Genomic DNA, 72089 nt, shown 5'->3' with positions numbered 1-72089 from the left:
CCTCCTGATTTGGAAGCAAGGATGCGTATGAAGGCGTATAGAAGAGAAGCACTCGCTCAAAGGCGGCTTGCTGAGCAAGAGGAGGATGTTGAGGTCGACTTTTCCAAGCTGCTGCAAAAGGGGGCACCAAGGACTATGCAAGGTATTATCAGGGAAGTGATGACCGTGGGCTTTTTTGTGACATTGCCCAAGGGCAAGAAGGAAGGTTTCCTCCCAGGGACAGACCTAGGCATTACGGGTGGTGCTGCTTATCTATCTAGAGTCTGGAAGGAAGGACAAGAGATAACTGTTCGAATCATACCTAAGAACGATGGGGCGGCTCGTGAGTTACTCACTGTATTACCAGACAAAGATGAGGCACCAGATGGAACAAGATTGCCCCCTTCACCCGGTGGCACTAATGTGAAGAATTGAGAGAGAAGTGGTTGGGATCAGTATCAAGGAGGCTTATATTGGTACGGTACCATTTGATCTTGTTTGTCATGAACTTTGAGGGAGACGAAGCTAATAATCGTTTGTCCTTGTGTGTGTTAGACCTTGTATGCAAGCGTTTGACTTCACTAGCGAAAGTAAGTGTGTGTGTGTGTGTGAGAGAGAGAGAGAGAGAGAGAGAGAGAGAGAGAGAGAGAGAGAGAGAGTGAGCAAGCAAATTAGTAAACCTAGTTGTGAATGGAATCTCTTTGGTACATTAATGTCTTTTGTAATTAAGTCAAATCAAATTAGTTTCTTCTCTGGCTAACCACTACTTTTGTAACCAATTTATGCCACATGTTTTTAATCAATTGGCTATTTGTGATGAAAATTCTGGTCTTTGAGAATTTTGCTTGTAAGTGATTTCACGATTAAGTTGAGTAATAATAAACTAGTTGTAGCTTGGGATTCACTGTCTAATAATAAATTCAGCCAAAGTAGCTCGTTCTGATTTAAATCGATTAAATGCAACATCTAAAAAGGTGAACGATCATTAGACCTGTCCGAAAGAAATGAGTGATGAACGATCATTATGCCTGTCCTAAGAAATGAGTAATGGAATAAATGTTGGGTGTAAAGGAGAGAAAATGAAGGCTGCATGATCGTAGGCTTGTAATTTTACAACTTGAGATCGTCTTGAAAGATGGACTGATCAGAGCGCACAGCTGTGAAAAAAGAAATGACTGAATTGGACTTTTCCATTCAGCTCAAGTATTGTAGGGTTCAGCCCTCTGGAATGCTAGATTGTAGCCATTGCGGGGCTACAAGTAGGTAGGTATATTGCATGGTGTGATGTAGGACACTTCCAAGTTCCTTCTTGGTAGCTATTGTGGGGCTATAAGTAGGTAGGTACATTTCATGGTGTGATGTAGCACACTTCCAAGTTTCTTATTGCTACTGGCATTCTCAACTTCAAATGTCAAAATCGTACATAATAGAGTCTTCATCTTGAATCAATCTGATTACATTTGAAATTTTATCATACTAATCAGGTGAGGAGCAAAATGGAGGGGGAGGGGGGGACAGCTACAATGGAATGTAGCTTTGGCTATGGTGATAAATCTTCATCTCAATTAGCCTTCCGGTTGTCTCCCTCCACTCTGTCTGCCCGACCCCCTACCCTTCTCCCTTTGCTCTCTCTCCCTCCCTCTCTTCTTTCCACTCGTGCTCTTTCTCTCCGTGCTCTTTCTCTCTCTCCCTCCCTCTCTTTATAGTTGCTATGGGACCCTTTGGAATGTTTGCAAGTCTCCAGAAATTTTGTACGAAATTGACTCTCATTGTATCGAATATGAGGTTGAGTGTTGTACGAGCCCTTGCATTGTTCATTGCTTAGAAGTTGATCCTTGGCATGAGAATTGGGCTTGACACCCCCCTTCCCCTTGTTCGCCTTGAATCTGCAATAATTGATCTTTTAGCCTTCAAGCCTAATTGTCGCTTCCCTCGATCAGTTTGAATGTGTGATTCACTCTCGCGTCCTTCAATTTTTGGGCCTTCTTCAAAGTTGTGTCTCTAGATGTACCAGTGCTTTCTCTAAACTGCTATATGTTGGATTTGCAAGAGGTGCTAGTGTTCATCCGCTCTGAGTATCCTTGTGGGGTGTCTTGGATGTTGCTAGCCAGAAAAATGGTATGCAGTTTGAGATTGGAGCGGACGATCCTTTCCGTCCACTCTTCGTTCAAACAGAGTAACCCATGCGCAACATCTAGTACTATTTAGAATCGAGCGTTCCAAGCCTACATGCTCCTGAAAGGTGTATGACATGTTAATTTATGTTTTGATTATCGTAGAGCTTGTGTAAGCGGATGTTTGGCTAAATATGTCGGTTTTGGTAATCTGAAGGCATCGTCAAGGTTGGTGAGTATGCCCTAGATCATCGTCAAGGTTGGTGAGTATGCCCTAGATCTTGTTTTTTTGTAGCATAACCGGAGAAGCACTCTCTACTTGCGCCACCTGACGATAGCCAGGATTTGAAGTGGTTGAGCATGGCGGTTTAGAAGCTCGAAGCCAAAGCCTGATACTTGTGTGAAGCAGAACACATCCAGCTTGTCTTTTCTGCAAAAAGTAAGCTGCAATAATTCGACAAGATATGTCTACAGACTTTGTTGGCGAGATGTTCATGTTCACACACATGATTATATGGGTATATATACTCCGAACTTTCTATCCACATGCCAACTCTTTATCCACATCAATGTTTTTACATTTGTTGGAGACTTGTCTTACGATCATTTGACACGGCTTGTCATCTACACCAATATCATGTGGATTGCAAGCAATTGATATGGGTAGTTATCTACAAGCACACCTAAGACCAAGTTCTTTTACATTCTAATTTGTTGTCATTCATAGAAATGAAGCGAACATTTATTGAAAAGTGAGTGTGCTTCTCATAATAGTATCCGAAATAAGAAAAGGTGACTATACACTAGTGTTCCATTATAGCCATTCATCGATACATATTTAGAAGAGTGGCAAAAGATGCTCTCCAAATTTATAACCAAAATGAATACTTCTCAAGTTCCACCCTCGAATATCAACTCATCATTCACTTTCGCAATGTCATAGTTGCCTCCTTGGATTTAGCTTGCTATCAAGATTGAAATTTCCTATATAAATCGATTTGTTTTGCCATTTCAATCCAAGACACTTCCAAGTTATTACTTTGCTATCAAAATTGAAAATTCTTTGCTATTAAAACCGGTTTGTTTTGCTACTCAATCCACCATAAATGTAGCATCTTCCCAATTCCATTCATTCGTCATCACATTTTTATCATTTTTTGTTTGGAGAGAAGATGAACAAGAGGTATAGTGTTTCTTTAATTGGCATAGCATGCGTAATGTACAAATAAAGAAAACATTGACGACCCTGTCATGGATGTGCCTACAGATACAAAGTATGGGTAAGGAATTGTTGGGAGTTGTCTCCTCAAATTCACTTTGTAGTCGGAGTTTTATTTGGTATGACCTATAGCAAGTAGGAGACTAGGGGCGTGCACGATTGGGTGAGTTATGTCTGTGATTGCATGGAGTGGATAGGGTCTTTTAGGAGTGATCTTAAATTGCTTATCTCCGACTGTAGAGAGAAGGTAGAGATACGCCAAATAGGTTCTTGGCACTTTTCTGCTTGTAATCAATGAGCAAAGGAGATTGCTTGCATATTCGATCTTGTTAGAAAATGAGCTATGCAGCTAGCCAACAAAAATACAATGGCACATGCTCATATTTAGGAGCTTGTGACCAACGCTATTAAAATAGACCTCACCACTCTATCAAAGTACAACCCACATGGTATAGCGACACACTCCCAAGGGAGTCATTCTCATTGCATATGGGGACCTACACTTAATCACATCCCCCCCTCATTTTGAGTCAAACTTTTTGCATCTACTTAAATTGGGTTTTAAGATTTATTACCACTTGAATGCAGCTTTGCACGTTTTATGAAGGGGTTTCTAGTAATGCATCCCTTGAGATAAAAGATGGAGAGGTTGATAAGGAGTATTGTTAACCCTATGGCAAGGGCCATAAGCATAGTCTAGAGCAATGAAGATGAGATCCTTGTGTGTGTGGGAGTAGTGGTAAAGTTCCACTCACGATATCTTGAACTTGAAAGATGATGTGACTAATAAGGATTGGGATAGCCAAAATCAAGATTTGATCATACTCAAGATCTAGAAAGAGAGAGCATCCCAAGAGGTCCCTTACAAAAGAGGTCCCACCCTTGAGGTTTCATACAAAAAGTATAGAGACTTCTACCCAAGAGGTCTCCTACAAAAGGGGTTCGACCCTCGAGGTTACCTAACAAAAGTGTAGAGACCCTTATCCAAGAGGTCTCTCGCAAAAGAGCTCCCATCGAGAAGTCCCCTACAAATTGTGTAGAGACCCCAAAAGGTCCCTACAAATTACGTAGCGATCGACACGTATAAATCTCTCCCAATGGAAAGGAGCTCCCACTCTTTGGGGCTCAGTATTCAGTTCACTTTTGTGTTCATGTGCTTGATCTCCTAGCATCCATGCTTCCTTATGCTATCGCATTTTAGCATGCTCTTACCCTTGCACTCCCTCTTCCACCACCCCCTTCTCCTTCTCCTCCTCTCTCCTCCCTTCGTCCTTCTCCTACTCTACTCTCATTCCCTCCTGCTCCTTCTTTTTCCTCCTCCTTCCTCAATCTTGTTGCTTCTTTTTCATGTAAGAGCACCATAGAACTGCTTTCCACGCTTTAGACTACACCTCTCAACGCAATATGACCTGAGGACCTATGCTACATTTGTAAACACCTATGCTACTTTTGAGTAATGACATGTCTGTAGATGACCGCACAACACCCTTAAAACCTAGAAATGAGAGAAATGGTGACAAGTATAATATATTTTTTGGGCAAAAAAATTATTTGTATTATATATTGATCAAAAGATCTACAATCATAGCCAAGTGTATAGCCTTAATAATAACAGTATGACTTTTTCGGAGCCTAACAACAAAGTAGGCAGCAAAAAGTGAAGACTTCATTCCAAATCTGACTCATATTTGTAGTAGATGCTTCCTTTGAATTTATATTCTTCATTAAGCGATTTGAGATGTTTCTACTCATGATCACGTATCTCTGAGAAGAACAGGTCAAGGTCGTCATGAATCTGGGAGGACTGCTACCTAGTCAGCAAAAAGATGATCTACATTAGTAACATTCTGGTTGAATTGAAAATAATTTTTGGAAAATAAACCACAAGGGCGTGTGCTTGAACAAGTGCCCAGTGAGAGTGTTTAACTTTTGCCACATCTCCAAAAAATATGGCTTTCCAATTCACTAACTCTCCTAGATGCATCTAAACAATCTCTTCTGGTGGCAGATGGACACGACACGAAGAGATGGAAGACATCTTCTTGACTCCAAGGACAACGCCTACATTTACCATCCCCTTCTTCAATCCTCAACCCACTCAAATTGGTCCACACCGCTTTAAGCAAGATAAGCCAGAGTAAAGTAGACATCTTCGGATAGATGATAGATTTTATCCAAGTGTAAAAAATCCTCCTCTTCCAGCATTGAGAGGAGTTAGAGGTGTTCCATCTAGCATTTAGGATCGGAATCATGTCCCCTATGTCCTCAAAAGGTGTGGGCAAAGAAATATACTATAATGAGAATCTTTGTGAAAGGTCCAAATGAGTCCTAATTATCCCAATATAAAATTACAAAAAAATAAAGTTCAGTATAAGTGTTGAAATGTTTGTTGAATTCATACCAATGCTTTTTCTCAAGGATTTTTTGTGCTTATTTTGTTGTGACATTTTTAATGCTCATACTAATGGTAATACTAATTGGAAGCTTTTCTTCCAAAAACAAATTTAGTACTAAAGTGTCATAATTTAAGTCACAATAAGCCCCTTTGACTTGCAGTGAGTCTCACTAGGTAGGAGTTATAATTGAGTAGGTTTGTCAACCCTAATTAATCTTGAGTTTCCTCCACTTGAAATTGCAGTAGTAATTAATATTGAGATCTATTTTTAGGGATTATAATTCATACGAATAGGCAATATACTCTATGAACAAGATCTAGACATGTTTGTAAAATCATGTTCTAGAGAGAAAATTAAGTGAATGACACTCACTATGGGTCAATGGAAAAATAATGAAAACTCTTTAACCAAGACTTCACCATTTCATGTTTTGTCTGAGGGAGAGACCATTTTACATCAAGACCTTGGATTCAAACTCTAAGTGTATTGAATCTAGAGAGATAAATACTAGTTCTAGTGAGAGAGTAAAGCAAAAGTTTTAGGCAGTACTAGCTCCTTTTGACATCAAATGAACTCCCAAATTGAGTTCTACTTGTTTCAATATAATGTAGAAAAGACAAAATTCAATTGGTAGCCCATCTTCCCTTAGGGCTTTTCCATTTGCCATTTGATCCACTGCTCCCTTCAGCTCTTCTAGTGTCGATTCTTTGTCTAGATAGTGGGCATCAAATATTGCTACCATTTTCTTTCTAGCCCTACAACAAAGTTCTATGTTCCTCACTTTTTTTGTTGTGATCACTTTTGGTTCCCCTCGGAGACTTTGAAGTGGGAGACGACAATTTTTAGGATTTCTCCTGCATCCACTATAGCTTGTTCACCTTGTACAATGCAATCCAGTGTTTCCTGAGCATATTTTTTCCTAAGAATTTGGAACATGCCCTCATTTGTTTTATCTCCCTTGCCAGCTCACCACTCCCTTGTATAGAATTTTCCCTACGATGCTTCTATAGTAGCTTTGACACAAAGCATTTCTTTGCACTGCTTTAGCCCTTTTTGTCCACCCTCTCCCTCTAAGAGTCTGACACGGTCTTCTAGATCCTGTATCCTCTTAGTTCTAGTTTGGTTCACTCTCTTTTTAATAGCTCGAAGGAAGATCTTAGTCCTTTCCATAGCTTTGATCCAGTTATCCATAGTGCTCGTCGTCGTTCGCTAAGCATTTGAAAGCATTATGCCAAATGCCAATTACTTTTTCTAGACATAAGGAAGCTGGAAGAAGAAAGGGTTGGCTTTGAGTCAAGATTTGGTTCTTTCTCCTTCTAGACAAATCAAAATCAGCTTGTGGTTGAGGAAGGGAAGAGAAGATAGTGAGTTGCTCTTGTAAACTAAAGCTTCATCTAAAATCAATCTTGAGATGTACGCTCTATCTATTCTGGCTTTCTTGTTGTGACAAGGTCTTATTTGGTTGTCAGTCCAGGTGAAGGAAGTGCCTTCTGAAGTGTCTAGTAGCTTAGTGAATTCTTTAAGGGCATTTAAGGAGGCTAGCTCTGTGCCTCCGATGACATTCCCAAGACCTTGCCACCTATCTCTCTTGGATTCCACCATGTTAAAATCTCCCATAAGGATTAGATTTGTCTGCAAAAGATTATTGTCCCACAACAACGTTCTATCACTAGCTGAGTTGGGAGCATAAAATGAGAAAAATTGACAGGATAAATTGCCATGATAAAATTCAATTCTAATTCCATTGGACCCAAAAAGTAGGTTGGATTCTACCTATGAATTAAGTGGACTGCAACCCCCAAAAGCGATGCTTTCTCTGCCTTCCTCATAGGTAGACAAGAGCCATTTGGAGTCAGAGGAAAGGTTGAGAGCATATGCCTTGGTGCCATATAGGCCCAAGTGGTCATAACGAGAGAGAGAGAGAGAGAGAGAGAGAGAGAGAGAGAGAGAGAGAGAGAGAGAGAGAGAGAGAGAGAGAGAGAGAGAGAGAGAGAGAGAGAGAGTGGTACAAGGAATATGGTTGGCCCTCCCTTCAAAAGGTGACATGTATAAAAAGCCAAATGGTTGACTTTGGTCTTCATTGTGTAGTTGCAACAATTGGAATACCAGCTTTCATCCTCTGAACTCTTGTTCATGAGTACTTGCTTTCTTTCTTGGTGCGTTGCCCTATGATTTCCACTCATTCCCTTACAATTCCCCCTCTCTCCCACCCCCTCTCCTCTCATCCCTTTCCCTCTCCCTCTCCCTCCCTCTTCCTCTCATGGCAACACTTGTACACATTCCGGTAGGCACTTGTGTGACACAAGTGTAGGCTTTTGCATCTCAAGGCTCCCACAAGGAGTACCTCGGGAGTAGAGGCTCGATGGCATCCTTCCAAGACCCCCATGAAACCTGTGTTATCGCCAGAGTACACATCATTGGTTTCGCTATCAAGGAGACAGAGGTATGCTCTTGTGATGCATTTGCTTCCTTTCATAAACCACCCATTGCACAATGCTTTAGGCTTTGTTTGTGGAGATTAGGAATGAGTTTGGACTGGAAAAGTGTGAGTGTAGAGTAGAGAAAGCTTGCCTTTTCATTTCTATGCATGAAGCCATTTTTGTGCATTGGAGCTGGTGTTTTATCATTTATTAATGTTTGTTTATACAAGAAGGTAGCTAGTGTGATTGCTAAGGTTGTCGTATTGTCAAATTCAACTCAAAACACTTGAGTTGAGCCAAATTGTGAAGTGGTCTTGGGTATGTGATAGTTCAACTTGTGAAAATCACTTACTTGAGTAGAATAAGTTATTGTTTTTTGGTGTTTTTTTGTTTGCTATAGATAGTTTACCTAGTTTGTGACACCCCCATGCACACAAACCTAGAACAGAACTTGAAAATCCACCAAGAATCATCAAAGAAAAGTCGACAATGCCATGTGTTCCTAGAGAATTCCTAACTCGGTGCCATAGGTGTAAGAAAATAATACAACGTCTATGCTCAACAGATAACAGGATCTCGTATACAAGAGAGAAAACAAGATAGTATGGAGAATCAAAAATTTGATTACTATAGAACTGATACAATAGATGGCACTGCCTCCCAACCATGTGCTCCTGTGAAAGAAGCTTCGATGGCATGCTGGAAACAGTAGAAGACGGAGGCTGGATGCTAAGGAATCAGGGTTGCTATAGCCAGTGTGATGAAATGGGCTTTACGAGCTTGCTCTTATATAGCCACCAGTCATAGTCGATTAGGCTCAATTGGGTGACCGACTGGTTCGCCCAAAACGGCGATCGACTCGGGGTCGAAAATAGGCCATCGACCATACGATAGAACCGGTGCGCAAAATAGAGCAACTAACCTGTGGTTGTCGTTCGGACCAGAGCCATCCGAGATCATCTGAGGGTCCAAACGGGCCCCGCAACCCGAGAGTGGGTTGTCTCGAGAAATGCTCTGTCTACCCTCAGTGCGGTCAGTCAAGGGATGCCTTCCTGTATTTGCATGTAGCCTAGTTGGTAGTGTGCCAACTCTATCTGAAGCCGTCCAGCCATCAGGCCACACATGGCCCCATCTGGTGTCCAAACCAGGACCTACCGGATAACCGAGCTACTCAAATGCCTTCTCCTCATATGGGGGGCTTACAAGTAGAGTTAGCTAGTTCTCGCGTAGTTACACGAGAGTGGAGCATTGATATCTAACACCCCCCCTCAGTGTCCACCCGCAAGTGAACTTACTTTTTCGGCCCAATGCCAAGTCGATGAAGATGCCTCTCCAGCAAGTCTCTTCCAAGAGCCTTCGTGAAGATGTCCGCAGCATTCTCTATAGTCGGACAGTACACCAAGTCAACCTCTCCATCCATGATGAGCTCGTGTACAAAGTGATATTGAATCTCAATGTGTTTTGTGGGAGTGTGGAACACCATGTTCTTTGCAATCGCCATGCAACTCTGATTGTCACATGATAACTGCGTAGGCTTGTTCTGCGCACTGCACCCATGTCCCCTAAAATCCTCCTCAACCACACTGTCTCGCGAGAAGCAAAGCATGCAGATTTGTACTCGGCCTTGATAGAAGAAAGAGCAACTGTGGGTTGCTTCTTGTTGACCCATGACACAACTCTAGATCCAAGTGAGAAACAGTACCCTGTCATTGATCTCTTCCTGTCCACATCTCCTGCCCAATCCGAGTCACAGAATCTAGTCAAGATGTTGCCCTTGGTATAGGTGATGCCATAATCAAGTGTGCCTTTGATGTATTTCAGCACCCGCATCCCTGCCCTCCAATGGTTCTCCCGGGGCTTATTGGAAAACCTGCTTAGTACACCAGTTGCAAAACTGATGTCCGACCATGTGTTGCATAGGTAAATCAAGCTGCCCACAAGCCTTCTGTACTTCGCTTCGTCCACCAATGGTGATGAATCCTTGTTTGAGAGCTTCGCGTCAACCTCCATAGGGGTACCAACTGTCTTGCACTCATCCATGCCAAATGCCTTCAGTATCTCTCCAGCATACTTCAGCTGTGAAATGAAGATCTGTTTCAGCTCCTGCCAAACTTCAATCCACAAACAGAAATGCACCAGTCCGAAGTCTGTCATTTCAAACTCTCTTCCTAGCAAATGCTTCGTCTGCGAGATCTTCTCTTCATGGTTCCCTGTTATGACAAGGTCGTCCACATAAAGGACCATGATCATACACCCGCCTCCTTCTCTGAAGATATACAAATTTGCATCAGATGGGCTCCTCCTAAACCCGTTTTGTAGAAAGTAGGTATCAATTTGCTAATACCATGCTCGTGGTGCCTGTTTCAGCCCGTAAAGTGCCTTCTTCAGTTTGCAGACTTTACCTTCTGAACTGGGGATCTCAAAACCTGGTGGTTGTTCCATGTATACCTCCTCCTTGAGATCTCCATTTAGAAAGGCGGATTTCACATCCAGCTGAAACACGGGCCAACTTCCCTGGGCAGTTAAAGCCAAAACACTGCGAATTGTGGTTAGTTGAGCTATGGGAGCAAAAGTATCTTGATAATCAAAACCATGTACTTGTGCAAATCCTTTTGCCACGAGCCGAGCCTTGTACTTATCCAACATGCCGTCGGACTTGTACTTGGTCTTCTACACCCACTTGGTTCCGATTACCTTGCATTTTGGTGATCGATCCACAAGGTCCCAAGTGTTGTTCTTCATTATGGAGCCATACTCTGACTGCATAGCCTCCATGCACCTATCATCGCCTTGTGCCTCTTCAAGACACTTGGGTTCATCAGCACGGATCACTTTTGTCATCAAAGCATAGTTGACCAAGTATTCTTGCGCCCTTCTTTGCTCCTCTAATCTCTTGGACCCTGGTGGTGTTCGGATGGTTTGTCCTCAATGGCTGGAGCTTCTCTACCGTCCAAAAGCTGCTTTACCCACTTTGGGAATGGCCGTTGCCGTTGTGGTTCTGTAGGCTCTTCTTCATCTTCTTTGTCTTGAATCCTCCTAAGCACCGTTGGGGGAGTTTGGTCTGCTGTTGGTGGCGGTACTAGATGGATATCCTGGTCCTGGTTGTCTGGGAAGGAAGCATCCTCCTCCAATTGATGCGGCTATTCTGAGAAGACCACATCGCGACTTACAATTACCTTCTTGGTAACAGGGTTATAGAGACGGTAACCCTTCGCCTCTTCACTGTAGCCCAAGAAAATACACTTTTGGCTCTTTAGTTCCCATTTGGTCCTGGTAGCATCAGGGACGCACAAAACAATCACATCCAAAAACTCTGAAATGTGCAGCTGAAGGTTTCTTACCAGAAAAGGCTTGCAGTGGAGTCATCCCGTTCACAGCCTTCGTGTAGCTACGATTCAGAATGTAAACTGCAATGTTACATGCTTCAGCCCAGAAAGTCTTTGGCAAATCTTTCCCTTTCATTGTACTCCGGCCCATTTTGCAGATGACGCATATCTTGCGTTCTGCTACTCCATTTTGCTGTGATGTATGTGGCGGGGGTTTTTGCCTCTTGATTCCGTGACTTTTGCAGTAACTTTCGAATTCAGTTGATGTGAACTCTCCACCTCTGTCTGATCTCAACTTCTTCACCTTCCTCCCCATTTCTTTCTCGACCATTGCATGCCATTCCTTGAACCTACTAAAAGCCTCATCTTTAGTCTTCAAGAAGTATATCCATATCCTTCTACTGTAGTCATCGATCAGTGTCATGAAGTAGTAGGAACCACCCAAAGCTTCCGTCTCCATCTTTTCGCAGAGGTCCGTGTGAACGAGCTCTAGAGGAGCCTTTGCCCTACTGGCCTCTTTAGGAAAGGGTTGCCGATGCTGCTTGCCCATCATGCAAGCTTCACATACATCAGGCATCTCCTTCAAAGAACTAAGGTTTAGATGACCAAACCTCTCATGCCACAGCTTAGTGTTCTTCACATCCACTCGAGCACTGAAAGCTGAGAGTTCGTAAATGTTGTTGCACCGTGTACCTTTACCAACGACCTTCCCTTGAAGATCCAAAATCCGTGCACCATTCTTATCGAATTGAACTTTGAGGTCCCGATCCGTGATCGCGGAAATGGACAACAAGTTCCTCTCGATATCTGGAACATAAAGAACATCGGACAACTATTTTACAACTCCATTTGACTTGAGAGCAATCGTACCTTTTCCTTTTGCTAGACATTTTGCATCATTGCCGACTGCTACCAGGATGTCATTCCCTACCGGTTGTAGAGAGGTATACCAATCCTTCCGACTGGTCATGTGGCGCGATGCGCCATTGTCAATGATCCATGGTTCATCCGCAGGTACATGAACTGCCTCCGTGCAAATCTCCTCAATTGCGATGAATAGCTCTATTGGTATAGCTTGCACGCTATTGCTGGACTCTTTCTTTACTCCGTTCTTCTCATCTGCAATCTTCTTTCGGCACTCATTCTGCTTGTGCCCTACCTTGTTGCAATAGAAGCACTTGATCTTCTTCTTTCTCTTTTTATCATCAGAAGAAGATGGGTTACTAGAGTCCTTAGCCTTACCTTTCTTTGATCCGGTCCAGAAAGTCGAATCTTCTCCAGTCCTCGTCTTTTGACACATCTCCTCCTCCAAAAGCATCGCACTGAAATCCTCAAAGTTGAGGGGCGGATTTCTATTCTGCGTATTCAGCACCGTAACAAGACCATCATACTTTGGTGGGAGAATCCATATGCACCTTCATGCTAGATTCTCACTGGTGATGGTGATGCCAATCGCAGTCATCTGATCGCGCAGATTCTTCACCCTGGTGATGAACTTCTTTGCCGCTTCAGACTCAGATAACTTCTCGTTCGCGAGTTGAGTCTCCAAATTTTGAATCCGCGTCTGATTCGTGGTCTCGTACTGATTTTTCAAGACTGTCCATGCCTCCTCCGCTGTGGTGACATGTTGAATTAATGCCATGACGGAATCACTAACACTGCAGACAATAGAACACAGCACATTTGCATTTCTTCTTGTCCACATGAGAATCTCATCCACAGTTGGTACTATCTGTTGTCCTGCATTGGTTGGATCCCCGATCTTGTAACTGGCCTCACGTCCACCCCAGTAGCAGTGTCCGAAAGCTCGTATGTGCTTAGGATGGTCTTTATCTTGAACTTCTAGAGTGGATAGTTAGAGCCGTCCAACTTTCCACTTTCGCCGAACGGTGGGATTCACAGTCTTGTGGGTTGGGCCATCTCTCACAATCTGCTCGCAAACAGAAACACACTACCAAATCTTCTTGCTAGAGTCCAAGCTCTGATACCATGTAAGAAAATAATATGTCTGTGCTCAACAGATAACAGGATCTCGTACGCAAGAGAGAAAACAAGATAGTATGGAGAATAAAAAATTTGATTACTGTAGAACTGATACAATAGATGGCGCTGCCTCCCAACCATGCGCTCCTGTGAAAGAAGCTTCGATGGTGTGCTGGAAACAGTAGAAGACGGAGGCTGGATGCTAAGGAATCAGGGTTGTTGTAGCCAGTGATGAAATGGGCTTCACGGGCTTGCTCTTATGTAGCCACCAGTCGGTTAGGCTCAATTGGGTGACCGATCCAGTCCACCCAAAACGGTCGACTGGGGGTCGGTCCCGAAATAGGCCACCGACCATACGATAGAACCAGTGCACAAAACAGAGCAACTTACCTACGGTTTCCATTCGGCCCAAAGCCATCCGGGATCATCTGAGGCTCCAAACAGGCCCCGCAACCCGAGAGTGGGCTGCCCGGGAAATGCTCCATCTACCCTCAGTATGGTCAGTCAAGGGATGCCTTCCCGCACTTGCATGTAGCCTAGTTGGTAGTGTGCCAACTCTATCTGAAGCTGTCTAGCCATCAGGCCACACATGGCCCCCATCTGGTGTCCAAACCAAGACCTACCGGATAATCGAGCTACTCAAATGCCTTCTCCTCATATGGGGGGCTTACAAGTAGAGTTAGCTGGTTCCGGTGTAGTTACATGAGAGTGGAGCATTGATATCTAACAATAGGCCAGCTATCCCGCTGGTCGGTGCCATAGCCCTCTATCCTGTTGACTTACACATGTCAGTAACCTAACCAGATACCTTAATTAAATTTTTTAAAGGGATTGGTTAGATGGTTATCCTGCCAATATGACAAGTCTTGACCCTGTGCCATAAGGGTAAACCACCAACCAAAAGGCATAACCAGGTAACCCTGCCTTCTTGGTAACCCTCCAAGGTAAACTATCCTGCCGACTATCAACCCACCGCCCCATGCCATCTGTTTATCCCACCACCTTATACTATACCACCGTCTGGTGCTTTAAAGCTATCCTACCGACTTGGCAGCATCCCACTTCAGCCCATCCCACTGACACATGTCATTTACTATCCATCCCACCGCTGATGCCATAAGGTTAACCCTCCGACTCGGTGGCATAGGGCTAACCCTCCGACCAGAGGGATAACTCTTGGATCAAATTTCCTGACAGAAAATAGAACTGGAAGTGAGGCAGGGTGTGACTAAGTAGAGACCACATACATGCACTTGAGGTGGGGCAGAATCTTATCCAGAGAACCTGAGCCTAAGGACATCATTTTAAACTACACGTCCCCACCTTCCACCCCAATTTTGGTTTAGCTCCACTAGGGAATTAAATTACTAGCTCTCATTCAGTATTAGGGCCTTGACATAGTGATCCCTCTAGTTTTGAGACAAGACCGAGAGTTTGAACGAGGGAATGCAAGAACCAACTAGCTCAAGAGCCTCCAAATCTACCTACACAAGCATAGCTCTACCTCACTCTCATGCTTTTTCCATATTCTATCGATTAAGGGGAACTATATCCAACATGTTTGGATGATTAGGATGAGCGGATTCAGCAAAAATGGAAAACGCTTTCGCTAGTATGCCCACGGAAAGAGAAGGCCAATGACAACCAGTCCTTGCACCTCCGACATGGGCTAAGGCAATTTTTGTGGACGTAGGACCCATGGTCTTCACTGGGCACCCTAAGCCAGAGTGCATGGAAGACGAGGACGCGTGGATGAGGGACTTTTCTAGAAAAAACTTTGGGCTTGGGAACTCATGGGACTTCTAAGAGGGACCGCCTTATGGGCCCCCAACCTTCCAAGTGCCCCCATCATTTTCTACTAGGCCATGAGCCACGAGCTATGTATCTTTTTAGGTGCCACCCTATAGACCAATCCAAGGAGTGCCCATTCAGATACCTAGTGACCTGCTCCCTCAAGGGGCATGACAATTTCACCCCACAGTTACAACTCTGAAGTTTGGGTGGGCAAGCTTCACAACCCTAACATTGGCATCGGCAAACCAATGGATCCCTATACCTGAACTATTTTTGGGGCCATTTTGGGGCTGCAACGTGATGCGCTCCTCGGTGAAATTTTGAATTTTGCATGGATCTGTGCTCTTGCCAAAAATTTTCCTGACATCATGATGCCACATTGGCATAATAATGAGACACATCTATTTATTTTGAACACCAGAGAGCTTTACACACGGCAGCTCTGCAGTGACATTGTGCATCTCTGCACTGCTTATGCATCGCAGTCTTTGGCCTGACCACCTATCATTGCGTAGCCTTTTCCATAGGTCTTGAGAAACTATTTCAAATCCCTATCTACAAGATCATCAACCTCTCTCAAGCTCATCTTTTGACCTCATCTGATGAGGTAAGGACCATTTTCATCTCTTACAATCTCCTCTACATTTTGAAAATTTTTCTTTCCTAGGGAAGGCTCCAAACTAGTGATGGAGAATGATTCTAGACATGGGAATTCTCTCATAATTCTATTTTGATTCTAATTTTAGACCTAGTCTTCATGTTCAAAAGTCATTCTTTAACTCTTTTATTTCATTATTTTGTGGAAGTATCTTGCCATAGTTTGAGTTATTTGAAATATTATTTCTTCCCAAAATGTGTCCTCCCCATAAGATAATATTTTGATGCAATCTCTTTTTGAGTTCTAGGTCAAGATCTTGCTATTTCTTTGTCAATTGCTCATTTTGTGCCTACAACCATAAGAGCTTGTGATTTCTCTTCAAGTTATTTCATCATGTTTCTAGAATCCATAATATTTTCTTCTCCCATATTGTTGAATTTAATTTTCTCATATTTCAAAAATGGAATTTTGAATTACATGTCCTCCATAAGAGCCAATACTATGCTTTGATAACCCATTTAAGGCACCAAGTCATAGAAATCAACTGTACACACAAAAGACAAATTTCAAATTGAAGAAGATAGAATTTTAATTCCAAAATAGATCTTTTACAAGAGAAAAACACCCCCAATGCTCTCCCTCTAGAGTCTCAATTTGGACTAGTCACAATGTCAATCTTAGAGTACATATGAATCACAAGCTTCATCTCAGAATCTATGTTTTGGACCCTTGATCTTAGTCCCAATTGAATCGTTTCTCTACAAAAAATGCTATAAATCTACCCGTAAAAGTTGTAAAAACCTTCTGTTGGTTGAGGAATAGCTGAAATTTGTTCACTTCTATCAAGGCATTCCCAAAGTTTTTGTCAACAAGCATGGAAAGAGAATTTTATTCTTTTAAATAAATAAATAAATTTAAGGAAATCAACCACTCTACAGACCCAATCTCTCGAATGGTGAAGAATTCAAAGATAAACCATAAGACAAGTTTGGGTTCTCTTTTACCTTCATGTCTTTCGACAAAAATCCACCATTTTAGCCTCAAATTGGCATGTTCAAACTTGACTAAAAAATTCCCCATTCTTTCAACTTCTAAACAATTGAATCATGTAAATTACAGTGTATTAAAACTATATGTATTTGCCTCACAAATTTTTCTACATACATCTTTGATGACAATATGCAACATAAAAAGAATAGAGTGTAGTGAGTTGAGGCTCACGGTTTGGATATACCTCTATCAAAGAGCACCATCATTATGATTAGGATGGAGAAGTCTCAAGTTAGGAGCACACCTTCAACTGAGGTAAGCCTTCATTTATGAGCATCCCCAATAATGAAATGGGTATTCCTTCAAGAGTGAGCACCATTGTCAACAATAGTTTGGATAAATATTCAGTAAATAAGAAGAATCTTAAGACATATTTCATAAATCATTGGGAATGATGGATAGGTGAGATTCCAATTCTAACCAATTAACATGGGACTACCACTAACCAACAATATCAAACACAAACCAAGTAGCATTTTTAGACTTTAGGAAAGAATCATTGTTTGAAAACACATGGGAAGATTTTAGAGTCCAACACTTGTTATGTGCTAACAAAAATTCTTGTATATCCACATCTAGAATAAATTTTAAAATATCTTCTAAAGTATTATCAAGCTTTATGCAAAGGACCAAAATTCATTGCAAGTCAAATTTTTTTTGAAGAAACAATCATATTATAATCAAAGAAATGGGATTCACATCTAAGAGTAATTCTAGTTTGGAACCAATGAGTTATTATATTAAACATAAAGAAGTAAAGGAAAAGGAAAATGGCTTATTGGACTTGATTAGTGTAAGAAAACAATACAATGTCTATGCTCAACAGATAACAGGATCTCGTATGCAAGAGAGAAAAGCAGATAGTATGGAGAATCAAAAATTTGATTACTGTAAAACTGATACAATAGATGGCGCTGCCTCCCAGCAATGCACTCCTGTGTGAGAAGCTTCGATGGTGTGCTGGAAACAGTAGAGGACAGAGGTTGGATGCTAAGGAATCAGGGTTGTTATAGCCAGTGATGATAATGTGCTTCACGGGCTTGCTCTTATATAGCCACCAATCGTAGTCGGTTAGACCCAATTGGGTGACCGACCCAGTCCGCCCAAAATGGCCGACTACGGTCCCAAAATTAGGCCATCGACCACACGAGAGAACCGTGCCACAGAATAGAGCGACTAACCTATAGTATCCGTTCGGCTGAGAGACATCCGAGATCATCTGGGGCTCCAAACGGGCCCCGCAACCCGAGAGTGGGTTGCCTCGGGAAATGCTCCATCTACCCTCAGTGCGGTTAGTCATGGGATGCCTTCCCACACTTGCATGTAGCCTAGTTGGTAGTGTGCCAACTCTATCTGAAGCCGTCTAGCCATTAGGCCACACATGGCCCCCATCTGGTATCCAAACCAGGACCTATCGGATAACCGAGCTACTCAAATGCCTTCTCCTCATATAGGGGGCTTACAAGTAGAGTTAGCTGGTTTCCACATAGTTACACGAGAGTGGAGCATTGATATTTAACACCCCCCTCAATGTCCACCCGTAAGTGAACTACTTTTTCGGCCCAATGCCAAGTCGACGAAGATGCCTCTCCAAGAGGTCTCTTCCAAGAGCCTTTGTGAAGATGTCCGCAACATTCTCTGTAGTCAGACAGTACACCAAGTCGACCTCTCCATCCATGATGAGCTCGTGTACAAAGTGATATTGAATCTCAATGTGTTTTGTGTGAGCGTGGTACACTGGGTTCTTGGCAATTGCCATGCAACTCTGATTGTCACATGATAATTGTGTAGGCTTGTTTTGCACTGCACCCATGTCCCCTAAAATCCTCCTTAACCACACTGCCTCACAAGAAGCAAAACATGCTGATTTGTACTCAGCCTCGGTAGAAGAAAGAGAAACTGTAGGTTGCTTCTTGCTGACCCATGACACAGCTCCAAATCCAAGTGAGAAACAGTAACCTGTCACTAATCTCCTATTGTCCACGTCTCCTGCCCAATCCGAGTCACAGAATCCGGTCAAGATGTTGCCCTTGGTATAGGTGATGCCATAATCAAGTGTGCTTTGATGTATTTCAGCACCCACATCCCTGCCCTCCAATGGTTCTCTCGGGGCTTATTGGAAAACCTGCTTAGTACACCAGTCACAAAACTGATGTCTAGCCGCGTGTTGCATAAGTAAATCAAATTGCCCACAAGCCTTCTGTAGTTCGCTTCGTCCACCAGTGGTGATGAATCCTCATTTGAGAGCTTCACGTCAACCTCCATAGGGGTGCCAACTATCTTGCACTCAGCCATGCCAAATGCCTTCAGTATCTCTCCATCATACTTCAGCTGTGAGATGAAGATCTGTTTTGGCTCTTGCCAAACTTTAATCCCCAAACAGAAATGCATTAGTTCGAGGTCTGTCATTTCAAACTCTCTTCCTAGCAACTGCTTTGTTTGCGAGATCTTTCTTCATGGTTCCCTGTTATGACAAGGTCATCCACATAAAGGACCACGATCATACCCTACCTCCTTCTCTGTAGATATACAAATTTGCATCAGATGGACTCCTCCTGAACCCGTTTTGTAGAAAGTAGGCATCAATCCAGTGGTACCACACCTGTGGGGCCTGTTTCATCTTGTAAAGTGCGTTCTTCAGTTTACAGACTTTACCTTCTGAATTGGGGATCACAAAACCTGGTGGTTGTTCCATGTATACCTCCTCCTTGAGATCTCCATTCAGAAAGGCGGATTTTACATCCATCTGAAACACGGGCCAACTTTCCTATGCTGATAAAGACAAAACACTACGAATTGTGGTTAGTCGGAGTTGTGGGAGCAAAAGTATCCTGATAATCAAAACCATGTACCTGTGCGAATCCTTTTGCCATGAGCCGAGCCTTGTACTTATCCAACATGCTGTCGGACTTGTACTTGGTCTTGTACACCCACTTGGTGTCGATGACCTTGCGTTTTGGTGCTCGATCCACAAGGTCCCAAGTGTTGTTCTTCATTATGGAGCCATACTCCGATTGCATAGCGTCCATCCACCTATCATCACCTTGTGCCTCTTTAAGACACTTGGGTTCTTCAGCACGAATCACCTCTGTCATCAAAGCGTAGTTGACCAAGTGTTCCTAGGCCGTGCTTTGCTCCTCTAATCTCTTGGACCGGCGATGTTCGGATGATTCCTCCTCAATGGCTGGAGGTTCTTTGCCATCCAAAAGCTGCATTACCCACTTCAGGAATGGCCATTGCTGTTGTGGTTCTGTAGGCTCTTCTTCCTCTTCTTTATCTTGAATCCTCCCAAGCACCATTGGGGGAGTTCGGTCTGTTGTTGGTGGTTGTACTGGATGGATATCCTGGTCCTGGTTGTCTGGGAAGGAAGCATCCTCCTACAATTGATGCGGTTGTTCTGAGAAGACCACATTGCGACTTACTATTACCTTCTTGGTAACAGGATTATAGAGACGGTAACCCTTTGCCTCTTCATTGTAGCCCAAAATAGTTACATCCAAAAACTCTGAAATGTGCAGCTGAAGGTTTCTTACCAGAAAAGGCCTGCAGTGGAGTCATTTCATTCACAGCCTTCGTGTAAATTGCCGTGTTACATGCTTCAGCCCAGAAAGACTTTGGCAAATCTTTCCCTTTCATCATACTCCTACCTATTTCATAGAGGACGCGCATCTTGCGCTCTGCTACTCCATTTTGCTATGATGTATGTGGCGGGGGTTTCTGCCTCTTGATCCCGTGACTTTTGTAGTAACTTTCAAATTCACTTGATGTGAACTCACCACCTTTGTCTGATCTCAACTTCTTCACCTTCCTCCCCGTTTCTTTCTCGACCATTACATGCCATTCTTTGAACTTACTAAAAACCTCATCTTTAGTCTTCAGGAAGTATATCCATATCCTTATACTGTAGTCGTCGAGATCAGTGTCATGAAGTAGTAGGAACCACTTAAAGCTTCCGTCTCCATCTTTTCGTAGAGGTCCGTGTGAACGAGCTCTAGAGGAGCCTTTGCCCTGCTGGCCTCTTTAGGAAAGGGCTGCCGATGCTGCTTGCCCATCATGCAAGCTTCACCTACATTGGGCAGATCTGTAATTTTTGGTAGGTCTACAATCATTCCACTTTTATGCATCTCCTTTAAAGAACTAAGGTTTAGATGACCAAACCTCTCATGCCACAGCTTAGTATTACTCACATCGGCTCAAGCACTGAAAGCTGAGAGTTCGTAGATGTTGTTGCGCCATGTACCTTTACCAATGACCTTCCCTTGAAGATCCAAAATATGTGCGCCATTCTTATCGAAGTGAACTTTGAGGTCCCGATCCGTGATCGTAGAAATGGACAAGTTCTTTCTCTTTTTATCATCAGAAGAAGATGGGTTACTAGAGTCCTTACCCTTACCTTTCTTTGATCCAGCCGAGAAAGCCGAATCTTCTCTAGTCCTCATCTTTTGATGCATCTCCTCCTCCAGAAGCATCGCGTTGAAATCCTCAAAGTTGAGGGGTGGATTTCTGTTCTGCGTATTCAACGCCGTACAAGACCGTCGTACTTTGGTAGGAGAATCCGTATGCACCTTCGTGCTAGATTCTCGCTGGTGATGGTGATGCCAATCGTAATCATCTGATTGCGCAGATTCTTCACCCTGGTGATGAACTTCTCTGCCGTTTTAGACTCAGACAGTTTCTCGTTTGCGAGTTGAGTCTCCAGATTCTGAATCTGCATCTGATTCGTGGTCTCATACTGATTTTTCAAGACCGTCCATGCCTCCTCCACTGTGGTGACATGTTGAATTAACGCCATGACAGAATCACTTACACTACAGATAATAGAACACATCGCATCTGCATTTCTTCTTGTCCACGCGAGAATCTAATCCGCAGTTGGTACTATCTATTGTCTTGCTTTGGCTGGATCCGGTCTCGCAACCGACTTCACGTCCACCCCAGTAGCAGTATCCCAAAGCTCGTATGCACTTAGGATGGTCTTCATCTTGAACTTCCATAGTAAATAGTTAGTGCAGTCCAACTTTTCGCTTTCGCCAAATGGTGGGATTCGCAGTCTTGCGGGCTGGGCCATCTCTCACAATCTGCTCGCAAATAGAAACACACTACCAAATCTTCTTGCTAGAGCCCAAGCTCTGATACCATGTAAGAAAACAATACATCGTCTGTGCTCAACAGATAACAGGAGCTCGTATGCAAGAGAGAAAAGCAGATAGTATGGAGAATCAAAAACTTGATTACTGTAAAACTGATACAATAGATGGTGCTACCTCCCAGCCGTGCGCTCCTGTGTGAGAAGCTTCGATGGCGTGCTAGAAACAGTAGAGAACGGAGGCTGGATGCTAAGGAATCAGGGTTGCTGTAGCCAGTGATGATAATGGGCTTTAGTGGCTTGCTCCTACATAGCCACCAGTCGTAGTCGGTTAGACCCAATTGGGTGACCGACTCAGTTCGCCCAAAATGGTCGACTGGAGGTCGGTCCCGAAATAGGCCACCGACCACACGATAGAGCCATCCGGGATCATCTGGGGCTCCAAACGGGTCCCACAACCCGAGAGTGGGCTGCCTCGAGAAATGCTCCATCTACCCTCAGTGCGGTCAGTCATGGGATGCCTTCCCATACTTGCATGTAGCCTAGTTGGTAGTGTGCAAACTCTATCTGAAGCCGTCCAGCCATCAAGCCACACATGGCCCCCATCTGGTGTCTAAACTAGGACCTACCGGATAACCGAGCTACTCAAATGCCTTCTCCTCATATGGGGGGCTTACAAGTAGAGTTAGCTGGTTCCCGCGTAGTTACACGAGAGTGGAGCATTAATATCTAACATAGGAGAAGAAGAACAATCATAAGTTGCTAGTTGATTGTAATGGAAATGAGTAACCTAGTAACTAGTTCTCGTTGGTATTTAGAATAAAGTTATTCTAGTATAGATAAAGAAGTAAATAACAAGACAAATGGGAAATATTTTTGCATTTAAGTAAGAGAGAATATTCTTCATGATTTCCTAGTTGATTCTCATGGAAATAAGTACCCTCTTCGCTAGTGTAAAAAAGGAATACTTTTTTTCAGTGAGAAAAGAAGTTATCACACATATGATGTGGGCGTTTAAGGCCACTGTACCTTAACCCCGGTTATGTACAATACTCAAACACATATATATATGGATGACATAAAATATTAGGGTGTTCTACACCCACCAAAACTTGTGTGGCTCTCTCTTCTGTCTCTCCCTCTCTCTCAACTTCTTTCGTTCCGCTTCCGTTGTTGAGATCTCTCAACTAGTATCAGAGCTCAGGTGTTCTAGCTGAGCCCAGGTTTGAGCTTGGAGCCTGAAGTTTACTACTACAGCTCTGTGGGAGGAAGAAGAAGCTCTGTTGGGTGACTTTACCCGCATCATGGTTGCAGAGACCTTGCAGAAACCTTTGGAAAGTACTCTGAGTGGTTTTGGAGCAAAAAAGACGTTTTTTGATGATTCCCATGTTCCTTTTGACTACTGAAAGTCCAAAATCACTTGTAGAGGCAACTATTGCCTGCTTTTGTGTCCATTGCACTTTGGGAGTTCAAAAACATCTTCATTCTTGAATTTGGCATCATTTTGTTAGATTTTTGACTCATTGTCTCTGCTTCAACATTATCTTGCTAGTGTGTTGGAACTTGAGTTTGAAGCAACCATTTGCAGATATGTCAGCTTTGGTGAACTCGGAGGTCCTAAAACTTCTGTGTTGCTCATCATTCACACTCCGGTGGTATTTACAAACAAGTCTATTTGCCAAAACGTTTTTCGTTCCGTGTGTTGGACCCAGTGATTGGGACCACAGTTAACTGTTTGTTCCATTGCGTTCCAGAGGCCCAAAAACCCCTACCTGTCAGTTCTTGAGGGATTTCGTGGAGATTTGGAGAAGTTTCATCTCTATGGGGTGCCGAATCGTTTGTTTCTCTGTCAAAAATCCATTCAAAGGTTCAAACCTTTGATTTTTTGATTATAGGTCAATTGCAAGGGTTGACTCCCCGTTTTCCATTCATCGGTTGTGACTTTGGAGTCTTAGCAGAAGAGAGATATTTGCAGATTGTCTTGCTGAGTCCCATTATATAGTGATGCCCATGTTTTGAGGCATCCCAGGTTCTATTTTCACTAGCGATCATTGCCATGGGGCCATTATTTCTTGGATATACCTTATGTAGATCACTCTAGTTGTAGTCTGAGCTGTGTGCGCTCATTTGTGGTTTGCATTGGGTTACATTGAATGCTTTACAGACCATTTGGATGCATTGCAATCCTTGTTGGATGCGCTAGTAGGCCAAGATTGCCTTGTGGGATGCTTTATTGATGGACATTTAGCACACAGATGCTATTTTATGTTGAGGGACAGCTTTGACATATTGCAGTGGATGCACAAGTTGTGCTATGATCATATGATCATGGACAACATTTATGCTTGAGGCATTTTGGCACTTGTTGGCATTGGGGTTGCCATTGTTTTGCCATTGTAGTTGGCATTTTCTTTTGGGCCAAATATGTCCATATGGATGCATAGTATATGCACATGAGTCAGATGCATTTTGATGCTTTGAGCCTTTGAGGTTTGGTGATATTAACTTCGGTTTTGGCATACACATTTAGGTGCACCTGGTATTTGGTGTGATTTCTCTCTTGCAAGTATTAGCATTTGGGATTTTGTTTCATTTGCATCGTGGCATTCCTTCCATGTCTAAAAAGAAGTTTTTCAGCATTAAAATTTTTGATGGGACAAACTTTTCTTTGTGGAAAGAACAGATAAGGGATGTTCTTATTCAAAAGAAGCAAATTAAACCCTTGGAAAGGATTGGACCTAAGCTTGAAGATATGTTTGAAGATGATTGGAATGAGTTGGATGCATAAGCAAAGTCTACTATTAGACTTCATCTTGTAGAGTCAGTTTATTTCACAGTAGTAAATGAGCAAACTACGAAAGATTTTTGGAAGAAATTATGTGCCACTTATGAGAAGGAAACTTCCTCTAATAAAGTTTACCAAGTTGTTTGAGCTACGAATGAAGGAAGGGGTCTCCATTGCTTTTCACTTGAATCAATTCAATATTATTTTCAGCCAACTTCAAGCTCAGAAGATGAATTTTGATGTAGAGACTAAGGCAATATTCCTCTAGAGTTCATTGCCATCCTCATGGGATACCTTCCATACAACTGTTAGTAACTCTGCACCTAGTGGAGTATTGAAGTTTGATGATGTTGTGGGTATCTTGTTGGCCGAGGGGATTAAACACAAGTCTATGGATGGCAACAAGCAGGATGCAACCTTAAACGTGCAAAGGAGCAAATCATAGTTCAGGGGGAAGTCCCAAGAAAGAGGGAAGTCTCGTAGCAAATCCAGGGCACAGAACATTGAGTGTTACCATTGTGGCAAGAAGAGCCACATGAAAAAGGATTGCTACAAGATGAAAAGAGAGCAAAAGGATAAGAAAAAGAATGCAAATTGGGGTGCAAATAAGAAGGAAGAGAGTCCCAAGGAGGACAAAGGAAATACGAAGATCGAGGAGATTAATGAAGTCTCACTAATAATAGTGACAATGACATTCTCTTCATGTCTACTCTACCTGTAGACTTGCTTACCACTTCAGATGATGCATATTCCCAGGATTGGATTTTGGTGCTTCATTCCATGTTACTCCCCATAGGGAATGGTTCTTCACTTATGACAGTGGAAAGATAGGTTGTGTGCATCTTGGAAATAGCTATGCATGTGACATAGTGGGAGCATGTGACATAAAGTTTTCGTTTGCAAATGGGTCTGAATTTGTTTTGAAAAATGTGAGAAAGCTGACCAAGAGTCTTATTTCAGCAGGTCAGCTAGATGATGCTGGTTTTCAGACCACTTTTGGTTGGAAAATTCAGAAGGGCTCTATGGTTTTGGCAAGAGGTGCCAAGTGTGGGACATTGTATCCCTTACATGTATCAGGGGTGTCTGCCATAATGGAATAAAACTCTTATGCTATTTGGGTTATGTACCGCATTTGAGTTTTTTTGACTTTGAATTTTGTGAGCATTGTCTCTATGGGAAGCAGACTAAATCAACCCATAATAGAAGGGGAAAGAAAGAGCTTGAAAGGCTTGATTTGGTGCATTCAAACGTATGTGGTCCCATACCTACAAGGTCATTAGGTGGGGATGAATACTATTTGACATTCATTGATGATGCAACTAGGAAAGTGTGGGATTATGCTATAGCTCAGAAGAGCGATGTGTTCCAAGTATTTTAGAAATCGGTGGCTTTGGTTGAAAACCAGTCAGGTAGAACACTTAAATGCATACGGACTGACAATGGTGGAGAGTATCTCTCTCATGACTTTCAATATTTCTATGATACATGTGGGATTAAGAGGGAGCTCATGTCCCCTCGTACTCTAGAAAAAAATCGAGTTACAGAACAGATGAACCGCACCATTCAGGAAAGGTTGCAATGTATGCTTTCCAATGCAAGTCTTTCTGGTGGTTTATGGGTTGAGGCAATGAAGATTGCAGTGCATGTGATCAATAGATCACCTAGTAAGAGTTTGGATGGTAGTATCCCTGAAGAGGCATGGAGTGGCAAGAAGTCCTCTTACTCTCATTTGCATATATTTGGGTGTGAGGCATATGCACATGTGCCAAAAGAGCTTTGGAAGAAGCTAGATCCTAAGTCTAGGAAATGCATCTTTTTGGGTTATCGTGAAAGTGGAGAGATGGGCTATCATCTCTGGGATCCAGAAGCAAAGAAGATCATACAAAGCCATGATGTGGTCTTCAATGAGAAGAACATGCATAAGACACCCATGAGGGATATGGAAATGAGGAGAATCACTTCATATGTTGATAGACAACAAGCTATCCATGCACCAAATGTGCAAGAAATGGTGCCCCCAGGTACTTCCCTTGGTACTCCCACAGGTACACAATCGAGGGTAGATGATGGATCATCTATTGGTGGAAATGATGAGCCAAATGTGCACAGCTAATATACAGGCGGGACAACAAGCTGAAATGCGCTTTAGATGATCAGCTAGAGTGTCTAGACCACCGCCTGAGAGATTTGTTCTAGGGGCAGAGTATGTGATGCTGATGGATTGCGGGGAGCCTTCTAGCTATAGGGAGGCTATGATGCATGAGGATCAGTGCAAGTGGGAGTATGCTATGCAATCAGAGATGAATTTACTCATGAAGAATAAGACTTGGGACTTGGTTTCTTTTCCACATGGAAAGAAATTATTGCCATGTAAATGGGTCTACAAGATGAAGGTCGCAGGTGACCTATAGTACAAGGCCCGTTTGGTTGCTAAAGGTTTCAAGCAAGAGAAGGGTGTGGACTTTGATGAGATCTTCTCTTTGGTTGTGAAGATGACCACACTTAGATGTGTACTTGGACTTGTGGCACTAGAGGATATGGAGCTTATGCATATGGATGTCAAGACAACTTTCTTGCATGGGGATTTGCATGAGGAAATTTACATGGTACAACCGGAAGGCTTTGAAGAAAAGGGCAAAGAGAATTTGGTTTGAAACCTAAAAAAGAGTCTCTATGGCCTTAAGCAAGCACCTAGAGATGGTATCAGAAGTTTGATGCTTTCATTCAGTCCCAGGGTTTCAGAAGAAGTGAGATCACTGCCTGTAGACTAAAAGGGCTAAGGATAATAGCCTGATACTCCTTGCACTTTATGTGGAGATATGCTATTGGCTAGCAAGAACAATTATGAGCTAGATGCATTGAAGGCCAAGTTGCATGAGGCCTTTGACATGAAGGATTTGGGACGTGCAGGTCATATTCTTGGTATGCGCATCACGCATGACTAGAGTAGGAAACTACTTTGACTTTCATCGAAGGAGTATGTTACAAAAGCGTTGCAGCATTTTAATATGGAGGGGGGGAAGGCAATAAGTACTCCATTGCCTCCATATGTGAAACTGAGTTAGGCAGATAGTCCCAAATCAGATGAGGAGAGGGCCATAATGACCAAGGTTCCTTATTCATCAACAGTTATGGGAGTCTTATGCACACATGTAGTTATGTGTTAACCTTTGCAGGTGGTGCAGTATTGTGGATGTCTTGCACACAGAAGTATGTTGCTTTGTCTACCACAAAGGCCGAGTATGTTGCAGCCACCGAGGGTTACAAGGAGGCTTTATGGCTTGATCGACTAGTGGGAGATTTGGGGATTCATACAAGTGTAATGACATTGCTTAGTGATTCCATGAGTGCTATTTAGCTAGCATGGAATCTGGTCTTTCATGCAAAGACCAAACACATTGAGGTCAGGTACCATTTCATCAGGGAGGTATTTGAGGACAAGCGCATAGAGCTTGTCAAGGTTCATATAGATGATAACCCTGTAGATATGCTGACAAAGAGTCTACCTAGTCAACGGTTTGAGTATTATTGTGTATTGATGGGCATTGGATAGTATGTTCATTGGTTGTTCTCCCTTAAAGACACATTGGCCTTTAAGTGGGAGGTTGTGGGGGTTAAATGTCATTGTAACTTAACCTCGATTATGTACAATACTCAAACACACACATATATATGGGTGACATAGAAGATTAGGGTGCTTTAAACCCACCAAAACTTGTGCGGCTCTCTCTTCTGGCTCTCCTTCTCTCTCACCTTCTTCCGTTCTGCTTCGGTTGTTAAGATCTCTCATATGACCCCAAAATTGGATACCAAATCTCAGACCCCATTTCATGGGACTAAAGAACAAAAACCTCTTCCTGGAACTTGAATCTCAAAAAGGACTCTTGACCTTAGATCCCAAAACCCAAAAACACAAATCCCCTTGCTAGAATTTAAATCCTAGAACTTGACACCTCTTTGTAAGAACCCAAAACCCAAAACCATGTGTAGGAGCTTAGATGCCAAAATTCAAATCCCAAAACCCTTTTGAGGTACCTCAAAACCAACTTGCCAAGACCCACTACTTTGAAAATAAAATAGAGCAATCCAGAGTATGGACCCATATCCTAGTCCCTAAAACCCAGAACACACACACACTTTTTTTTTTTTGGTGAACACACACACACACACACACACACAGAAATATGTGTCCCCAAAAGACATGGCCTTAAAGGGTCCCTCATAGGGGAAGAAACTAAAACTTGACAAACGAAGTAGCTTGAATGTTAGAATGTAGAGTTGGAAATTAGAATCCATTGCTTAGTTCTATAGTGACATGAGACATCAATTGGGTCTTTGCACATAGAAAAGTAAAATGTGTAATCAACCTAAATTTAAGAAGGAGAGATAAAATATTTGAGTAGCTAGCTAATTGATCAATATAAGGAACCCCTTTCTTATTATTTGAAGAATATTATAAATAGTGGAGTTAATTCCAATAAACCAATATTATAAATAGTGGAGTTGATTCCAATAAACCAACTAGTGTTGGAGAAACCAAAAATTACAACAAAGAAACACTACACCCATTTGCATGATTTGTGATGATGATAATTTTGATGGGAATCTACATATATTATTTTTTTGATAAATGAGTACATGCATTTATATGGGTGTGGATATAGACAACACTAAGAAAGCCTCGATAAAAGCAATGATATTACAAAGAGGTCTACCTAAAAGTCTCTTAGATAATTCGCTACTGCTAGGGCTGCCTCCTTCGCCCTCCTCATGGTCTGTTACAAAACCATCTTTTGCTATCTACTTGATTTAGATGCCACCTAAGTTTCTCCCTTCTCACCTTAACTTCTTGTGGAACTAGGAAATCTAGATTTAACTCTATTTTCCTCCTAAGACATCATTTGAAGATATACGGTTTCAAGTCATTTGTGAGACCTTGGGTGTTTACACTAAGAAATGAAAATTTATCATGACTAATTTCATGCCATCCGTCTCTTTTCCCTCATTTCCACATCCACACTTTGCCCCTATAGCCCTGGCATGCTGGCCTTTCTTTCTAGTTGATTTGTCCTTTTCCCCCATGGTAAAGGGGTCCCTCATTTTCAACATTTGTATTATCCACTTGTAGAAGTTGCTCTTCAAAATTCTACTACTTCTTCCAATTCCTCCTCCGAATTGTCCCCCTCTAATTCTCGTCTTTAAGGACCTCAAAGTGTTTTTCCTCTCTACTATTTCTCCTTTTTCTTTCTTTGGCTCTTATTATCTAAGGGTGGAGTTTTTGGTGCCACATTTGGTTTGTCCTCCCCTACCCTCACAGTTTCTTCCATTGCCTCCTCCTCTCTCTACGTTCCTACAACTCACCTGGAAGGACAATATCTAATGAAATGGCCCTCTAGATCACAAAAAAAACAAGAGTTTGGAATGTTTTGTAGAATACTTTTTGTACTAGTTCACAACCATCTCCATCTACCACCCCGATGGTAGAAGGAGGATCAAGCACTAGGTCCACAAGGACACACGCTTCAAGATCACCTCTTGGGTTAATAAACTTATCGGCTTCTAAACCCATAAATTTACTCAAAGGAGAACACATCATATCAATCTGAGGGAAAAGAAACAGAGGAAAATCAGAGAATTCTACCTAGATAGGCATGTTAGACGGTGTCAACATATCTAGTGTAAAAGAGAATCCTACATTTGGACCGACAAGGTTTCTTATTGTCCAGGTGCCATCTTGAATCACAGAATTGGACATCTCTACCTTTTTAAATAAGATGATCATGAACCCATTTCTGAGGAAGCTTATGTTCGTTACGTTCAAGCCTTTCCGCTATCATGCATTTTGAACCCATCCTTCTAAAAAGATTGCCGGCAGGCATGGACCATGAATGTATCCTATCACCATGCATGAGCTAAGCCTCCAGTTGGTATTTTCATTGATCTCATTATTATGAACTTTTACATAGGAGAGCTTACCTAGAAAAGGCTTCCAATCTATTCGAGTAGTGTCTTGACCACCTTGTTTGCACCTAGTGCTTTGCCACCTTCTGACCTCCTTTGGGGCCAGAAGATTTTCCTTGCTCTGGGGATGAGCGTTTCCCATGAGGTTTGTTTTGATTCCAATGGGTCCTTGAAGTCTTGTGCCCCCCTTGGATGACTCCAATATAGGATGGTTTGCTCTTTGGATCTCGCGCATGGACTGTTTCCCTTGAATGTTCTTCTCATTTGATTGTATTCCACCAGCCGCGGGCTTTGCATTCCTCTGTAATGGTTGTAGATCTCCCAACTTGGGACATTGGGCATTCCCTGAGCTCTTCTGAGACCAAGCCATTCATCCTACTTGAGTTCTAGTCTCTACAGCTATTTTCTTTCCACCTCCAATCTCTATGTGAGAAAACTCTTGAGGGCTGTAGTCTCCTTGGAGCCTTCTTTCAAGTCATTTTTCTCCAAGGGCAACATGGATCCAAGGAATGTTACGAAGCGATGCCATTCTCGTCATCACTTTCGCCCATCTTAATGTCATCCTCAACTACAACAATTGAGACATTCCCATGCATCAGTGGGACTTTAGACTCTGTGGCTAGATTCACTTGGGGTAGTGAGTCACTGTCAATCCTATCAACGCTAGTTGAAATTTTGGCGATAGTGGTGGTGGTAGCCCTATCTCCTCGATTGCTAGAGAAAGCCATCAAAATCCTTAGGGTTCAAGACTTAATGTTGTAAATGTAGGTTTTGTCTTCTCATATAGGCTACAATCTTCTTTTCTCCATTGAATAACGTGGCTATTTTGAACTAGGTACATCTTGTTTGTCCCTATCTTTGCAGCATTGGTAATCCAGTTTTTTCCTAGCCTCTAGTTACATAACGGTAATAGCAATTTCTCGAACTCAAAATTGACATGTAAAGATGCCATGGGATATGAACCTACAATTTGTTCCCCCATGCATCTTCCAATGACCTTCATAGGGTTAAAATGTATTTCTCAATCATTGTTTCAATCTATTATTAGTCTATTGCACAAATATTAGGTAAGCTACAACTACATTTGCTACAAGACCTTCCTCCTCTTGTGAGTGGAATGCCATGCTATCATATGGGAAATCTCCACATATTTTTTGCCCACAAAGTTTGATATGCACTACAAGAGGAATCCTAGCTATGCTAATGGAGGCTTATAGGTCTAAATGATTGATGAGAATTACACAAATCCACTCAAATCACTGGTAGAAACATTCTCTATTTTTTCACTCATAATGGAAAGCAATTATATTGATTAAGTGATCAAACAAAAAAGCTAGAAAGTCTATCAAATTAAGCAAGCCACGCTAAATGCAAAAAATTGTAGTTGACTCTCCCTCTTTCATGTAGCCATTGTGCTACTGCTAAATAAGATTAAATGCTTATAGAACCCAAAACATCTCATATAAAACTACTCTCACACCTTCTTAATGTATTAGTGGCTTTTAGAAGATGCATATTTCATAATAGTCCCCATGGGCGCCATACACTTCCGTATGCTAGCTTCTTAGTTGCAAAAATGCTACACTTTCACATGATTCAAGACAATAAGTTGATAAAACTTTGAGAGTATGTTATTACTATGCTATTAACGTGACCTTTTCTGATAGGTTTAATGGTCAGAGAAACTTTAATGAATATGTAAGATATTGCATACATTCGTCAAAGGAGGTTTTCTACTAGAAGGATATACACTTTCAGATAATTATATCTCCATGAGTTATGGTTTTATAATTTGGACATTACAAAAAAATATCAAACGCTGTAAAATCTTAGGGTAAACTCCTACATGAAGGAAATATATTAAGTTTAACCCTTAACTCCACCTAGGAAATGGACTCCATATAGTGTTTAGGTATAAGCGAGAACTAAAAGGGGCACTATAATTATGGAATATATGGTTCAATGGGGTTGACTAAATTGTTATTTCATGCATTCGCATTTGGTTGAGGCTAAAAATTTGTTTATTTTATGAAACTTGCATACGAAACTTTTGAGGGACCCTCTTTTGCTACAAAACCAAGGGCCATTGACTACATGAGACATGCGGAAATGCTAACCAATCTCACTATTTTACACAAACATTGGCATTATCAAGTGGAGAAAGAATTATAATGCATTAATCGATGAACTCAAATATAAGCCAAGACGAGAGCTTGAACAGTAAATCGTAATGTCAATAGGATTGCATCTGGAAAAGCTATGGAATGCAAGAAAACAATGCGATGCCTTTGCTTTGTACTGGTGAACACAGCAGATGTGCCATTGTTAAACACGGCAGATGCCATTCCACGAAAGCCCAAATCCTCTCCATTTTGGCACGTCATTAATGCAGTGGACAACCTGAGGACACAATGCCAGGAGCTGTGGGACATTGTGCGAGTGGACAATTTTCCCCATTCGTTCCCCACCACTTCATTTCAACATTTGGAAGTTGCAGGCAAAAGTACAACAGCACTGCCATGAAAGCGAGTCCAGCATCGAGGGCAGCCGAAAGGACATAGTTGTATCGCTTCCACCACTTTTTATAGTACTTGAACACAAAATAATTGAATATGGTTCCAACCACCACCCACGAAGTAAAATTCACAGTAGTGGCAGGGGGCATATTTGCAGTGGCTCCAATAAGCACTGGCATGTTGATGAGCGGAATCCACCATATCTTGGGGAGGGCCCTGTGAAATAACCAAACTATGACTGGTGCAATTGCCCCACCTAAAAAGAACCAATTGAGGACAGGATACACGCCCAGTTTCCCAAATATCCGCTTTGGTCCAACGAGGCCCCATATTACAGACGCATCAAAGAACACTGTATCACCTGGGCACGTCCAAGGGCTACTTGCTGGCAGAAGATTCGTATCACATATGTTCTCAATTGAATTCAACAGCCACCAAGCAACCCCCATATTCACACTCCCAGCAATAATTGTGCCAATAACCTGCAAGGCAAAAACATGTTATAATAGAATAACATCGTACACATTGACATGCTTGCAGTAGTGAGACCATTCAGCCAAGGCATTTTCTCCAATTTTTAAGGGATGCAAAGAGCAGCATATTTATGGAGTGGCCTATCTTACAGGTCAAGGTTTGCTCTGAGATGGAAGCTACTAGCTTTTCGCTCATTTGGCCACTGAAACTGGGATGCCTAAACTAGAGTTTTGTGAAACATGATTTTTTTTAAATGCAGTGTAGAAGAGATGGAGACAAATTTGACTCTTCCTGGAATCGCTTACTCTACCATCAAAGGATGACTTGACTGCGGTTTCTGTAAAGGTGGCGAAATGTTTATTATTGGGACCAGAAAAGCCCAGGCTTTCCATGAAAGATGGTGCAGAAATCATGACTTGAAATGGTAGGCTGGATCTGATTTGCAAGAAAATGTGTTCTGAGACGATGACTGAAAGCCAATGCTACAGGGGCATGCTCATGCTTTTCAAGAAGACTTTTGTTACTAGGAGAGGCTGTGTCTTAAGACAGAGATTAGGCAGACGCATACATGATGCAATATGATCTCTCTAAAAAACGTTGCAAAAACCAGTTGTGAAAATTCTGACCCGTTAATGAATAGAATTTTTTCATGAAGGTGATGTTCCCTTTACAAGCAAGATTTTCAAGGACGATAGAAAGCATGTTCAACTGTTAACTTTGAATGGCTCATGTCATTATTACAACTACCTCTGCAACCCGTGATAGCCTTGGACAAAGATTGTGAAATTCACATGCCATACTAGCCTCAGACTCCCCCCTGGTGTGCCTCCCTCACTCTTCAGTGGAATGTGTGAGGTAAGGACCTAGCTGCACGCCGGCAATATGAATACTTTATTCTCCCATATATATCCTGGTCATAATGGGTGCTGAAGGAAGGGAATTGATGGAGAATGAAGGAACAGAAAAATATGGTTAGAAATTGCACAAAAGGAAAGCTCATAATAGGCAGAATAAAAAACCAGAAACCTTAAGAAAGATGAAAGTGGAGAAATAACTGAGTGCTAACAGTCCCTACATTATTGGCAGAGAGAAAAAGCATTGTGGCATAGACCTGTTGTGTGCATGCGTGCGTGCGTGCGTGTGTGTGTGTGAGATCCCAAAAAAAAGGTTGTGTGAGACAATGGCTGATTGGCGGCCCATATCTCTTATGCTAGTCATTTACAAACTCATTGCCAAGATGATTGTCCTTAGGGTTCGACTTATCTTGTAGGTAGGACTTCATCCTAGGCAGTATGGGTTTGTTCCCAGAAGGCAGATTACTGACAATATCTCCAATGTTTTGCTTGCAATCGAGTATGCCAAATATTCTAAACAAGATGTTCTCATTCTGCAAGTGGACATTGCGAAAGCATTTGATACTGTCCATTGGGATTTTATTTCTCAGACTATGCATAAATTGGGATTTGGCCCTCGGCTGGGTTCATGTTATTTACTGGTTGTATTCTCAAGCCACTGCACAGTGTCTGCTTGGCAGTGGGTTGTTAAGGACATGGACTATGACCCGCTCAGTGAGACAGGGATGCCCTCTTAGTGCGCTACTGTATGCCATTGCTACTCATCCGTTATTGTTGCATATGGACCATCTTGCAGATACTGGGCAGCTTCATGGCTTGCAAATTTCAGGTGCACAGCCGTTTCTTGCACAGGCATATGCTGATGATTCATATTTTATGCCCAGGAATTCTCAACGTGACCTCTCTCATTTGATGCATACTTTGGATGATTTTGGCATAGCTGCTGGCCTGCATATCAACTTTTAGAAATCGAATCTTCTAGCTTTGAAAGAAGCTGATTGGCATGCACTTCTGTGGCCAGGCCACATTATTTCTTCCCATACCATTGTGAGGCATTTAGGGTATCCCATTGGCTGGAATATTACCCCTCAACAACAGCTTAAATGGGTGCTTCAAAAGATTAACAAGAAGCTGGAATATTGGCACTTGTCAACTTGGCCTTTACATGTTCGACTTCGGATAGTGCGGTCTATCATTATGGCATATGTGCAATTTTATTTGCCTCTTCTTCACTGGTCTTTTAAGCACTTGGCTCCTATATGTCCCAGGCTATGGAGATATTTTGGAAAAGTAAATCTCACAAGAAGGCTTTGCGACTACTTCCCATGCAGTCTGTTTGTTCTCCTAAGACTCATGGGGGACTGAATATTCTCAATCTTCGGTTTCATATGTTGGCAAGAAAGAGCACTATGATTGCTGATTTTTTTCAGCAAAAACAGCCATGGGCTATTGTTACGCTCTAGCCGAGGTAGCATGACCTCAGAAGAATCAGTCGACATTTCCCTTATAGGATCTATCTTTGTAATATATGTGTTTGCGCTTTATGTAAATGATCGGGAGGGATTAATGTCAAGGTCCTAGATGAGGGCTGATAGCACCAGACTAGATAGATCTGAGACCAAGGGCCTAGTGCAAAGATTGTGCCTAGGGGCAAGGAATTAAATGCATCCCAAGAGAGGGGTGAAATGTTGCATTAGGAAGGCCCCATATGGATGACATGTGGCATCTAGATCTATCTAGGGATTTGGGGTCTGTCAAGGCTAGTGAGAGAAGTGAAGAATGTGGTGATTTACGTGATTTCGATGATAGCTCTCTCTCTCTCTCGCTTGGGAGTCTTGGCAGAATAGGCTGGGTGGATAATCATGGTGCTACTCCCGTGATCTGCAGTAGAGGCTAGGATAGAGAAATCAGGTTACATTTGGTATCAGAGCGCGGTTAGTGAACGATCCTAGGACGGCAGTAGAGAATCGTCGATCATACGGTGCCCAGCCAGAACGAAATTGAAGGGAGAATTAAGCGAGATCAGTACTGGGAACGACAAAGTAGTGAAGACCGTCACGTACTGATCCTGTGTGTTCCGCTTTGGAATATGGCTGGTTATCAGTAGGCCGACGAGGTCCGTGAGGAGCGGCGCTCACGTGGACCCACGAACGGGCAGCGTGCACGGAACCAGTGACGGGCGAGATGACGTGGAGTCCCGTAATGGTCTGAAGGGCCTGCGAGAGGACTTGGGGTTCCTGTAACGAATTGACAGGCCTACGAACCGGAGGGGTGCCGTGACGACGGACACCCGAGGATTTGTGACGGCGTCTAGTCACGTAGTGCAGGCGTGGAGCGCAAACACGTGATACGAGACCCTTCGTGGGTTTAACGGAGGCGTGGTGATCTTTGAAGAGCAAAGGAGCGTGGTGGCTGACGATTGGTATCACAGGCTTCGGGATACCTGGCTACCTCAACCCGTGCCAGTTTTCGATTCGTTCCCTCAGACAAATTTCGATCAGAATTCATAGACCAGGGGGCTCTTTGTCACTTCTGTCAATTCTTTTTTTCCTGATTTGGTTTGCTGATGCTCCGTTTGCGTGAAGAGTGACAAGTATGCATAAAATTTGATGCTGTAGCAAGGACAGATTGTGCTTGAGACTATGCCTGTATACTTGAGTTATTTGCAGAAATTTCCCTAGTATAGGGAAAGGCGGGATTGAATATATATGCCTGTGTCAAATGCGTAGTTAGTGTGCATGTCAGATTGCAGGTATTCCCTAGTATAGGGAATTAGGTTCAGAGTGTTAGTACACTGAATTGTGTCAGCTTTTGATTACAGTGTTCTAGGGGTGTTTTTTTTTTTTTTTTTTTTTAAAAGAGAAAAGAACCCCAAGACCAACCACCTATTGAACTAAATGGAAGCAGAAGAAGGAGCTTCCAGGAGGGACCCTGGTGAATCAGGAGTCCGGCCGACCCAGCAGGGATCGCGCCCAGTAGCTCATACGTTATCTGGCAGGATTGCATTGTTGGAGGATGCCTTGCAACAGTTATTAGCGCAGCAATTACAAGCCAATGCAGGGCAGTCCGAGCTTAGGAGAGCGATACATAGTATGTCTGCCAGACCTTCTCGAGAGGAGAAGGGAAAGGCTCCAATGGAACCGGAGTCTAGCGTTCATACGGTCGAGCCTAGGAGGGCTAAAGTGCCGAATATTGCAAATTACAGACCGGAAAAGTATTCTGGTCGGATGAACGACCGTAGCTCCGATGTCATTGAGACCTGGTTACACAAATGGGACGAGGCGTTCGCCATTTGTGAGATCAGAAATGACATCAAAAAGATCCGCGAGGCCACCCATATGTTTAGTGAGGCTGCGGATCGGTGGTGGATTAAACAACAAAAGGATGGCATAGCATCCACTACCTGGGAGGGGTTTAAAAGAGAGTTTAGGAAACACTTCTTACCTCCTGACGAGGCATCCCGAGCTTGGGATCAATATAGGAACCTTCGTCAGAGAAATTTATCAGTGGCAGAATACACTGATAAGTTTCGAGAGAGTGTAATGAAGGTTGACGAACCCCTGCCTCAATCAATCCAAGTGAAAGATTTCATATTTGGATTGAATGATCGAATAAAAATGGAAGTTCGGGCTAAGTACGCGAACACGCTAGATGATGCAATAGCTATAGCCCTGAACTACGAGGATGCCAAGGGCAGCAAGCCAAGTGGGTTTGCACAGGTCGGAACCCAGTATGGGTATCCAAAGAAATCTGGGTTTAAGAAGAAGTGGACTAGTAGAGGGAGTGGTTCGCAGCCGAGTGGTCAAGCCAAGCAGGCGAGACCGGCTGAAACTCCTAAGCCAAGTACCACCATTGGAGTGAAGAGGAAAGTAACTCCAATGGCAGCCCGGGCTTGGTCTAAATCTCCCTTGAACCCAGAACAGCGGGAAAAAGCGAGGAGAGAAGGCTTGTGCTTTGGTTGCCTTCAACCTCATCAGTGGAGAGATTGTCCACGTAATAAAGATCGTCGGATGGCTGAGATGGTGATCTCAAAGTGCGACGTGGAGATGCAGGGAAGTCCCAGAGCGGAAGAGATGCAGATTCAGCTAGCGGGATCTTCTCAGAGGTTAGTACCTTGTTTGTTCTGTGTGTCTGTTACTAAGTTAGTGACGAGTGCACCTGATAACATCCTATCTAAGCCCGCAGCAACGGGGTATACAGCCTTCAATGATACAGAGTTAATCAAAATGAAAGGGCAAGTGGCCAGTCATGATGTCATTGTGTTGTTTGACTCGGCGTCAACTCACAATGTAATTAACTCCAAGCTCGTGAAGAGGCTGAAACTAAAGACAAGTCCATCTGACTATGCGTATACAGTCAGGATGGCTGATGGAAGTTCAACTGAAGTATGGGACCAAAGGGTTACCCAGTTGGAGCTTCGGATTCAGGACTATGCTGAGAAGCTTGATTTTGAAATGACCAAGCTTGCTCATGCAGATATAGCCCTGGGAATGGCGTGGCATTCTAGGAAGAATCCAGCCATTGATTGGAAAAAGCACGTATATCAATTCAAGATGAATGATGTGCTTTATGTCTTGCGAGGTGAAAGAGATATACCTCAGGGACCATTGGTTTCCGTGATGGAAATCAGAAAGGCTCAAGTAGAGTTTTTGTACCTTTGCACAGCATCGGTAGAGTCGGTGGATGATTCTTCGGCTAGCACTGATGTTACGCAAAGTGGTGAGATGGCCAAGCTGGCTAATCTTATAACAGAGGAGTTCTCTGAATGTTTTAGGGATGAACTACCTTATGGGTTACCTCCAGAGCGGAAAGTTCAGCATAAAATTGAACTAATCCCGGGGGCAGAACCTGTAAATAGACCTCCCTATAGAATGAGTTTTACTGAAGAGGCGGAGGTGCGTAGGCAACTGGAAGAATACCTCAAGTTGGGGCAGATTCAACCAAGTTTCTCACCTTTTGCTTCACCAGTGATATTAAAGAGGAAAAAGGATGATACGTTTCGCCTCTGTATAGATTACAGAGCATTGAATAATATCACTGTTAAGCACAGGTATCCGATGGCTCGGATTGATGATTTGCTAGATGCATTACATGGAGCCGTGATTTTTAGCAAGATAGATCTTAAGTGCGGCTATCATCAGATCCGGATTAGAGCCGAGGATGTGCATAAAACCGCTTTTAGAAGCAGGTTTGGTTATTATGAGTTTTTGGTAATGCCCTTCGGACTTACCAATGCTCCAGCGACCTTCGTCATGCTTATGAACGATTTACTACGTCCGTATATCGGAAAGTTCGTAGTACATTTTATTGACGATATCCTGATATTCAGTAAAAGTGTTACTGAACATCGTGAACACTTAAGGATGGTGTTCAGTACTTTGAGGAAAGCCAGTCTTTACGTGAATAAAAAGAAAACTATACTGTGTATGGTTAGGCTTGAGTATTTAGGGTTCATAATTACTCCACAGGGGGTAGAAATGGATCCGAAGAAAGTGGCTGCGATACTAACTTGGCCAATCCCTCAGAGTCTGACCGCGTTGCGATCGTTCTTGGAATTCATCCAGTTTTATAGAAGGCATATCAAAGGATATTCCAGAATAGTATCGCCATTGACTGATCTGACCTCAGATAAAGTACCTTTTAATTGGGGACAGAATCAACAGGAAAGTTTTAACACCATAAAACAAGCTGTGGTCTCAGGACCGGTGTTAAAAATAGTTGATCCCCAGAAACCGTTGTTCCTAGAAACCGATGCAAGTGGCATTGCGGTAGGAGCAGTCCTCCTTCAAGAGGGAAGGCCAGTAGCCTTTGAAAGCAAGAAGCTTTCTCCCTCTCAAAGGAATTGGCCAACTCATGAATTGGAGTTGTATGCAGTTATCCATGATTTGAAAACATGGAGGCATTATCTGTATGGTTCAGAGTTTTATGTGGATGTGGATCATGATACTCTGAAACATTTCTGTAAACAGCCTGACTTGAGGGGCCGCCAAGCTAGGTGGGCAGAGCTCATGCAGGAGTTTAATCTAACGATTCGGTACCGAAGAGGAAAAGACAATAAGGTGGCTGATGCGTTGTCTCGCATTATGCACAACCTGAGTTTCACGGTATTAGAGAGTGCTCTAATGACCGAGATAAGAGAAACTCAAAAAGTGGACGAGTTTGTCCAGAGCTTATGGCCTAAGGCTCATGTGTTAAAACCCGGGGAAAATGAAAAGGATGACCTGGCATCCAGAAAAGGCCAAACTTATGCAAGATATACCATAAGGGATGGTATGCTAGTTAGAAATGGCAAGGTTGTAGTACCTGGTCAGAATGATCTCAGGCAGAGAGTCATTCGACAATGCCATGATAGCCCGTGTGCGGGACATCCAGGAGTCGAGAAGACATATGATCTCGTGAAGCGAGATTTCTTTTGGCCAAAGATGAAAAAGCATATTCATGAATATGTGACACGGTGTTTCTCGTGTCAGGTAAGTAAGGCCGAGCGGGTGAAGCCACTCGGACTTTTACAGCCCTTGGAAATACCACTAAGTAAGTGGGAGAGCATTTCCATGGATTTTATTGTAGGGCTACCTGCAACACAAGGAGGATATAATTCTATCCTTGTGGTGGTTGATCGTCTAACCAAGATGGCTCACTTCATTCCGACTAGAGAGTCTATTAGTGCCCCGCAAGTAGCGGATTTGTTTATTAGACATATATTTCGTCTGCATGGATTGCCTAGATCCATAGTGTCAGACAGAGATGTCAGGTTTACCGGTCACTTTTGGACAGCGGTATTTGAGACACTAAGGACTGAGTTGGGAATGAGTAGTGGGGATCATCCTGAGACGGATGGTCAGACGGAGAGAGTCAACCAGACTTTAGAGGATATGCTGAGAGCATATGTGTCATTGAGGCAACATACATGGGACAAGTGGTTGCCATTGTTGGAGTTTGCCTACAATGATAGGAAACATTCCTCTACTGGGTTCAGTCCGTTTGAACTGAACTATGGTTATAGGCCAGCCAATCCAACTATAGTTGGAGTACCTCAGAAAGTGCCTAGTGCCGCGAACTTTGTAGTTCAGATGCGGGAGATGCTAGCACTTGCGAGAGCTAATATCCGCCAGGCTATAGAGCCAAGGTGTATGCGGATGAAAATCGGTCTATAAGAGTATTTGAAGAAGGAGAAAAAGTTTTTCTCAGAATTCCTTCGCACTCGAAGTCGTTGACTTCAGGAGAGTGTGCTAAGTTATCACCTCGATACTGTGGGCCGTGGTTAATTCTAAAGAGAATAGGCAGTGTAGCCTATAAATTAGAATTGCCACAGGGGTGTAAGGTGCACCCGGTTTTTCATGTTTCACGTTTAAAGAAATTTTTACATACTGGTGACTCACTAATCGAAGGTGTGGTTTTGTTTCAGGAGATAGAGGATATTGCAAGGCGCAAACCAACAAGAATCCTGGACCGAGGAACAATGCAAATACGAAATCGGAAGATACCCACGGTGTTGGTTGCATGGCATGGTCAGCCTCTATCCGAAGCTACCTGGGAATCCGTATATCAGTTGCGGAGAGTGTTCCCAGACTTTATCATCGAGGACGCTGATATCTGAAGAGGGAAGGAATGTTACGCTCTAGCCGAGGTAGCATGACCTCGGAAGAATCAGTCGACATTTCCCTTATAGGATCTATCTTTGTAATATATGTGTTTGCGCTTTATGTAAATGATCGGGAGGGATTAATGTCAAGGTCCTAGATGAGGGCTGATAGCACCAGACTAGATAGATCTGAGACCAAGGGCCTAGTGCAAAGATTGTGCCTAGGGGCAAGGAATTAAATGCATCCCAAGAGAGGGGTGAAATGTTGCATTAGGAAGGCCCTATATGGATGACATGTGGCATCTAGATCTATCTAGGGATTTGGGGTCTGTCAAGGCTAGTGAGAGAAGTGAAGAATGTGGTGATTTACGTGATTTCGATGATAGCTCTCTCTCTCTCTCGCTTGGGAGTCTTGGCAGAATAGGCTGGGTGGATAATCATGGTGCTACTCCCGTGATCTGCAGTAGAGGCTAGGATAGAGAAATCAGGTTACAGCTATTATGTTAGCAGCTATGTGTGGAAACATGAAGTCTCATGCATACGGGCATTGGATTACAGATCACTGGGAAGCAGTAATGACTACATTTAAAGGGAAAATTCCTGGCTGTCCTGTTTCTACTGCTTTTATTCATGATTGGAAGAGAATTCTCTCTTATGCTAAATGGTCAGGTGCTTCCTCCCATCATGGTAATTCTCTTCGTTTGAAAGTATCCATTGGAGCAAGGTGTTTGATTCGCCACTTTCTTTACAGGCACCTATTAAAGCATATAATCTTATGAAATTGGGCATAAGATTTGTCGGAGATGTGGTGGATCAACATGGTTATGTGCTTTCATTTCCACAAGCTTGCAGGACATTCCCCTTGGGTCTGCATCATAGGCCCATTTGGAGGCTACTTACATCTGTGTTGTAGCCTTTTGTTCCTGTTCCTCCGTTGTTTGTACAGGACAGATTACTGGACTGGAATCTGGCTTCCTTGTCTCCTGCTACCAGTTCACTTTCAATGCATAATTTGACATCTTCGATGGTCTACAGATTTCTTCTTCCACCGCCATGGATTGATAAGCATGCCAACACTCTTTGGAATTTGGATAGGCCTTTATCTTGGTGGCAATCAAAACTCATGAAAATTTGGAAAGCTAAATTGCCATTGAAACGCTTTTCTTTTGGAGATGTATAGTGGGGGCTTTTTCCATTGGGGTGAAATTGGAAGCACGTCGTATTGCTTCCTCTTCCTGCCCCCGTTGCTCTCATCATCGTGAGACAGTTCCCCATCTGTTATGGTCTTGCCCGCACTCTCGGATATTGATCACTCATGTCTCTCATTTGCCGCGGCTTCAGTTTCCCTCTATCGGATTTGGGAAACTCTTCCGGATGTTTGGATGCTTCTCATCTCAGATGTCTCCATTCCTCCTTTTCTTTCATTGGGCTCGTTTTTGGGTACTATGGACTATTTGGACACAGAGATGGCATTTTAGGATGGGACAACAGTTCCCTCAGGCATATGCTTTCTTCAGAATGTCCTTCAAGCAATCTTTATATGATAGTTATGCTGTGAGGGATCTGGATGCTACTAGCCTTGAAGTGTTTTCTCACTGCTTTTGAGTGCTTCCATTAGGCTCTCTTTTGGAGTCTAATGTCATGTACATTGATTTTATGTTAATTTTATAGTCACTGGTTTCACAAAAAAAAGTGTGTGTGTGTGTGTGTGTGTGTGTGTGTGTGAGAGAGAGAGAGAGAGAGAGAGAGAGAGAGCCTGACATGTGAGAGAGAGAGAGAGAGAGAGGAGGGGGGGGGGGGGGGGGACACACTTCTAGAGACAGAAAGACAGAAGACAAAAATGATCTATGGGACCAATAGTAGCTATTACATTAGAGTACCAGGTGGGATTGGATAAAGAAAATTCAATGGAATGAGTAAAACTTAACTCAGCCTATCAACTGACGGTCCTTACAATCTGATCCAATCTAGTGCCATCAGGACTCCATAAAGAGAAGCATACATCAGATTTAGAATGAGAATCTTTACATAAAGATTTGAAGTCTCTGATACTTGTTACACCTTTCCTATAAACTGCCCATTTACCATTCCTGTGAGCATCCTTGACTTTTTGAAGCTCAGATGCCTTGGCCTTTAATCGGCGAGGGGTCAAGTCCTCTGCTATCCACAACTTTGTACCTTTCAGGAGTCTAGGTTGATAAGGATATGCAACCTTGCTTCATTAGCTATGAACGTGAGGATATCATGATTCTGCGGAGTGCGTTGGAATGCATCAACTGCATCCATGCTCCATGTTACCATGGACATTGCTTGCTCTATTGCTGCAAGATTCTCCTTTGAAAGTGTGCTCTAGCTTCCTCCACTCTGGAAGGTCCTTGACGCATAGGTTCAGGGCTATTTCCTCCCGTTGTTGTTTCTCCTTCAGCTCAAGACTGATTTGGTCAGCTACCATAGTGTATACTGCTGCTATGACTTCCATTTCGATGAATGTCATCTCTGCAAGTAGCCATCTTCTTGACAGTGGAGGCAAGCTCCCGTGAGGTGCCTGCCTCCCTGCTGCTTGGACCTGTGTACTGACTATTTCATTCAAATTGGAATTGAGGGACAGTCAATGCACTTCTGCACGGCATCTTGATCACAGTCTTCCTTACTAGTGCCCTCCATGTCCTGAAGTCTCAGCTCCAATGATCTCGTTGTAACTGGAGATCTCAAATTTCATGCTATAGCTGAAATGTCTGGTCATGGGGCTCAGAAAGAGTGTCCCCCCTGCTTGCCCTTACATCCTCTCATAATAAAGTCGAGTTGCATGGCAGCAATGGCTAAATATCAGGGTCTTGTAGGTGTCGTTGGAGCAAGGGACTTCAATTTGGGGCACTCCATTTGGCCTTGGTCTACTCATTGTCTTCTAGTTGAGTGTTAACACTTGAGCTGGGCAGACCACCCCAAAGAAAGAGTGCCTTTTGTGGCTGCTCAGCAGTTGGGGAGTACCAGAAAAGAGGAGTGGTGGGAGCTGAAGGCTGGACGACCTGCAAAGGACTGGCATTACCTGCTGGAGAGGAGCAAATAGAGATGTAGAACTAGCCTATGAGACAAAGTACACATTTGGGAGAGCTTAGGGGTACAAGAAAGAGTTGGATTGTGGGGCCAGGGCTAGGGGGGGGATGTTTCCAAGTACAGATGTATCTTTTCAAATGTTATGCTGGATCTGAATGATTGGAGTTTTCCTATTTACATAAATGATGTTTCTGATGGGTCTCCAACATGTGGTTTTGGGCAGAAAAGAATGCTAATCTTGGAGAAGTCAATCGCAAGGACCCCCGTGTATCCACTATCCATATAGGTACAATATTTGGAGTGAATCGCCCAGGCTATTTTACATCCAGCAGCAAGAGTGACCATAACTCTAACAAAAATTTGAAGCCTTGCCCCTTGGGTACACTTGAAAACAGAGATTTATCATTAACTCCCTGCAATAAACAAACAAGGATTGGGACTCTTTCAACTCATATCATAAAATGGGAATAACAAGCATGCATTCCATTCTCGTTTCTATGTATCACATGAATATTAGACCAGTATACTGTTGGGGTAAAGGGCAGTGTGCCCACCCACTGTATAGTGCCCATGTATACTCATATATATATGATAGAGGAATAAGCTGGAGTAGCTTTTGCTCCACCATGTTTGGTGTCTCCTTATCCCTTCCTGAGTGCTCCCTCTTCCCCCTCAACTGGTATCAAAGCCCACGGCGTTCGATCTACGAGGAGCTCTCTGAGCTTGGCAATGGAGCTGTCGAGAGGCTGATGGCCGTCGAGCACGGGCATGGAAGGAGCTATTTGTTGGCGACGAGTGGTGGCTATGGCGATGGCAGAGCTCGTGGCGATGGTGCTGGAGTTGCCATGAGTAGTCCGTTGTGGGAGGAGGCCAAGTTGCAGGGCTGTGGGGTTGGAGGCCACTCATTGATGGAAGTGCGTTGCAGATCAGCTAGAGGCGTGGAGCTCGTTCGTCATGGTAGAGAAGCATTGACATTGAAGATGCTATGAAGGCGTTGAAGGTGCACTGTGGGTTGAGCCGGGGAGCCTTGCGTTAGGTGCTCGTTGTAGTTCCATCAATGGAGCTACTGTTGCATAGAGGCCGGCGGCTTAGGAACCGTCATGGCGGCTGCTTTCTTGCAGCTCGTTGGAGAAGCTGAAGCCTTGGTTGCTACTCTAGGCATGTCTGCTACTGCAAGCTCCTTTGAGATCGACTAAGTCGCATGGGCGCTTGTTTGAAGTTTGAGGCGCTGAAGTGTCTCGGTGGTTGGGAGCCTGGCTATTGTGCTGTGACTCAAAGAGGCAATGTTATTGCTTGTTCTGTTTGGAGCATCATTCGCTAGCCTGCAACTGTAGGAAGGCCGTTGAAGGAGTCATCGGATGGAGGAGGCTTGTGCTCAATGAGCTACTTGGCTCATGGGACTTCGCTTGGCTTGTGAGCCCATTCGTGGCGATTGTGAGTCATGGTTGCTTTCAGGGTGCCAAAAATGAGATGGCGTTGGACGATGCAAGCTGCATGGAGAGAAGAGTTGACGATGCCGAGGAGCCATTGTAGAGCCGTTTGCTCTATTGAGTCACCGTCTTGAACGTGGCTGGGCCGAGAGGGCGCTTGGAGTATGTATTCCTGTGGAGGCTTCACATTGATGAAGCTGGAGCTGCCTCGGTCTCTGGAGATGTATGAGGCATTGAGTAGTTTCTCTCTCTCAGAGATACAAAGGACCTAGTCTTTCTCTCGCAAACTATTTTAGAATGAGAAACACTCAGCCTTTCTCCTATTTTAGAATGAGAAACACTCAGCCATAGCCACTCTTGGCACTTGCAGGTTCCAGTCTTGGCATAGTTCTTTGCCATTGTCTCTAGCTCATCTGGGAGCTGTTGGGGAGCCTCTGGATTGCATGTTTGATGCAGTTGAATGCCTGGGGGATTGCCAGTGATTGCATTTGTGCTCTTGGAGCTGAGGACACGCTGATTTGAGGCTGTTGCTTGGACACTTTGCAGGACTGGTCATATGCCATTTTGCAATCTTGCACAAGGAGCTTTCGATCTGCACATCACTTTGGCAGTGGCAGTGACACATGCTTTTGACAGTGGTACATGCCTGGTTGAGATGCATTGACAGTTCGTTGGATGCATGGTTATTTGCCTATGTTGGATACATACTGTGGTACGGTGATGTATTGAGATCCTGTCAGATTAGCATTGTTTGGAGCTGTTTCAGGGCTGGTTTGTCAGCATTTTGGGGCTGATTTGTTACCGTATTCGGGGCTGATTTTATGGCATTGTGTTTGCCATTGGTCAGGACATTACAATTGCTGCTGTTGCTGTTTTTATGACAAAACAGTCATTTTCAGGACTGAATATCTCTTTCCTGGTGTGGAATTGCACTTTGTGCTGAACTGGAAAGTTGTAGTTCACAGAACATACTACAATTTTGCTTTTGGAAGCAAGTTGATCCGGTATAAGCTGCAGGAGTTACAGCCTCTGCAAAACCACAAAAAGTTGCAGTCTACTGTCTATTTGTGACCAATGTGCAGGAAGCTGTTTTTCAGGTGAGAATATCTGAGAATCCACAAGGATTTGTCTCTTGAGGACAACTGATAAGTTGTATATTTTTCTACCAGCTACAACTTTTCTGTTTACAGCTTTGGCATCCGGTCTTTCAGTGAAAAGATATCGCTGTTCAAAAACAGGGACAGCGTGTTATTTTGCCCAAAGTGGCTGTGAGGTATTGTTGTAGGAATTTCTCTTGCACAATAGTGAATTGGGAACTCACAGTAAATTACAGAAAGTGATTGGGATCTCACTTCAGTCCAAGGGCATTATTGGCATTTAGGCAAGTCACTTTGGCACATTTGGCAAGTGGTGAATGCTTGATTTTGTTGCCAAAGGATTGCACACTCGAGGTGATGCATTGGTGATGCAGTAAATGCCATTTCGATGCATTATGGATTTGCATTGGTGGATGCCGCACTGATGTTTATGGATAGTTGAGCTGGGCTTCTATTGCCATTGGTTGAGTAGGCATTGCTCATTTGGTTCAGTGCATTTCTTACTTCAATTGCCAGGCATTGGCAGGTTACTGGGCTGCATATATTCTTGTTTATGCCTCTTTATGGCTGAGTGCTTTTGAGCATTGGATCAGCCAATTTATTTGGAGACCTGATTGGTCTGGACAACACTATATTTTTTGGTCATTTGGGTTGCCTATTGCACTATACTGCTCTTTGGTTGTGACCTATTGTGCCACAGATATTGCATCTACAGCTGGTAGTGCCCTCTTTGATATTGAGAGGTTGGATGGATCAAACTTTCAGTATTGGAAAGAGCAGATTTATGATGTGTTAGTGCAGAAGAGGCAGCATAAGCCCATTCAATGCAAAGGTGTCAAGCCTAATAGCATTAAACAGAGTGATTGGGATGACATGGATGAGCAAGCATGCTCTATCATTTAGTCATCACTCTCGAAGTCAGTCTACTTGCAGGTACAGGATGGTGTACAGGGTGTAGACTACCATGCATATGAGTTTTATACTCGTATATGCCGAATAGCCTTGATATGCACTCCAAAGGTCGATCAATTGGTAGAAACAGGTCATGTTCAAGGGGGAATTCCAAGAGCAAGTCTAGCTCTCGGACTTGTGTTAAATGTTTCTATTGTGGAAAGTATGGCCACATGAAAAAGTATTGCTGGAAATGGCTGAGAAAATACAAGAAGAAGAGCAAGGTTAAGAATGACAGGAAGAAGGAGAAGCATGTTGAGCTTCAAGGCGTGGATGCCAGGGTTTCCACTGACAGTAGCAGTGATGAAGGCATTCTTTTGTCTATGTCTGACACCTCCTTCTTGGCCACTGATGTACCTATTCTTGGTGATTGGATGTTAGATCCATGTGCTTCATGTCATATGACCCCTCATAGGTCATGGTTCAGTGCATATCAGGAATGCATTGTGGAGAGTGGTTTGATGGGCATTGATCATTCTATGGATGTCTATGGTTATGGGGATATCCACCTTGTTATGCCTAGTGGCTCTATTCTTGTTCTACAGAGGGTTAGACATATACCAAGACTTGCTACGAGCAAGATCAGTACTGGACAGTTGGTTGAGGCAGGTTATCATGTCTCTTTGGGTGATCATGCATGGAAGATTACTAGAGGAAATCTGGTTATGGCTAGGGGATCACGGGTTGGATTCTCTTATGCATTGCATGTATCAGGTGTCCAGGATAAGATGCTTATGATTAGTAAGCAGCCATCAGTTAGTTTATGGTATGCTAGACTTGGACATATGTCTACTGCAGGTATGGAAGCCATTACAACATTGAGATACATTCCTGTTATGGATGTCTCTCAAATTTTATGTCATGATTGTGATGATGATCAGCAGTCAGGATCCTCTTTTGTGAGGAAGACAGTCAGTGAGAGGTATGTTGAGCCATTGCAGTTGGTTCATAGTGCAGTTTTTGTGGGCCTATGCTACCGTTTCACTGGGTGGCGCCTCTTACTTTGTGACATTTATTGATGCTGCTACAAAGTACATATGGGTATATCCGATTCGGCAGAAGCATGATGTATATGATACATTTCAGCGCTTCTTGGGTAATGCTGAAAATCAGTCAGGAAAGAAGCTATTGAGCTTGATGGCTGATGGTGATGCAGAGTTTACCTCTTCTAGATTTCAGCATCTATGTGATACACTTGGTATCAGGAGGGTGTTGACCACTCCTCCTCTTTCTGCTCATGATGCCTTGGCAGAAGGCATAAATCGGATTCTATTGGACAGGATTGGTAGCATGCTACGATATGCAGGTCTTACCGAATGCTATTGGGCTGAGGCATGTAAGACAGTTGCATACTTGCTTAACAGGTCACCCAGGAGATCTCTGAATGGTAGAGTGCCATTTGACTTCTTGACAGGCACGGCACCATGTTATGAGCATTTACATGTGTTTGGCTGCGAGGCTTATGCTCATGGTTCCCGATCGAGGAGGTGTATCTTCCTTGGATACAGTAAGTCCAGTAGGGACTACAGGTTATGGGATTCTTCAACTAGAGAGTTGATACGCAGCCATAATGTCTATTTCAGAGAGGATGCTATGTTTAGACAGCAGCCCAGGACTGTGGATAGCAAGAGAGTGGTGTTCCAGGAGGGTGTAAGTGCACTGATACCTCCGAATTCTTTGCAGGGGCAGCCCATATCCCTTGGAGTGGGAGGTTTTTCCCACGGTGAGCAGGTTATAAAGTTGGGACAGCCACGATTACTTCTTGATTTTGGTCAGAGACGGTCAGATGTCTCGAGTATTCCACAGGTTTATACTCCTATGGAGATTATTGATGCATCTTCTATGGACAGTTACAGTTTACTCCCAGGATGCGGAGTGCCTGTTGCAGATGAGGATGAGGCGATGCATGGTGAGGAGGATACCTTGGCTAATGATGCCCAGTATGATCCATTGGCTGGTTATGCCAGGACAGATGTGGTTTCTGCAGTTATTGACTCGGGTCATATTGCACATGGGCAGAAATCATTGATGTGTTTGCTTCGTAAGTGCCTCCATGGCCAGAAGCAATCCCCTCGAGCTTGGCTTCATAGGTTTGATACCATTATGAGAGCTCAGGATGTGATGCGCAGTGAGACAGGTTATGGTCTCAGTATTGCTATCCTTCTGAGGTTACTTGCCATATGGTTCCTTATGGACAGGGATGCTTTGCAGTGGGAGCTGCATGGTCTTGATGATGTTTGTCAGATACTTGGTTGTTTCAGTATGGAGAGGGGAAAGTTACTGAGTACTCCATTGCCTGTATTGGCTCCATACTTGAAACACAGCAGGTTTGATGATCACAGATCAGTTGAGCAGCAAGCTATGGTTGATATGGCAGCCATAGTACTTCATGCATCCATGACTGTGTTGAGACTTGGTTCTCACATGTTTGCCATTGGGGCTACACTTCCGGTTCTTGCTTCCGTTGCAGTGGGAGTTGGTAGCATGATTATGGTAGATTTTGGCAGTAGGGAAGCAGTTGTGGACATCAGGTCCTTATGCTTCCAAGAGCAGCATGCAGGTGATGTAGGTTGGGTAGACCAGCAGAGGTCTATTGTAGGTTATGTGCTTATGGTCACAGGTGGTACAGAGACATTTTCTCTGCACAGTGACAGTTCGGGTGCTATGGACTTAGCACAGGAGCACGTGGTGGTGAGAGTTCACTCTCCTAGTAAGATCTGGCATGGGATCTTGGTTGATAGGCATCTACAGCTTGTCATTTTCTATCCTGCAGACCTGATGTCTGCTAGCAACTTATCCTCTATGCACTTTGCACATTATAAAGTGCTGATGGGCATAGGATGACGGTCTGGTCATCTTGTTTTTCAGCCTATGGCTGATTGTATTATATGTGTACTATACTCCCTTAAAGGCACACTGCCTTTAAGTGGGAGGTTGTTGGGGTAAAGGGCAGTGTGCCCACCCACTGTATAGTGCCCATGTATACTCATATATATATGATAGAGGAATAAGCTGGAGTAGCTTTTGCTCCACCATGTTTGGTGTCTCCTTATCCCTTCCTGAGTGCTCCCTCTTCCCCCTCATATACAGTCCAATGGATGTGATTGGATATTTTTGCGTTAGTTTGCTACCGCAGCACCCTGCTGGCTGGCTTACCATTCAAAAGCCCAACTCTTAATTGTTAGTAGCATGCCATAGGAGGCAAGTTGGATTTTGGTAATACCTCCCTTCTTTTTATGCATGGATTGAAAGGACTACCTTTGTATGCATATGGCAATCTTTTTTATGATTGAGATCGCAACAATAGGAGATCATCAGGATGAGCATATACAAAATGTTTGAAAGAGAAGAAGAAACGTGTGATAAAATAATGAAACACAATGAAGTACTTCTGGGATCATTTAGAAGAGAAAAATCTGAAATCCTGTACCATTAGTAGAGGATTCTATGGGCTCAGTAAAGCTACAGAGTTCTCTGCAAATATCTTTCCATGAATTGATACTTTCAATGAAACTGCCCAAAATGTCTTCCTGCAGCATGCATGCAAGCAAAAACGTTGTGTGTCCATAACCTCATCTCACGTTTCAATGTTAAACACACAAGAATATCTATTCTGTTAATTCCCTAACCTTTCTGTTAAGTATATGAGAAAATGTGATAAATTTATATATTTTGTTGCCCCCTTTTTGGTGCTCCTTATAGAACAAAGAGGGGAGAAATAGGATGGAGGAGCCGTGTGATCGACAAGTACAGCAGAAATAAAGCACAAAGAACAAAGAACCCAAATAAAGCACAAGACAAGTATATTAACGAAGAGGTAAACCTGGACCATGAACATTGATCGTGGAGGAACCTTCATATAATGACCCAGTTTAAAGTCCGCCAAAAAGGAAATTGCCTGGCTCATGCTCATATAGCCATACACCTTGAAGCATACATTTGCAAGAGGCTTGCCAGGTAGTATATATCCCATTATATATTCCGTTACAACGTTCAAGCCGGGAGTCTGAACAAAAAATAATTTCAATCTATGCATAAGAACAAATGTGAAATTTTGATTGGAGCTCCATACAGAAGTTGAAGCAAAGAAACAGTTCAAACAATGCCATGCATGAAATGAAAAGGGCTTTACTTGGTTGGTGGTAGCACTGATCACCCCAATCGGTAAAGTGAATCCTGCAGCAAGTGCACATGCTAATAGCAAACCCCACCAAGGCAATTGTATGTCTCTTTTGAAACCCACGCAAACTGCTATTGAGAGTCCTATAGAGCCAAAGAGGAGAAAATGCCACCACCATTGAGGTATCTTGGGATACCTTTGCATTAATCGTGTATGGATATCGAGCTGAGTTTTCATGGCAGCTCTGCTATGTTGCCATATGTCCCTGCCAAATAAGGAAGAAGCATGGGGAGGAGCTCGAAGGAGAAACCCATTTAAAATTTTGAAAATTCAGTCCCCGATATAGCAGAACCTTGGTTTATGGCAAAATGTCATGTAAAGGTTGATTAAATGAAGACAAGAATTATTCATACCAAAGTTATTCCTACTTGAAACACAGAGCTTACTTTCCATAGAAGCAAAGAACGTGTGTCAGAGTGGCTGCAATTGTTGCAAATGAAAAACCGTACGTCAGAGCAAAGAGGATGCTTAGATGAACACTGCCTTGTTTCTCATAGGCTGTAACGTTTAAGTTGAAGTCTGGAGTCAAGATGGCGTGAACGTCATAAATGCTCCCATTTGCAGTGAAAAGATGCGAGGAGAAGATGGGGAACGTCTTTGCATCATATAGGTCACTCCAGTAAGCAGCCGGAAGCAACACATAAATCAGAAGGCAAAATCCCACAGCTACATTAATTATAGCAAAGAATGGAGCGACCAATGGGCTTGAAAGGAACGAAGAAATGCCAGACCAATCAAAGCTAAAAGCACCCACACCAAGTCCTCGGAAACCAGAGCCTATTTGTTGAGCTGTTATTGAATGGGGAAATACCCAACACAAACATGAAAAATATGTCAGTGTGCTGAACAAATAGCCTGGCAATAAGTAGTATGCGAAGCTTGCCATCATGAAGATCAAGAAGAATTGACTTCTTGGGATTCCTCTGGAGCTGTCCTTCTCATGCAGGGCTCTACATGGCAGCCAAAAGGAAAACCTTCATTACACGTGAGTAAAATGTTGAAACCAATCAGCCTAACTGGAAGCTTAATATTCGATTTGGGGTTAGTCACCTAAACAATGAAACCTGGACGAGTGTACCGGGCCACCACATGTGAGCTGGTTCAATCAGGTACTTGTGGAAAAGGCCCGCCCACCCATATCCCAGCACCTGCAAGTGAAAATGTTTGTCATATATGTGGGAAATTCTGCAATCCGAGCAGTTTGGAAACTTATTTTTTATTACTTTGCAAGCTGGCAAATAGGGAACTCGTGTTAGAGAAGGAGCTTAGGTGAACGATTGGTTTATATTAAGAATGGCGTGCAGACTTAAGATCTCAAAGTGCGCAATCATGAAAATATACTTGAGACATTTGCTAGCGTTTAATCTTTAAGAAGAAACAAGCGTTCAAGACACCGAAAAAGAGAAGCGAAGTTTCCCGCAAAAAGAAGGTTGGAGGCTTTAAAGCTCGTCTAGTCACCTGTGTTGTCAAGATTATGAGCAAGCCGGCCCAAAATGACATGTTCCTTTTGTAGAAGGCCTTAACTATTGTCACTATGCCAACTGCATACGCGGAACCGTCGCCGAATGCGCTGCCTGCGTTGGCAAAGATGGTGATCAAGACATGCTCTTTTATGTTGAAGGGTCCAGGATTGAGCGACAGGTCTTGACGAAGGAAAGGCAAACGGAATGTTTTAGTGGGTAACGCGAAAGCCATGAAACGCCCAATGGGAAGAGCGGCCACTTGGACTGTGATGAGGGTGACGATCAAGGGCTCTGTTCGGTAGGCAAAGAACTGATTGAGGAACGAAAGAAGCATGCAGGAGAAGAGGCCGATAGTCCACATGCGGAAGGTCCAGACGGGAAGTGAGGGGTCATCTGTGGTGGCTACGGTGAGCGCGACTTGCTCAATGGGACTAGAGTACTGTTCTTCTTCTGCACCATCGCTACCACCATTCGTCTGTGTTGCGTGAAATGCAGAACTCGAGGTTTCCATAACGAAAACGAGGAAGCTACCGATGTGGTGTTTCTGTTCTTCGTCGCGCTATGAGAGCTGCTTTGCTGGCGGAAGGGGTATGGTAACAACAGATGCAAAACTACTGCAACTCGTATAGTACTGAAGAAGTCTGAAACTAGAGAGGCTGTGTATGGCGGAAGCGTTGTATTGACAAAGGCTAGGAGCGTGAGGTGAGGGTGTTGGGAGAGACGAAGAGATGGCAAAGCAAAGCTGATGGTGAGAGTGGAGTGGACGTAAAAAGGTGGCAACGACGACTGCGCACTGCAGCTCAGCTCCAGTGGACGTAGTAGACCAAATATATCTCTCTTTTCTTCCTCTCCACCATACATATTCGCAATCTTTAGGATTAATTTGCTTCTAACATACTTGTAATGCTTGGATTGGCTTCCGTCCACTCCACTAGAGTTTAGTGCCCTAATGGCTTTGAAACGAGTTTGGCACTTAGCATAATTCAACACTTAGGACCCCTCGTTTTTATTTTCATCACTTCTCTCTCTCTCCCTCCCTCCCTCCTTTGTTTTACATTTTGGGAGGCCTTACGAATGACAAAAGTCATTCATTTCTTTCACTTGTTGCTCTTAGTGGAGTGACTCTTATGGTCGCGTGTGTTGAGTTCTCTCCCCAAGATCAATAGACTTGGTGGTTAGTGGAGTGAGTGACTCTTATCGTTGGGTGTGTTGAGTTCGCTCCCTAAGATCGCCGTCTTGAGTTCGCTCCCTATGATCAACATCCAAAGTTTGCTCCCTAAAATCAAAGTCTCATGACCTCATGAGGGCCTTGTCTTGTTGCCTCATTTTAAAAAATTCTCCTTCTCCTCTCCCTCTCCCTTTCACATGCACATTAAAAATTCTCCTTCTCCTCTCTCTAATTCTTGTTCTTCTTCTTCTTCACACTCACACATGCATGAGTGTGTATACTTATATACACACATGCATGAGTGCATGCACACATTCTTGCATACATCCATACATACAATTGCACACATACTTCCATACATGCATACATGTACATACGTGCAACTTGCATGTAAGCATGCATGCATACATACATACACACATATGCATGCATGTATCTATGCATACATGCATGTATGTATGCACACATATATCATGCATACATGCGTACACAATTGTAAACATGTATGTATGTATGCATGCATGCAAGTATGTGTGTATGTAAACATGCATGTAGGTATGTCATGCTTATGCAAGTATGTACATGCCCCCCCCAAGACATGGCTTGTAGGAGCACTAAATGCAAAAGCTCGTGGGATACTAAGTATTGAATATAAGAGAATATCTTTGTTCTTCTATCCTTTGACATATTCATTGTACTTATGTATATTTTATTGAGTATTTTATCATTTCTACATATTTCAACCGAACAAAAAAAGAAGAAATTATGATTTTCTCTCACGGCCCCAAAATGAGCTCTGTTTTTTCCTAATGATAGCTCTAGACATGTCTCCAATCATTCTATTTTTCCATTCTACAAAGGCATTTTGTTGTGGGTGTATCTCTATGTAACCCATCTCTTTATGCCTTAAAGTATACAAAAACTCATCAAACTCATAAGACATGTACACTCCACCATTGTTCATGTCAAGGCATTTTATTGGACACCCAAGCTCCTTCTTAACCATTCTTTTGTATTGGCAAAACACTTTGAGAGCTTGACTATGCATGTCAATATGCATGCTTGCATGTGTTTGTGAATGTGGGTGCATGATTTCACCCAAAAAAAGGCATCTGTGTGTGCTCACGTGTGCATTTATTTGTATGTATAGATGAGGGGGGCAAAATAGTAATTAAGAGTCCTAGGTAATAACATCACCATATGCCATTAGTATATCCTATGAATCAAGCTTAAAATGAAGGCACTATCTTAATGGAGGCTAATCGAGGTTGGTGAAATAAGGAAGTGACTATGACAAGATCAAATGGATTATGCTCTAGGTGGTATATGGTACTCCATATATTAATAAAAATACAAATATGACTAGTGCAACAACATGAAAGCAACGTCATCCAAATGTTGTAGCTTGAAAGTTACAAAGACACTCCATAATTAGTGCTCCTAAGAGGGTGTAAACCATCAAATCAAATATCTATAGATCCTTGTTAAATATCTATAGATCCTTGTTAAATACTTTTGATCTTGTGACAACAAACGTTTCGATCATATAAACATCAAACTTTTAGATTAGATAGATCATGTAGATCATACAAACGTGTAGATATTTTTATCTTGTGACAACAAAGTTGTAGATCATATACTTTTGATCTTGTCACAACAAATGTTTATTACACTCTCCAATATCTTTGTAGTTATCGTATAGACAAGTTTTGCATTCATTGCCCTTAGTATGCTAGAGAAATCAATATTTCTTTTTTCATAATTTGGCCTTTATAATAATCTACCTTTTCATTTGAGTGTAACTACTTTATAAGAAAATACAACCGAGCCAATCAGTTGATCAAAAATATTAGTCTAATCAAAACAAAGCCAATAAAAAATTTGGTCCTTTACTAAACTCATTATTCTTTTGAAGGTAAGAAGGATGTAAGCTATGTTACCATCCAACGTGGCATAAATGGAAGGTAAATTGATAGATAATTTGCACAATCATCTCAAATTCACATATACAAGTGAAAGCCTTTCAATTATATGGACTTGTTACTTGAAGGACAATTATACCAATTCTCGCATTCATATGTCATGCGTTCTTTTCAAAAAATATGGGGGTCCCTTAACCCTACATTACAAATTCCAATCATCTAGCACAGCTGAAGTGAAGTAAAATAACATGACACTTAAAGCAAATGGTTTTTCATATTTTCGAAGAGATTATAGAGTGTAAAGGCTATTGTGCATGTGGTAGGCCTCATCATAGACATACCAAAAAGTGACTTTTACATGGTCTAAGACCTTGTCCTACACAAGTATAAACTCAGAATACAAAATATACATACCCATCTAAATGTAGATGTTTCATATGTTGGGTACTTTAAGACATAATACTCCAATGCATACCACATTGCCCAAAAAAGAAAGATCTTGTTAGCTTTTTGGTCAAAATGCATTTTTGTTAAACATAGAATAAGACCTTATTAAAACACCCCTATATTTAAAATATATGAATTTCTAAATCACCTTGTATTTAAAACATCCCTATATTTAAAAACCAAATCTATAAAATTTTGTGTTATTCTTCCACATGTTTGAATATTGAATCTAAAAGTCTCCTTTGCCTATTCACAATATAAAGGATGTCATGTGAAAATCTTGAGCACATAATATTAATTACGACAAAGATGGTAATGGAAACAATCTAATTGATAAATATGGAGATGAAAGCATACGTAGTGAAGGGCTTGCAAGGACAACAATTGCAATTAGGATAGAACTGAAAACAAGCATACATATTTAAGGGAGCTTGCAAGGACAACAATTGCAATTAGGATAGAGCTAAAGACAAGTAGGTAGGTGGAACGGGAGATGAACACAAGTATCGAGTAGAGGTAAAGACTTTCAGACCTCCAATTAGTAGTGCGAATATGCATGCATCAGCGCAAGATGCATCAAATAATTGGGAGCTACTGCAAATGCCTCCATTATGTGTGCATGCAAGCTTCCTCTAGTTACTTCAATGGAGGTAAGTTCCATGCCATCGTGTCATCAAAAGTCTTGCAAATGTGCATTGAGGTACTATCATGGGCTATTATAAGAGGTATAGATACTAAGAAAGGGATGGATCATGGAGATGAGGAAAACTAAGAGCATTGTAGGGAGATGAGAAATTCTATTAGCAATAGTAGGAGAGGCAACATACAATGAGGTTATACATTGTAGTCCATATCCCACATGTAGCGTCATAAATATGCGCAGACGCTATGGGAAACAATAGACAAACAATACGCGTAACATCCACGAGAACGGAATATAGATATAAAGAGAATGATAGAACGTTGAAGAACACTATATTCCGGAGCAATAGCTTGCACACATCTATGTAGACAATGACCTCGAAATGCTAGTAATAGCATGCATACAGAACCGTCTGACGGTTAGAGAAGCAGCCGTTGAAGACTACAACCGCTTGGAGATCCAAACTGTCAACCCTTGCAGCTAACCTACCCTCGCACACCCCTCTAGATCACTGCTGCTAACCCGCATGGTTATGCAATAACACATGGCACTCATGGTGGACTATGCGAACCACACATGCACATCCCCAGATTGAAGTCAGATGCCTTACACAGTGCAAAGTGTATGTGCAACAATCATTTTAGGCATAGCCTCAGCAGAGAACCAGTTGTGGTAAGTTAAATCTCACCCTTCACTCAGTACTTCACTCAGTACACAAGAATTACAAAGCATCTCATTCTGAAAAACATTCAGAAAACCATCCACTCTCTGTAGTCGCAATGCTTGTCTGAACATCCTTTTTTTATTGCTCCTTCTTTTCCAAAAGCATCCCCGCATTTTGGACATCTTCAATGTTGCCTGTCCAAAAGCAACCATTATAGTGATGTATGGGCTTAGCTGCACAATGACACTTTATTCTGCGAGGCCCTTCTGTAGCCATCATCATAGTTCTACTCTTCATCTGAAGTAGAAATGTACTGAATACGTGCAACAATGCCACCCACCTTGCTCATTCCCGCATCACTACTCTCAGGTAACTCTGTCTGTAACTGCATTGTCGCTCCACTCGAACTATTAGCCAGAGTCATCTCTAACTACCGCTTCTGCATGAACATCTTCAATCCTTCAATCCTGCTCCAAATCCATCAGCCATTGTAATGGATGAGGCTTGGATCTATCCACGACCTGCTGTTCATGCCATTGCTCTGTGGGTAATACTTCATCTATCCATGCACCCAGCGGTAATTGCTGTTGCCATCGTTCCTGTGCCGTCGCAAGTCTTTGAATCACCATCGGCTCATAGGAAGGGGGATCTGGTAACCTCGAAAAAGGTGTGTGCTTATTATAATACTTCTCCAAAAACTTATCTGCCTCTTTCCACCAAGGAGGACAAGGAGCTAATGACAGACTGAAAGAATGGGCGCACAATTCCAACCACATATATAGTGAACACCTCTGTCGCTTCAACGCACCAATCCTCCGCTATTGCGGAGAATGGCTTCCACAATGCCTTCTACCAGCTCTTCATATTTGGCTTGCCAATCCTCTTCAATTTGCATTGACTCCACAACAACTCCTTTCCCCTTATCCGCACCACTGCCATCGGAAGATGCACTAGACCCTTTTGGTCCAAAACTAGTCAGCACTTGCGAACCCTGTTGCTGACCAAAACCCGTGACCAAAACACATATCTCCATCTGTCTTGGGTTGTCGTTCATGCGAAACCATCTCCCGATAGGTCTACGGAACAACACCCTCACTCCATCTTGCCACTTGCCTATCCCATTCCGCCCCGCATATCACCCTGAAGAGCTTCCAAGAGCGAGCCCATCTACTCCATGTTAACACTCCCATTCCCTAGAAAAGCCTACAAATACTCTGCCAGCGCATCGGTAGTACGTCGGCGTAGGAAATCTACTCAATGCTCGACACATACTCCGCATGCAGTTGCTGCATGGCCTCCGAATGTGCTTTCACCACTTGAACTCTAGCTTCAAGGATTGTCATCCGGTCCTCCAGTTGCTGCACCCACTCCTACTGACCTCGCAAAGACTCATTTTCCATCTGCAACTGCTTGACTTCCGCCTCCAAACTGGTCACTCTAGCAAATTCTCCCCCCGCACCAATTTGTGAAGCTATCCACGCGAGCAAATGCGAACGAAATTGCAACTGCACATGCATAGGCTGCGACCAAAAGTTGAACCCGGTAGAAGACACACCCGCAGACTTCGAGATCGCCCGTTAACACTTCTACTACCAGCACCCTCGCCGCATCAGAGATCGCCACACCACTAATGTTGTAGTAGTCACCGCAGTCGTTGTTGCTACACTCTGCTAAAGCTGCTCCATCCACCGCTGCGTAAGGGAACCTCCCACCACCAGAGTAACGCCTGGGATCATCATTGTGGTAGACACTAGAGTCACTGTCACCCGCTCTGCCATGATTGGTAATGCCATAGGTGTAGACATAGCAATTTTCATCGTCGCCACCCCACTAGTGGAAATGCTTCCCACACCACCAATATGTAAAGGAGTTGAGGGTGCAAGGGGAGATACCACCCCCTGGCTAAGGCGAGGCTTCTTCCTTCATTGTTTCATAGCCACTCCACCAGAAGATCCCTCAGCTTCATCCTGTGTAGGCCCCTCAAGTGCAAGAGTGAGCACCAAGGCAGTCGACCATCGAGGTGATGTAGACTCCAGATGTATGGGAAACAAAATCTCCAGGACCTGTACAATCTTGGAATTCACTGCCTGTTTCTTATCCACATGAGTTGCCACCCGCAAAGCCTTTGCATGAATCTGCTCCTTCAGGATTCGAGCCCATGGCACCGCCCTCGAGCCGCCCTCTCCTCAGCAATCGCTATCATCCCTTGAGTCCGAGGAGTGATGCTGTACGTTTTGGCCTGCAAGAACAACGACTTGAGTATCCAGCAATACATGTCCCTCGTTTGAGCATCCGAACACCCACTCAGCTTGTATTTGCCCTTAGTAAGAGCTCCAAACTCAGCCTCCATCACCGCCTGTGTACATGTTGGTTGCGCGATCATCCCTCCATTCATAGGAAAAAAGAGATGCTGATGAATCAATTGCATTGTCAGCTCCCGATGCTCATCCAAGAACTCCACAGCTGATCCTATTGCCAACTGCTGGCAAAGTGCTGATGCTAATGGATGAACAATCACCCTTTGCCAACAATCAATACTGCTGAAACTTCGAGTCCGTAGCTGTTGGAGACGAGCATCAATCGACTAGGAATCAATATACACCAACGGAAGAAGAGGAAGAAATTGAGCATGAGCCATCCCCATGGCAAGGCAAAGGAGAAGAAAAGAGATAACAATAAACACCGATGAGAGTTGGAAGGCAAATGCACTCAAGAGAACTGCAAGTGCGATGAAGAGCAAGTAGCAAGCAACAAGTACATGCAAACAATGACTAAAGAGTTGTAATTCAGATTGCCAATATCCCGCCCTTACGAAAGTGAGTTGCATGGCGGCTAGGCTAGGACCTCATAGAAGACTGCTATCATCATGCCGCGAACCCTTCTGCCACATGTCCTCATGCGATAGCTTGGCCGCCTCTACCTCAACCCAGGAAATCTACGCCTCATTAGAGATGGGGAATGGGCATTGAAGACTACCATCATAATGGTATGGACGAAGCCGAAACCCATTAATTGGATGTGGAAGTACGTGCCCTTGCAAATTTGCAAGATAAAACGATGTTGATCTGCAATCATGAAAAACCTAGAATGGACCTAATCATCGCAATTTCAACTTCCCCGACATTTATCCAAGCGAGTGTTGAACAAGAGAACCAGTTTCCCGCGCTCAAAATATTTCTTCTTGGAAGCCAATCCACCCCCGCTTGTGCTGTGCTTGAACCTCCAAGGTGAGATAATAGCTCTCCAACTGCAAATCATCCAATTGGTCTGGAGCATCCAACCGGAATACCATAGAGTCCTACAGAAGAAGCCTGTCCTCCACCACAATCCTCAGACTCGAAACAATATGCTTGATCGGCATGATTCCTTCTAGCCCAAATGCCAATTTAAAAGGAGTCAACACTGTGGCCACCTTGAATGATGTGCGGTATGCCCATAGTGCTACCAGTAACTTCTCATCCCAATCCGTGCGGTGTTCATCCACCAATAGTGACATGATCCTCTTGAAAGTATGATTGGTAGACTCTGCCAATCCATTCGCTTGCGGATAATAGGGGCAAGACTTCTTGTGAATCACCATGTAAAAAGCATTCATCTGCTTGATGAATTTGTTGTTGACAAAGTGAGTCCCTGTGTCTCACTGACAATCTCAATTGGACACCCGAACCGAGTGAACACATCACGGTATAGACACCTTGCAATCGATTTTGCGGTGTTGTCCCACAAGGCCCAAGCTTCCACCCATTTGGTGCAATAATCAGTGGTGGCTACCAGAGTGTAGCAATTCCTTGTGTGTCAGTTGCGGGCTTAAATGGACCCATGAAATCTAGGCCCGATTTCTGAAAGGGTTCCAGAGGCAAGATAGGATTAAGTGGCATGTGGTCTCCGATCAGTGGGCTATCCCAACTGTTGGCAAAGGTCGCAACTTTACCATCGAGCATCCTTCTGTATGGTCGGCCACCATAACCCTGCCTGTAGAACTTTCTTTGCAGTGACCACCCGCAAAATGGCCACCCAAAACCCCACAATGGGCTTCCATTAACACTGCTTCCTGCTCGAGGTGGAACACACCGCAAGAGCACCGCAGTCAGGTGTTGTTGGTACAACTGTACTTCAAAGGATCGGCTCCGCAATGTCAAGCGTTTCCTTTTATCCCAATTCATGTACTTGGGCATGATGCCAATAGATAGGAATGAGAGCATCTCATCATACCACGACCATGGTCCTTCTAGGATGACTTCGGCATCTGTCGTGATCAGATTCGCTCGAAAAATCATTGCTAGCTCTGCATCAAGGAACTCGTCCTCCACTCCCGTTGGTAGCTCCCCAGACTCTAGTCAGGAAAGATAATGTGCAACCGCATGCTGCAAGCCCGGTCGATGAATAACATCAAAGTCGTATTCCTGCAAGAGCAACACCCATCGTGCCAATCGGCCCCTAAGACTTTGTTGCTTCACCAAATATAATAATGCGAAATGATCAACATGGAAGACAAACGGTTGGCCAAACAAATAATGCCAGAATTTCTTGACAGAGTAGATCATGCCTAGTCCTTCCCTCTCCGTGTGACTAATTATTTTCGACCGTTGAGAGCCATCGGCTCGCGTAGTAAACTGGGCGATACCACTTATTCACATCTTCTTGCATCAAGACGCTCCCAATAGCTCTATCCGAGGCATCCATGAACAAATGAAAATTCTTCTCCCAATTTGGAGATAGCAGCACTGGTGCTCTGGAAAGCTGAATCTTCAGCTGTCGGTACACTTGGTTGCACTCTACAGTCCACACAAATGCCTTCGGTTCCACATGTTCCAATGCATTCAAGGGAATCGCCATGTGAGCCAAGAACCGCAGATGTCTGCCATGCCAACGAATTTGGCCCAAGAACCACAAGTATTCCTTAGGTGTTGTTGGTGCTGGAGCTTGCATAATTACTGCCACTTTATCCAGATCCACAGCAATTCCTTCCGCCGAGATCACATGCCCTTGGAGTTGGCCACTGCAGACTGTGAATGCACATTTCATCGGATTCAGACTGAAGGAGACTTCCCTGCATCATTGAAAACATTTCCGCAAGTGCTCTAGGTGCTCATCGAATGTGCCGAACACACTAAGGTCATCCAAGAAAATCCTCATGAAATCTGTCAAATAGGACTCGAAGATCTCTTGGCCCGCTGAAAGGTCGAGGGAGCATTCCGCAATCTAAACCACATAACTGTGTAGACATAGACCCCCAATGATGTGATAAATGCTATTTTGGGATGGTCTTCTGGAGCCATTCAGATTTGGTTGTACCTGCTATATCCATCCAAGAAGAACTACACCTCATGCCCTGCCACTTCATCAAGCATAGAATCCATATAGGGCAAGGGAAATGGATCAGGAGCTGTGGCCACATTCAGCTTACAGTAGTCGACACAAATCCACAATTTCTTGTTTTTCTTTGGCACAATGACAATTGGGGGAATCCACTCTAGATTTTCAATCAATGTGATGAATCCCACCAGCAACAAGCGCTCCAGTTCTTCGCGCACTTTCTTGGCCACGTGCGGATTCATACCATACCTCTGTATCTTTTGTCAAACTAACATCTGGTTTGAGGTTGTTGACCCGGTGTTGGTAAAACTTTGGATCCAGACCCTTCATATCCGCATAGTCCTAGGCAAACACATTGGAAAATTCTCGCAAGAGGGCAATCAATTTGTTGCAAAATTCAATTGTCAACAAAGTGCTGACTTTGACTAGTTTAGATGCTCCATCCACTCTAAGGTAAACCATATCCAGAGCATCTTCCTGAACTCACGTGACTCTGCATATCCGTTCTTCAAATTCCCTCTCCTACTGCAGGAGATCCCATATATCCAATTCTGTTGCTACTTGCTGGATTCCTCCTCCAGAACAGGGTTGATCGCGTCCGCCAGGAAACTTTGATGCATGTAATTGTCCGTAATGCCTTCCACATCTATGGTGAAGATAGTAACCAACTCCGGATTTGCCTTGAGAAAGGGGCCTCCTCATCATCCTCCAATCCGTCTGCCATGTTCACCGTCTCGGCCAACATAGGTCGGACCGCATCTGCCAATGTTGCCACCACTCCCATTGTGACACACTTTCTTCTTTCCTCTCCGCATTGAAATGATGTTCTACTCCCAATTTTGCTTGACTTTTTCTTGCTGCAACCAAGGCCAAAAGGTTGCTATACTCCGGTGTTGCGGCTTCCATGTTGAGCACCACAAAGGCCACCACGAATGATATGCCCGCCACCTCCAGAACAATGGCCCGCAAGATTCCTAGTGGTCGAACCCGGTGTTGATCAGCCATGTGGACTAAGAATGGTGCCGGCTCCCGAGACATCCAGCCCATTTCTTGGCAGGTCTTAAAAGTGACAATATTGACCCCCGAACCGCCATCTACCAACACTTGAGAAAAAGTCCAACCTTGTGCCTTTGCAAAAATCACCAGAGTTCTCATGTCGGTCAAAGGAACTGCTAGAACTGGGCATGAATTAGCTTGACATAGCTCCACCTCTTCTGGTTCAGACTCCGTGTGCAGGGAATGCAACAATTGCCGGTGGAATCTTGAAACCATAGTAAGCAATCTGCCCAATGAAATTTGGATAGGAGCCTCCAAAATGCACTCCAACCCTTGCTCCCTTTGCGGAGAATTCGCCCGCCTCTTGGCTTGGTTAGTGACCAACAACAGAGTTGCTTCGACCGCCTTCGAACCATTTCCTGGTAAGTGTAATTTGAACTTGGCTTGAGTCTCCGCCTCTGATTGCACAACTAGTTCCACAAACTGCACCTTACGTGCCTCACTGGGCATCATTGCGGACTCTGGCAGAGCCATCAATGGTGGCTCCTTCATCACCAACTCACAGACTTAGCATCAAACGTGTTCCTGACCTGCTGACCAATCCAGCATCTTATCACCGTTCTTGGGAATCAATCCTCATAGCTTGGTACCAGCACGGGTGATTATGCTAATCTCCGAGTACACCAGTGGATCATCATCAACAATGTGTACCATCAAAGTGCTGGGCATTTTCTCAGACATTTTTTGCCGCTCCGTGCGTTGCCGATCCCATTCCTGAACCTCCAAGCATTTGTTCCACCAATGGCCTTCGCCCAAGCAAAATAGATAGGTTTTCGGTTGATTCTGACCACGACCCTCGCCTCCACGTCCGTGTCCACGACGGCCATCGCCACCTTTGCCTCGTTGGAACATCTATTGCTGGGGCTGGAACACTTGCTATTGCTGCAGCTCTTCTTGCACAAAAGATGTAGCCGCATCTTGCTGCTGTTGACCAACCGCTCTATGGCTACGCCCATTGTAGTGGCATCCCACCGTGTTGTGTGTATTAGTCAAGCAAATTGCACACCAATTCGCGTTAAGAGCACACTCGACTGCAGAGTGACCAGGATTGCGGCAGTGAGTACACCATATCACCTTCAAGTCTTTAGCTATGGATCCTTCTCCGGAAGCCACTGGCATGCCCTTACCTCCTTTAGAGGCTCTATGGGTCTTCGTCTCTGCTTCCAAGTCGGAATCCTTCGAACTAGTACCTTCAGACCTTCCGTTTGAACTAGTCGCATCCGAATCTTCCTCAATGTCATCCGACTTCTTTGATTTGGACATTTTCTTCTTGGGTTTGCTCTTCCTAGATTTGCGGTTCCTGGATGTCCTCCCGTGCAAGCGATTCCCCTGCTCGCATTGCTTGCACCATGACCACCATGAGTGTTGTCTGTGTCTGATCCACTGTGGCCAACGTCATCTGTAGATCCCGTGACAGGCCGGAAATGTAGTCATTGAGTACCTCCTCTTGAGCAGGGCTTTGAGCCGTAGGCACATGTTGCAAGAGTAAATTTAATTTGGATGCATAACCTTCCACATCCTGATTGCCTTGCTCCAAGCTACGCAATCTCTCCAGAGTTTGCGGAATTGTTTTTTCTTGATGAAACCACCTCAAGAATGCATCGTGGGCCGCATCATATGTGGCAAAATGGTTCACTGCGTACTCTGCCAACTAGTGTGCCGCCTTACCCACTGATAAGGTTGACTCAAAAACTGCCTCTTGTTGGAGCGGTACCATAACTCCCAGATTGTTGATCCCATACACCTTTTCAAACATCCGGACATGCACATCGGGGTCATCCGACTTTTTTCCCAAAAACTTGGCATACTTAACGTTACTCGTGGCAACTACAAGAGCTACCACAGCGATCACAATGCCTCCAACGTTTGGTGCTCCTCCAGATGGCCTTCCTTAATCAAAGAGATTGTGAGAAGCTGCCACAACCGTGGTTGGAGATGAAGATGCACTCAGCACCCGGCATGCGACTCATACCTGTAGCTTTGGCAGTGAAACTGACTGTGCAGTTGGACTCTAATGCTAATTGACCCCTCCTGGAGCTTCTTGCAGACTGTCATCTCCATGCTAAGGATCACTGTTGTGCCACCGCAGCTGCATCGTTGGTGTCAAGGGATCAAGAGGTCCTTTCGAGCGTGTGTGCATGCATACCTACTGGGAAGATAACAACCGCAAAATGCACTGCCACAACCACCGGATGAGCTTCTTCACTAGAATTTCCACACTTGCTCGATCATAAGCAGGGTGTTGGGGGTTGCATCTGATAGAGTTCATCCTGAAACCTACAAATGTTCCTCCTCATCACAGCAATCTCCTCCCGACTCTCCTCCGGAGTGTGTACAACTGCGTGCAAAACTCCATGTGAAGTGCCTCCGCAATGAGGGCACAGAGCAGATGCCATGAGCACTCAATTGCTCGATCATGAATTCCTTGCATGATGGTAAGAATGTGCATCGTGATCACCAATGTGTAGCATCATAAATACGTGCAGACGCTACGCGAAACAATAGACAAACGATACGCATAACAGATTCCACGAGAACGGAATATAGATACAAAGAGAATGATAGAATGCTGAAGAACACTGTATTCCGGAGCAATAGCTCACACACATCTGTGTACACAATGACCTCAGAATGCTAGTAATAGCATGCATGCAGAACCGTCTAACGGTTAGAGAAGCAGTCGTTGAAGACTACAATCGCTTGGAGATCCGAACCATCAACCCTTGTGGCTAACCTACCCTTGCACACCCCTCTAGGTCACTGTTGCTAACCCGCATGGTTATGCAATAACACCACATCAACCAAAAGCCCTCCTTTTTATAGCCAATCCTCTATCAATCAAATTTAACACCCATGTCATTAAATTTGTATTTCTTTTTATTTTTGGACTTTGCTCAAAAATCCCTTCCAAATGAAAAGTTTGGTTTCTAAAAAATATCCTTCCTAAACTAAAAGTTTACTTTTTGGCACTATCCTTTGCACATAAAAAGTTTGTTATACTCAACCATTGTGTCGCACTAATAATGCAAACATTGGGAAACATAATTTGTACCTTACTCTATATTTCAAAAATCCTGTTATTGGATGTTTACAAGAAATATTACCCTCAATGAGTCTTTGTACAAACGAGTTTGATGCTCAAGGCAACAAGTAATGCCCATGGATTTTCCAATGATTGAATTTTTCCTTTATAATTATTGAATTATGGGTGGTGCTTGAGGCATACCCGCTCACTACCCATTGCTTGCACAATGATTGAATTCCACCTTTACAATGGTTGAAGCATAAATGGATGATCTTGACATTTGGCCATTGCTTGGTCATCAGATTATTAACGCCGCGTCTCACCACTCGACGTAGGTGCCATTTGTAATAACTCTCGTTTGACCAGTGCAAGTCGTTTCCTTTATTGTTTCTTGAATGGTGTTGGAAGATAACATCAAAATATGGGTTTGTCGTGCTTGTTGCTTACCTAATCCTTCAACCACTTGCTTGTTTCATTGTATTGCCACATGATGGACTTCAATACGAAGCTATTATCATGGAAATTCTTCATTTGCACCATCTCCTTCTACTTCAAATCCTTAGCAAGAATCTTTAAAGCTCTTGTATCTATAAAATACTTGATTTTGGTCTCCTACCAAATATTGCTTTATGTGCTTCTTGGTTTTCTTTGTCTTTGATTTCCAAGACACTATGATTGTTTCTATGGGTCGCTCTGAAATTGGTTTATGGCTTGGTTTTTATATATAATTAGTATATAATGTGTTGTTATCCATATTCTTTTTCCTTACTCTTGGCTCATACCCTACCACTGTAAATATCATTGCTCTCCCATGATCATCCCTACTCATGTCCACTACCTTTGCAACCCAAAACTTGACATTGTCATCATTTAATCATTCGATGGGGCTGAACTGCAATAGAACAATCGACTTCTATATCTACTTCTAGCATGAACTCTCTCTTTTCTACAAATGGTCCACAAAATTGACTTGGAAATAGCAATTCAAATTTCATTTCCAAAGTCCAAATTTGGGTGCAAGTCATTACCAACATCTGGCCAAAACAAAGTGCATTCTTCCTTCCTAGTCCTAGTATCTTTTTGCATTTTCTTAAGGTATTCTATTAGTTTTTATATCTTTTCAAATACAATTGCATTGTGTTCCTACTAAGAAGGGTATTTTACCATCATTTCCTATTCGTACTCAATAAAATATTGTAAGCCATTTATTTTGACATGCTAAGATTTATTGGTGAACTCTTGTATAGGAGCCCATTTTGGATGCATTTTCTTGCTCAAATTTCAAGTTAAGAGACTTTAATAATATTCAAATTTCCATTTGTAATAAGAGAATAGTATTGCCTTTTTTAATCCTTAAAAACAAAGCAAAAGTAATGTGGATGGCTATGACCTTTCCAAGCATCACCACCCTTTTGTAGGAAAGCTCGAATTCCTTACAAACACTAATTTTACTCCCACATCTCCTTATCAAGTCATCTATTTTCTTAACATCCTTACATTTTAAATCTCTTGATGCTATGCTAAAGTCCTGATCGATATCCTTATATATATGTCCAACATACAAAAATACAACTTCAATCTCATTGAAGACTTAATGAGAAAGTAGCATCAAACAAAAAGTGATCATGAATACATTCTTCTTCTCTTGCCAACAATTATCAATGTATATTCTCAAAATCGTGGTAGGTGAGCTTTTTCTACATGTACATTATGAATTGTTTGCATAATGGATGTTGTACCTTGATTGCTATCATGTGGATGCAAGGAATCAATCCATGTGTCTACAAAAAACTTAAATTCATGTACTAACACCCCACATAAATGTGTCTTTAAAAAGTATTTTCCTTGTAGCTTAGGTGGAGTGGTAAAAAATCAAGGCAATGTTGTATTATGGTCCATACCATCCACAATACCGCAAATGTACTTGTCTGTAGCTTGCTCCTTCAAAAATGCATATTTTGCCAAACAAGTTTGTGATGATGCTGCTAGTGATTCCTTTTGTATAATTTCATTTCCTCTTAACCAAGTGCACTTTGAATTGCTTGTTTTAAATCATCATAGTCATTTCACTTTGATAATTTTTTCCACTTTGGGATTTTAACATGCCTAAAGTTCTTTTGCACAAGAGTATACAAAGTATGAGAAGGAGCGATGGCTTGCCCTCTTTCCCTTAGTTTTTCTCCAAGAGAGTCAAATACTTATTTTTTCCTCAAGCCCATTGGAAGGTGCTTTTCAGTAATCTCTTCATCATTAGGAAGTTTGGGAATGGGTAGAGCATTTTCCTCTATTATATCTCCAAAATTGCTTGTGCCATTACACTTATGCTTCTTGTTTTGGACTTTTTCATGTTACTATGAATGCTAATTTTTTCCCCTTATTTGGCTTTACAACTAAATAGTAATATGTGCCATGTGATAATCCATGTGCGTTGTTGCAAATCCTCTTCCCATTTATAAAAGGGTTGATCTTTTATCCTAAACTTGGCCTTTTCTTGTCATTTTGAAGAAATCACGAGAATGTTGTGGGAAGGTATTCATTTCTTTCGCTTCCTCTTCATTGCCATACATTTCTCTTACATGATTGGATGTCGTGCAAGTCAATGAAGTGCATACATCTATGTTTACAACACTTAAGTTTCAATGCATTGAACATATGTTCTTCATTCATCAATCTTCTTATCTTTTGTTCTTTTTGTGGATTTTCCTGATTCACTTTCTCTTCATGCATTTGTATGTCTATTTTCATTCCTTGTGTCTATTATTCTTTGTATTTGTGTTGCTTTCTCACTCATAATTGCTTGTCACATTGCATATGGGAGAGGAGAGCCAAATCCCCCCCCTCCTCCCCCTTGGGCGCCACCGCATCTAGAGGGGAGGGAGGGATTATTTTTTCATTTTCAAGGGAGGCATGGTGAGTAGAGAGGAGAGAGGGGAAGGGAGGTGAGTTTTGCTTCTCCACCTCCTCCATATTTATGGCCCAGGGTGTTGAGAGTTCACGCTCAACATCATGTGATCATGTGTGCATAGCACCATCACGTGATCATATGTGCATAGCACTAACCTTATAGAGTGCTATAAAGGAAAGGGTTAGATCCCCTAACCCTAACCCTAAATGGGTTTGTATATATTCTATTTTTTCAACTAAATCTAGTGTACAGTTAGTCATTTGTGGTGTGGTCTCTAGCTGTGCCCTCTCTCCTCATCTCCACTCTTCTCCTCTCCCCTCTTCATATTTTGTCATGGTATCAGAGCTCCCTTGCCTTCCGCTGAGGCATTGCGATTCGTGAGAGTGTGAGAGAGTTTGAGAGTGATTGAGTGAGCATCCTTTCATTCCGTTGATGAAAGAGATTTCCATCCACTTGAGAGAAATTTTTGTTCATGTGAGAATTTCGTCCATAAGAGGTATTCTCTTTGAGTTTCTAATCCTTCTTCTGTGAGAGAGTGATCTTCTTGGAGAGACTTAGTGAGTTCTTTGAGAGATTCATATGAGAGAGAGAACTTAGATAATCATTCCTGTGAGGGAGAGATAGAGGTTCA

General features: G+C 43.1%; 2 protein-coding genes across 3 annotated transcripts in view; one reads left to right on the top strand and one right to left on the bottom strand.

Annotated features, from left to right (window-relative positions):
• Positions 1-454, top strand: part of LOC147896627 (uncharacterized) — a 1518-nt gene extending 1064 nt beyond the window's left edge. For both annotated transcript variants that reach the window (XM_087382093.1, XM_087382094.1), the window contains exon 3: positions 1-454. This exon is cut by the window's left edge and continues 66 nt beyond it. In XM_087382093.1, the coding sequence (XP_087238219.1) occupies positions 1-414 (414 nt within the window). In that variant the 3' untranslated portion in view covers positions 415-454.
• A 32637-nt stretch (positions 455-33091) lies between these two features.
• On the bottom strand, positions 33092-54823 carry LOC147896626 (oligopeptide transporter 4-like). Its single transcript, XM_087381077.1, has 6 exons — positions 54308-54823; positions 53900-53997; positions 53236-53799; positions 52802-53054; positions 52493-52675; positions 33092-33709 (listed from the first exon to the last, which is right to left on the bottom strand). Exons 1-6 carry the CDS (start codon positions 54821-54823, stop codon positions 33095-33097), a joined length of 2229 nt encoding a protein of 742 aa, XP_087237203.1. The 3' UTR covers positions 33092-33094.
• Between the last annotated feature and the right edge of the window lie 17266 nt (positions 54824-72089).

Source organism: Dipteris shenzhenensis, chromosome 11 (genome assembly GCF_047967505.1).
Source record: "Dipteris shenzhenensis isolate YYH24624 ecotype China chromosome 11, Dip_SZ_1.0, whole genome shotgun sequence".
Lineage (NCBI taxonomy): Eukaryota > Viridiplantae > Streptophyta > Polypodiopsida > Gleicheniales > Dipteridaceae > Dipteris > Dipteris shenzhenensis.
Note: the sequence above shows the minus strand (reverse complement) of the source record. Positions and strands in the feature narration are given on the sequence as shown.

Excerpts from the sequence above, each read along its gene's own strand:
- LOC147896626 (XM_087381077.1), bottom strand. The coding sequence starts at position 54,823 with ATGGAAACCTCGAGTTCTGCATTTCACGCAACACAGACGAATGGTGGT. Across the intron at positions 53,998-54,307 it reads TCATAATCTTGACAACACAG|GTGCTGGGATATGGGTGGGC; the intron begins GTGACTAGACGA and ends TTTCACTTGCAG. Across the intron at positions 53,055-53,235 it reads GTTCTTTGCTTCTATGGAAA|GGACATATGGCAACATAGCA; the intron begins GTAAGCTCTGTG and ends CTTATTTGGCAG.